At 36.1% G+C, this 72,089-nt stretch overlaps 2 long non-coding RNA genes across 2 annotated transcripts; both read left to right on the top strand.

Moving 5' to 3' along the window:
• The first annotated feature begins 29,358 nt into the window (after positions 1 to 29,358).
• On the top strand, positions 29,359 to 30,389 carry LOC113274001. The gene is made up of 2 exons (XR_003322703.1): positions 29,359 to 29,526; positions 29,634 to 30,389. It is a non-coding gene; the product is annotated as an uncharacterized LOC113274001 (long non-coding RNA).
• A 2,249-nt stretch (positions 30,390 to 32,638) lies between these two features.
• On the top strand, positions 32,639 to 34,194 carry LOC113274003. The gene is made up of 3 exons (XR_003322704.1): positions 32,639 to 32,763; positions 33,158 to 33,379; positions 33,687 to 34,194. It is a non-coding gene; the product is annotated as an uncharacterized LOC113274003 (long non-coding RNA).
• Positions 34,195 to 72,089: the final 37,895 nt, after the last annotated feature.

Consider the following 72,089-nt stretch of genomic DNA (forward strand, 5'->3'; position numbering starts at 1 on the left):
AGTATCCACAACTAAAAAGATACTTTTTAAATATCCACTTTGGGTATTATGCCCAAAATTTTATGTACTAGTGAAATTAGAATAGACCAACATGCCCTCGTCTTCTTTGATTATAGTTTTATTAAAATCCGAAAGATATAGAGACCTTTGGATTATAGTTTACCTCAAGGTTATAGACTTGATCCGGGAACCAGAAGTTGTCAGTCTCAAACCGAGATAAAATAAATAAACAACAAAATAATATTTTTTTTGAACAAAATCCAATCCAACGCCACCATTGTCATCAACATATGAATTTCTTTTGATGGTTTAGCATCTAATTTTGTTATATGTAAGTTCTACTTTAAGCTGTCATTAGATAAACCGTGAGTTGTCATCAATTTTTGTGAAGTCGCATTATAACTTATGCACAATATATCCTTCTTGAGTATGCAATATACCTTGAGAACATTTAAAAATTTTTGTTATTAATTTAATACATCTTGTAATTAAGTTATCTCTCCAGATTTGAACATTATGTTGGTGTTGATGGGAAAAAATGATTTGCTGGTTTTTCAGGAAGTGGAGAGATGACTGTGCGGACGGAGACTCCTCAATCGAGCAAACTGCCTAACCTCAAACAGATGCACTGCACAAGAGTGTTTTGAGTTCGAGAGATCAATCTGTAGGACTCCGTCCTAAACCAAGAACTGGCCGTTCCAGAGTCAATTCGGCCACAAAGAGGAAAGAGGGTTGATTTGTAGGAGGGAAGCTGAGAAGTGTGTGAGATCAATGGTGATCAAGGATTGTGAATGTGTTGTAGGTTTCTGCAAAAGAACTAATAAGTTTGAATTCTGCTCAATCGAGAGATTGTTGCTCACACGATGATTCTTGGTTAGACGATAGATGTTGTCTGTCTTGTTTCAATCGTGGATTCAGAGACTTGTTTATATTGCAAGAATGTAGACACATTGATCCCCAGTAAGTGTGACGGTTGCTCGAGTGAAATAGTGGGAAAGTGGAAATTGTTGTTAAACTAGTTCCAGGTCGTGCGGAGACTTGGTTGATTGTCCACCCGCTACTTTGCTAACTCCCTAAACGGATTGCACGACTTAGTCACATTTCTAATCGTGGATGTACACACGTGCTGTAGGCCGCCAGACCAAAACCCTAATTAATATCCACATATGTAACATGATTTATATCTCATGATTTGTGGAGTCTGCAAGGCAGTCGTGTATTTAATTAGTCAATCGTTGACTTGATTAGACGATGAGTCTAAGTATTGTTCAATCGAGCATGGTTGTTGAATGATCTATGATTCATGGATTGAACATGTCTGCTGGGACTAAAGGTTCTCGAATAAATGTTGATAATTGGATCAACATGATGAATATTGATAGTGTGAACAAATATTACTCGTATGATGAATTGTTGAATATTGATAGTTGAATAAATATTAATACTCTGAGCAAATATTGCTCGTCTGAGTAAAATTACTGAATATTGATAGTTGAATCAATATTCCTCGTCTGAGCAAATATTGTTCACCTGATAAATTACTGAATATTGATAGTTGAATCAATATTCCTTGTCTGAGCAAATATTGCTCGTTTGATGAATTACTGAATATTGATAGTTGATTCAGTATTCCTCGTCTGAAAAAATATTGCTCGTCTAAGCAAATATTGCTCGTCTGAGAAAATATTGCTCATTTGATGAATTGCTGAATATTGATAGTTGAATCAATATTCCCCGCCTGAGCAAATATTGCTCGTTTGATGAATTATTGGTAGCATGCCAAGTAAAATATTAATTAAAATATTAGTATCTAGACCGAATATTATATAATTAATTAAGATGTTGATTACTGGATCAATCATAAAATTATTTGTGTTTAAACTTGCTCAGAATTAGGATTTGCAGAGCATTCAGTTCGAAACCCTAATTTTGATCGATTGCTGATCAATTGATGATTTACTGAAAATTAATCACTGAGTGAAAGAGGGAACGGCTACATGGGATGATGGCCGACCATGTAGCGTCCAGATGCTCGAGTGAGCATATACCAAATTCCTTTATTGACCAGTTGGTGAAAGGATGATTAAATGTTGGTTTAATCATTTATACTAAAATAATGCTCGTATGAGCATTAGGTAATAAAATTAATTATGGAGAGATGAGGAACCGTCCAAGGGGTGTGAAACCGGACCTTGGTGGTCGTGGGACCAGCTGGTGGTCGATTGAGCAAAATCCGAATTGGTTGGAAAGAGTTTGAACCCAATATGAACTGTTGAAAGCTAATTAGGTCAAAATTGTGAAAGAGTATGGGACCGAATCCTTGAAATCCTAAGGTCCGACCTTGGTCGTTCAAGGTGGCATGCCCATGTCACCATATTGTTCGTGTCTCAGTCCTGAGAATTTTGGTATTTTCTGGTGCCCGTTTGAGCAATATTATGAGCAAGTAGAACTTTGCTCGTGTGACCAATATTTTGAGAATATTAAAATAATAGTATTTTAATATTTATCGTGGTTAGCCTAGTTGGTCATGTGACCATTTGACTTTTTGGCCTTTCGATGGTTTGAGAAATATTTGAGAAAATATACAAAATTATAGTTTTTGCTCAAACGAAGGAGTTTCTTAAGATGAAGGAAATATACAAAACTAGAGTGTTTGATCAGGCTGTTGGGCATAGACAGTTTAGCTCGGTATTGCAGTATCGTCTAGGCATACCCCTTTTTGATGAAGGCAGCAAATGCTCTTGTTGTGGCAAGCCCATGGATATCTTCGGCGATCATGCCATCCACTGTGCTAGTGAAGTTGGGCTTAAATTCAGACATGATCTGGTGAAAGACATCTTGGATGATATGTGCTTTAGAGCTGGTGTGGTAGTCAGGAAGGAGGTTTCCGTGGGTGTCATCAATGACAAGGATCTTCGACCTGCAGATATTATGGCTTATAATTGGGAAGATGGTAGAGATGTGTGTCTTGATGTCACCGGTGTTTCCCCTTTCACTAGTGCTAGAACCCGCGGCTCTGCTCCGGGTCATGCCATTTCAGCGGCTGTCACTCGCAAGAATAATAAATATTTGGACGTCTGCTCTTCACTCGGGTATGGCTTTGGGGGTGCTGGCCTTTTCCACCTTTGGTGAGCTTGGTACGGATTTTGTTGTTTTTCTGAAGCTAATTAGGAATTGTATGGCACGACATGATGCCAATTTCAAAATGTGCAATTCTCTTTTTCATCGGTTAGGGATCGTTATTAAAAAAGGTGTTGGCGCCCAGCTTGTTGCTAGGTTGCCCACCATTCCTTGTAATGTTGATTTTGATATTGAATAATAATAATAATAATAATAATAATAAACGCAAGGTGTAATGAAGTATTTCCACCTAAAATTGGCAGGCCGACTGAAGGTGTTCTTCTGCTGGGAGGGCCTGTCAGTTTTAGTGATAGTTTTTGCAGTGCCACCATCCTTGCTAGAGTTGATAAGACAACTCGTCTTATGGACTGTATTAAGAAGCTTAAAGACCCCCAAAGCGAGTTATTACTCCTCCGCAACTGCGCTGGAGTCTCCAAGCTGTATTTTACGATGCGAACGACCAGATCTCAAGTTATGCATCCCGCACAGTCTCGCTTTGATCAACACCTCATACAGTTCCTGCGATATCTCATTACGGCTGATGGTCCGGGGTTTGGACAACTTCAGCAACGTATCACTACTCTACCAATCCAACACGGTGGTTTAGGGGTTTATACAATGGAGGACACCCTACAGTATTGCTACATTGCTTCATGCTATCAAACTAGGCACCTGCAACACAACATTCTACAGGACTCTGCCGATCTCGGACCTAACTTTCAGAATGCACTTCACTGTTACTTGAAATCATGTGGTTTATCTTCTCCTTGTTTCAGCACCAATGACATCGCCCCCCAGCCCATGCAATACTTGGCGAACCGTTATTTTGATGCTGTAACAAAGAAGATCCCAACCACCTTTGCCATGACAGACCGCGACTCCATTCTATGGCAGTGTAACAAGAAAGCTCATGCACAAGATTACCTTAAAGTTGTTCCAATCCAGGGGTTGAACCAAGTAGTCGGACCACGTCAATTCAGGTCAGTACTCCAGTACCGCCTTGGCATACCTTTATTTGACGAAGATAGTCTCTTTTCATGTTGCAAAAGAGTTATGGATAAGTTTGGAGATCATGCCATCCATTGTGCCAGCGAAGTTGGTTTGAAGTATCGACACGATATGGTCAGAGATCTTTTCTTTGAGTTATGTTATAAAGCCGGTGTGGCAGCAAAGAAAGAGGCTTCGTTTGGTCTCACATCCGACAGTCGTACGCCTCTCAAGCTGTCCGACATCATAGTTTACAACTGGGATAACGGACGAGATATTTTCTTTGACGTGACTGGTGCCTCCCCATTTTCTAGAGGCGGAAACCGCAGTTTCACACCGGGACATGCCATTTCAGCTGCCATTACTCGTAAGCGTAACAAATATGCTGAGATATGTTCGGCTCATGGATATATCCTAGGTGTTTTGGCATTTTCAACTTTGGGAGAATTATGGGATGATGTTATAGAATCTTGAAGAGGTTGAAGAACTGCATGGCGAATCACGATGTTAACAACGAACTAGGCAGTTCTCTCTTCCATCGACTAGGTATTAGTATTCAAAAAGGCATAGGTGCGCAACTTGTTACGCGACTCCCAGCCAAGTCTTTGTAAATATAACTCTTGGTTTTATTAGTAAATGCCTCAATGGCTCCTTTTCAACGGAGTTTAATTCCAGGCGTTTTCCCTGCCAACATTGGTCGACCCTCAACTGGTGTCAAACTCCTAGGTGGTCCTGTCAGTCTAGATTTGTAATTCTGCAAGGAAATGGTGATGCAGAGAGTGACTAAAACCATCAACCTCATGTCAGTCGTCAAGAAGCTCAAGGATCCATAGAGTGAACTATTATTATTGCGCAATTGTACTGGGGTCTCCAGATTATACTTCACTATGCGCACAACAAACCCCTTAGCATTGCAGCAAGCTATGACTCACTATGACGATCACCTCTTTCATTATTTGAAAAAACTTATTACTGCAGATGGGGCAGGATTTGGTCCATTGCAATACCGCATCGCTACCCTACCAATCAAAGACGGAGGTCTCGGCGTATATACGATGCATGACACCAGCAAGTACTACTACTTGGCTTCACAGCTTCAAACTCGGGCTATACAGGATGTCATATTGAAGGACATCCCTCATACCAGTTCAAGCTCAACATATCAGCAAGCTTTAGCAGCCTACATCTAGGTCTGTGGTCTTACCAGACAATCATTCAAACAATTTAAAACTCTGCAAAAGCAGCGATTAGGTGAATTATATAATTAAATGAAATAGTTGCCCATTTATGTTGCGTGAATAGATTCCTCCATTGCCTTGGTTACGAGGGAATTAGCTCATCATAGTATAAATGCTCTCAAAATAATTTATTATGGATCAAAAATGGTTTACAAATGATGAGAAGAAGAGAAAATGGTATAAACAGCTAATGTGCGACCCACAGGAAGCGTCACACAAGAACGATACATATGAAATGTTGTAGTCTTTGGAAACTACGACCCACACTCCAATGTCGCTGTCACTGTTGAAGAACGACATTCTCTTACAGTCTATTGTTCTTCGTGTTCATCTTCATGCAGCAGCAGAAACAGAGTTTTGTTAAACTCTGATTTCGTCTTCTCTAGCTCTCCCTAGATCCCAAAACTCTCGACACCCCTTCCTTGTACCTGTAGAAACTTATTTATACTCAACAGGGACCTCGAATCTCTCCATAACTTCAAAATATTTCCCATGACTCGGAAGTAAAGAGAAAATATTCTCGGATTGTTTTCTTTCCTTTCTTGCCTACTCACGCTGTCAACCAGTGTTTACACGCTCCAAACATGCTCCCAGATCAACAAGGAATGTGTCAAGACGTTGCAAACACATGCCATCTTCCATACAACATCGACACAATCCCGAGTATCTTTTCTCAACCACGTATTCCCTGATTTCTTTAAACCGAGAATCAAGCCCAACTGGATCGATTCCAACAACCAAAATAGCTTCCCATATCCATATCACGTCTACCCAACCAGAATCAGAGGTTTAGTCTACCTCTAACCCCTCCAAATATCCGATTGAAATCTGCCAGGGAAGAAAAAAAATTCCCGCCAAAACTGAAATTTGAATTTGAGAAGAAGGACACCCCTTATCCAGTGGTCGCCCCTTATCCGCTGCTGGAGTCCGAATAACACATGTCCCTTGGGGTGTCTTTAGTAATTTTTCTGGGGTGTTTCCAACATTTTTTCTGGGTTCCTCCGGTGCATTTCTGGGGTGCTTAAAAATAAAAATCGTGAGCCCCACCTAATCACTTAGAGAAACATAGTTTAAAAATAATAAAAATAGAAACAGAAATGAAAAGGACTCAACGAGATATGGCGAAACTATCATGTTATTTCTAACACCTAAGCTCTGTGCTTTTATGAATAGACTCTTTAGATGTTTCCATCTAGTTAGATTGGTCCCTCAACTCCTAAAACCAAAATGCTTCCATCCACTTAGATTTGTTAGTGCCATCCTAAATAAGCATAAATTTCTAGGCTCTGGAGTTTATTTATTATGCAACTAAAAGGTTTCTCCCATACCCCCAAACTTAAACCTAACATTGTCCTCAATGTTCTAAAGATAAAATTAAAAACATGAACAAGGAGAAACTGTTACCAATGAAGCAAAAGAGATAAGGAAAGATATTACCGTGTCGCATGAATATTGAGTTACCTCCCAAGAAGTGCTAAGTTTAAAGTCTTCAGCCATACTAAGCAAGGATTAGTCACCACGTAGAATCATATAGTAGTAGCCGGAATAACTGTGGGTCATCTGGATCAAAAAGTGTTGCCCACAATAAGAGGAAACTGCAACATACCAAGAAGATACTGAACATACCCTTTCTTAAGACAACTACATCTAGTTGTGGTTCAGGTTCAGGCTCTATAAAAGGGTCTAAATAAAAGGTTTTCATCGGTTGGATTTCCTCAAAGCTAAGATCCGGTTCATATATTAGAGTCTGGAAAAACTCAACTAAGAACTTAGAAGCACATAACAACAACCTGAATAATTGGGGATCCTCTAAGTCAATTAGATTTGACTCACACAGCTGTCCACAATGAAAGAGGTGTTCTTCCTTAAGAAAATGTGTCGACCCTAATATCCTAAAGTGATTAGGTTTAGTCTCAAAACTTAATAACCGACACATCTTAAAATCAAAAGTTCCCACAATTGGAAGAGAAGTTTTTTGTGGGAAAACAAAGTCAATCTTGGTATCATAGCCTGGGTTAACCACATCAACCAGAGGATGGGTTTCTAACAACTGAGCTTCTTTCTGGACATCATTAGGTTCGGGAAAACGTGTATGAAGATACTCTTGTAAGATGGTTGAGGCACAAATGTCAAGTCCTACAGGAGGGTACTTTCTAAGAGTTAAAGCACACGTAGAATGATAATCACCCCCAAACTTAGAGTTTTCTGTGTCTCTAGAAAGACTAGTCACAACTTCCCTAATTTCTAGGTCATCAGATTCCTGGAAATGGTCAATAGATTCTTCTAAGTTGGGTTCATCCTCACTCATTTCTACGAGTTTATCATCTTCTAAGACTAGTGTTTCTAAATCGCTAGATTTTAAAACAGTATTCTCAGGGTAAACTCTTTCCTCTAAACCATCATCACAATCATATAAAGGATTATCAGAGAAATTTTCATATAAAGGCTCATCAACTAAGGTTTTAATCATAGTTACCTCCTCCGATTCACTGATAGGCACATCAAATAATGGATTATCCAACATACTGCAGGCTAAAGGATCATGAACTACATCGTCTAAAACGGTGGTATCCCTAATCAAATCCGCGTCCTTTTGAATAGGTGAATAATCATAAAAATTATTTGGATTTGAACTAGAAATAATATAATCATTATAAAGATCAATTGGATTAATAGATTCCTGATCACTGTGCCTACATATTTCAGATTCTTCATTACTACTATCCTCATCATCATAATAGTACAAAGATGATTGAACCTTATCTAAATAAGTAGTGTCTTTTATTCTAGCCTCGTCCTCTAAATTAGGAAAATATTCACTATTGATATCAAGGGTAGAATTAGAAACCCTATTTTGGAAATTTAGATTATTTCGAGCAGCATTAGCCAACTGTTCATTTTCTGCCTCTAGACGTGCCTGAATTTCACTGAGCATAACACTTATACGTTCACCACTCTCGTTTATCATCTCAGAATATCGTGTACACTCTTCTTTTGAACTATTCATTGCAACTATACGTTTATACGTCTTTTCAATCCGTTGTTGGGTCTCTTCTAGAGATGGAACAAGTTCAGAAATATCATAATCAGGACTAGTTTCCAAAAACGAGTAACCAGTACTACAGTGTTCCTGATTTTCTTGCTCGTAAGACCAATTCGCGTGTGGATAGTAATTGGTCTCACCATGGTATGAACCATAACCTTGAAAAGGTTGGCATTCCCAACTAATATTCCCACCATGGTCATAAAAATGATATGTCCATATTCAAATTCAGTTCGATACTCATTGTATTGGATTCTATCATACCAGTTCGACATTCTTAATTGCAAGGGAATTCTACACAACCACAAACAAGGCCGACTCGACTCCACCAAAACAAACCTAAAGATTTCTAGCAAACAAAAAGCATGATGGCTTCACTTAGATTGTTTCTAGACTTGCTTCTATCTCTCGAAGGGGAATTCGTTACAATTTAAGCAAACCCCTCTAGAATCAATCTGATTCAAAGTAAGTTGAATTGAGGCGAGGGAAGCTCAGTGGAGCTTTGATACCCAAGGCCTCACCGCTATCACAAGGCGGCGCAGTCACGCATTCAACTCACAGAAACCATCATGAACTTCGAGGTGTGCTTAAGAAAGTAACCAATATCCTTCGAAATTTTTTCCTTATAAGCGCGATACCCTATCGGTCTCGTTCTAGTCAAGTTTTAAGCTTGGGTTCGCGTTAGATTTCGTTTTCCTAAGGCGGGAAAGAAGGGAGCGGTGATGAAATCCGAACCATTATCTTGTATTGGCCAGGCCTTTCCCTTTACTAGGAATTTAAAAACAGTCCAAATTCGTCCTCAATCAACGAATCACCTTAAGGAATACAGTAAACCCGCTGACAGGAGATTCGCGGGTGTTTCGATGGTCTTACCTCCCGTACCAGACGGGGGATGAACCGTTGAAGTCGACTCGGGCCACGACTCCTATGTCATGTACGAACCCGAGGGGCCGAGACGATATAGTAATCGTCGTCCTTCCCTGCACACAGTTTATATAATTTTTTTTTAATAATAATACCCTTCCGTAGGGTTAAAAAAAGAATAAAGTCCAATTGTCCAGAATAAAGTCCAAATAAAAAGTCCAAAAATTACAAAAATTATGAAAAATACAGCCTATTTACAAATTCTAAAATAAATAAATAAAAGTTATATACAAAAAAATAATAATAATAATAAAAAAAATTAAATCCTAAAAAAAAAATTATGTCTTTTTTTTCTTCTCTTTTAGCTTTTAGCTTTAAGCTTTTTGTTCCCAAGTCCTTAGTATTCCACTTCGAACCTGTAAATCAAAGAAACAAAAAGAAACGTAAAAAGGAACAAATAATAGTAAAAAAAATAAATAAACCTAAAAACAAATCTATAAACAAGTCCGCGTCGGCGGCGCCATTTTGATTAATGATTTTTTTTTGGGTTGTAGTAGTGAGATTCAAACTCTCGGACTTGTGAAGATTAAATTTAAAGATTTAATAAAATTATATACAAAATTATTAACAATGGGTGCGAGAGGTAACCAAGACACTAGATTCCACTATTATGCAAAATTGAATGATAAATATTTCAAAACTCTATTCAATTCTTAAGTCCTCTTTTATCTTTAATTCACTATCAATCATACAAATTCTCAAACATTATTTGTAAACCTTAAGCATAGATTATCAAGAGATTAAACCAAGCATAACCTATCAAACTGAATAAAAAATAATTAAGACAATCATTCAAACAATTTAAAACTCTGCAAAAGCAGCGATTAGGTGAATTATATAATTAAATGAAATAGTTACCCATTTATGTTGCGTGAATAGCTTCCTCCATTGCCTTGGTTACGAGGGAATTAGCTCATCATAGTATAAATGCTCTCAAAATAATTTATTATGGCTCAAAAATGGTTTACAAATGATGAGAAGAAGAGAAAATGGTGTAAACAGCTAATGTGCGACCCACAGGAAGCGTCACACAAGAACGATACATATGAAATGCTGTAGTCTTGGGAAACTACGACCCACACTCCACTGTCGCTGTCACTGTTGAAGAACGACAGTCTCTTACAGTCTATTGTTCTTCGTGTTCATCTTCATACAGCAGCAGAAACAGAGGTTTGTTAAACTCTGATTTCGTCTTCTATAGCTCTCCCTAGCTCCCAAAACTCTCGACACCCTTTTATGAGACCCTAGGATGCTATTTATACATAACAGGAGCAACGAATCACTCACAATAACTCCACATAATTCTCATTTACTCGGAAAATATTTTTTTATTTTCTTCACTGTCAGCCGAGATACGATCTTCTCCACCTCTTCTGCCTGCGCAAATGAGCTGTAATACTTCCATAAGTCACATACAAACTTTATAAGAGAAGATATCTTCCCCTGTTTGTCCACAAACTTTCCAAAATCGGCTCACAGTGCACCCGTAATATCTTCCCCTGTTTAACTTTGATTTCCTCCCACGGATTATCTGGCCCATTTTGATCGATCAAATTGCTTACAATAGCCCTGTTTAGCTCTATCAAGTTAAGCCCAACTGATTCTTGATATTGAATCTCTTTAGAAATCTTCCAAAATCAAATCGAAAATTTAACAGCGTCTGCATGCATGTTTCCCGCCATTTTGAATTTTCAAATCGTGAAGAAGGGTGTCCCCCTAACCACTGTTGGGTGTCCCCTTAGCAACTGGGGTGCAAACATCCTTTTTGGGGTGTAAATATCCATGGGGTGCCCTTATCCAACCAAGGGGATGCCTTCAGCAATTCTTCTGGGATATTTTCCGCACTTTTTCGGGGTTCCTCCGGGACATTTCCGGGGTACTTCCGGCACACTTCTGGGGCGCTTCCGGTATACCGTCAACGGAGCTCCAAACGCCGCATTTTTAACCAATTTCGCCGCAAAACCTTATTTTTCCAAAAACACCTATAAATAAATAAAACACCATAATAAGTACAAAAACGGGCACTAACAGTATATACAAATGAGATATATTAGACACATAAATGCGTCTATCAGTAACATCTCACATGGTTTGTGTGATACGATCATTTGGTGTAAGACTTGGAATGTTTCGATAATAATTTTTTCAATAACTTGAAAATTGCTTTGATGCTAATACTGTGTAAAAACGGTTATTGTCATTATAGAAGAATGTTTTAATGAGTGAAATAAAGAGTTTAGAATCGTGTAACCATCTTTGGATATAAGCATATTGTGTTCGCACTTTAGTGTATAAGTCCAAAACCGGGAGCCTAAAGTATGCATACTTGTGTGTATACAAAAAGGTTGTAGGAGACTGGGTAAGTATGCGTACCCGTACGCATACTGGCGGAAGTTCACGTCCGTGAATTTTTGTTGATTTTGAAAACCAAAACCAAACTCATCTGGTCACCTAAAGTACGCGTACCCGTATGCATACTGGTGGAAAGTTCACGTCCGCGAATTTCTGCTGAGTTTGAAAACTAAAAAACTCAAATCCGGTTACTTACATACGCATACTCGTACGCATACTTAAGTGGTTACTTTCTAAAATCGGTTGTACATGAACCTAAACATTTATCAATAAGGAATGCAATCTTTGCAAATCGTGGCTATAATGTTCATGTATTGGTTCAAGTGAATCAAACCGATTTTTCTTCAATTGTGTTCTTGTATAAATCCATGAGAATATAACAATTTAAAAACTCTTTAACTAGTTTCATTTGAGTCATTTGAACTAGTTATGGTTAAGGTGAATAAGGTTGATATGAGAGTAATCATATGGCTAACCTCGATTAACTATTTGTGAACCACATAGTGTACACGTTTAGGTACGGTTACACAAACCTAAATGAGGGTACATTTCATTTGTGTGTAACAAGCTAAGTTCGATCTAACGGTTGAAAGATATTAGATTGGTTGAATCAGGTTTTTCAACTAACGATGATTATTGAATTCTTTATTACCTAGGTAACTTGGATTGTAAACCCTGATTTGAAAACTATATAAAGGAGAACTCTAGCAACTGGGAAACCTAATCCCCACACCTATTGTGTGTTACTAGTTGCATAATGATGTGATTTCAAAGTTGTAGTAGTAATAAGATTCGTTCAAGACTTGTGAAAGCAGATTTTAGACTTAATTTTAAATAAAATATATAGGAAACTTAAATAAAACTGATATGAAAAATATGGAGAAGACTGGGGCTATGGATTCCACTAATTACCAATATCAAAGTGATTTATATTCTATAATTATAATTATGCAAATCCTTCATTCAAATTGATTCTAAATATTGCAAAAGTTGATTTTTTTAGAAATAACAATTGTAAATCGAAATTATGGGACATCAAAACCCTAGGCTAGCATGCTACATCAATTGAAATAACAATTGTTTAAAAAAAACCATTTTTTCTATTTATTTATCAAGGAAAATAATCATATAATAATTGCATAAATGAAATAAAATAGAGATTACCACATTTTATTGGCGAAATAGCTTCCTCCGTCGCCCCAGAGGATGGGTTTAGATCATCATTGCATAAACTTGCTCAAAATATTGATTCATGCTCAAAATTTGTTTACAAAGATGAAATGGAGAGAAAATAATGAAAATCGGGTGTTTACAACGTTTATAATTGTTGCAAAACACTGTTACAAAGAACGATGAAAAAGAACTGCTGTTGTTGTATCTCTGCGACCCTCGTGTGGCTGTCGTTGTCACTGTTGATAAACGACTGCCTCTGGTGGTCTTTTGTTCTTTGTGTTCTTGGTGCAGCAGCAGAAACAGAGTTCTGAAAACTCTTGATTCACGCCTCCTGAGCTCTCCTCTCGACCCAAAACTCTCTGTCCCCCTTTTATGTGATACCAGAAGCCTATATATTCCCACAGAGGCCTTCGAACATCACCCCATTACTCCAAATAATCCTCATAACTCCGGCAGCAAAGAAAATATTTTCTTCCCTTTTTCTTCTCCTGCACGCGTATGGATACGCATTTCTTTCCTTCCATACCTTCTTCACGCTCCAGAATATCGATTAACTCTTCCAAGCACGTGCAGTACACGTTTAAATTCCTCATAACTCGTGCAAGCTCATGTTTTTCCTCCAACTCCCTGTTTGGATTAAACCAAGTTATCCAGCCAAATTTGATCGAAACAAACACCCATACCAGCTCTGTTAGGACATATCACAACTACCCATGAAGTTTCAGCGATTGAATCACACAAAAACTCCTCCAAAATCCGATCGAAAAATCTGCATGTGAATGTAAATGTTTTCCCGCCATTTTTATTTTTGAAATGTTGAAGATGAAGTGCCCCTGTCCTTTTCTGGGGTGCGAATAGCAGATGGGTGCTGAGGAAAAATTTGGGTGATGAGGATGAATTTGGGTTACGCATAACCTTGGGTGTCCCTTAGCCAAATCTGGGGTCCGTATAACAAATGTCCTCCAGGGGTCCAAATAGCACTTTTTGAGCAACTTTTTCCACACAAGTGTATTTCTCCAAAAACACCTACACAAACATAAAAACACCATAATAAGTACAAAATCAAGCACTAGCAATAGAGACACTGAGGACAATTCAGACACAAAAATGTGTCTATCAAATACCCCCAAACTTATTATTTGCTAGTCCTCGAGCAAATCTAATATAAAATGAAAATGACTACACTTAGCACGTGCAACAAGCCGTTAAACCGCTAGGTGGCCTTAACGGCGGAGTGTTGTCTCCGGAGGGTTTACCATAGGTGTACCCACAAAACCATTACTCCAGACCCTAGCTATCTAAGCAGAACCTTGGAAGGCACTAAAGAATCTCCTTGGTTGGCATATAAACATTGACTATAGGAGGAAGTACCCTGATGCGAATTTCCAATTGTTGTACACGAGCTTGTACACAGCATACTATAATTCATATATAAGTGACAGAGCTCTACTCATATAGTTTCTAGACATCATAACCGGAGTCAACCAATCACATGGAAAGATTAAGAAGATGGATAAAGAGATGGTTAAAGGTGAACGGTGTTTCCCATATCTGTCTGAAGGCCTCTTCCAAGGTGAACCTATCCTAATGGACTGAGATACCGGTCTGACTAATATCAACACAACTGGCATATACAAGGGGACCAGTGGTCGATAAACCTAACTCAAGGTCAACACAACTGGCATATACAAGGGCACCAGTGGTAGACTTTATTGAATTTATTCCGGTTGGTCTAATGGTCTGGTCTCATTTTTTTTTTGTCTCAATCACTCTATTCCACTCTAGCAAAGGTAACAACTTGAATCGTGTGCCCCACCAAATCACTTAAAAAATAAAAACAGAAGGATTAGGATTCAACGAGATATGGCGAAACTACCATGTTTGTTTTTTAATTCTAACACATGAGCTCTGTACTTTTATGAATAGACTCTTTAGATGTTTCCATCTAATCAGATTGGTTCCTCAGCTCCTATAACTAAGATGTTCCCATCCACTTAGATTGGTTAGTGCCAACCTTAATAAGCATAAATTTCTAGGCTCTGGAGTTTATTTGTTGCAGCTAAGAGCTAACAAAAAGTTTCTTCCCCACCCCCAAACTTAAATCTAACATTGTCCTCAATGTTCTAAAGATGAAATTAAAAGCATGAACAATAAGAAACTGTTACCACTTGATGGATGGAAAAAGAAATAAGGAATGATATTACCGTAAGCATGAGTACCTCCCAGGAAATGCTAAATTTAAAGTCTTTAGATAGAAATCAAATACCTCAAAAAGGATTGTCACCTTCCAAAGTCATATATCAACAGTCGAAACAATTGTGGGTCCATAAGACCAAATAGAGCTGACACCAGTATGAGACAACTGCACTGATTCAGAAAAATGAAAATAAGGAGCACGTCCTCATCTAAGGTTTCTGTCAAGACAACTGGGTTTATCTGCGACGCGTAATTAAACTTCATATGTGTGTCTCGATAAATAGATTCATCCGAAAAACGGGTCTCTAATACCTGGGTTACCTCCTGGACAATATCAGGAGAATCGGGTTGCGGAGTCTGAAAAGACTCAACTAATATCTCAGATGTACAAGGCTCGAGTCCCAAGTTAGGGACTCTAATTAGGGATACGATACAATCACAAGAACCATCACTACCCCCAAACTTAAGGTTCACAGACAAACCTCTAACTATTTCTTGAATTTTCGGATCTTCAGAGTCCTTAAAATACTCAAGAGATTCTTCTAGTTCTCTACCCCCAAACTTAGGATCATCATAATTCTCAGAAAAACCTAAAACTATTGCCTGAATTTCTGGGTCCATATAATCTTTAAAATACTCAAGAGCTTCTTCCAAAGATTGATCACATATCTGATCTAAGAGAATGGTTTCCTCAAAATCATCTAAAGAATCTACCAGTAAAGTGTCAATCCAATTATCCTGAACCAAATCCTGAACTAAAGTGCTAATCATATTCACTTCTTCTAAATCATCGTTCTCAGAAGGTTGTCTAGTAATATTAAATACATTTAGTTCAGTAGTCATATTACCAAAGGATATGTTCATAAGCCCAGTCCTACAGTTGATGACAGCGTTAGCTGTGGCTAAAAATGGGATTTGACGACTTGGGTCCTGAACAGGCTGGGTGTCTAGAACAACGAAATCCACAGGATAAATAAACTTATCAACCTCAATCAGAACATCATCTATGACACCACGAGGAACTTTGACAGACCTATCAGCTAATTGTAATGTCATTTTAGTCGGTTTCAACTTACCAAGACCTAGCTGGGTGTATACATGATGCGGGAGTAAGTTAACACTAGATCCTAAGTCAAGTAAAGCTTTATCGACCATGTGATTACCAATCGCACAAGATATGGTGGGGCATCCAGGATCCTTATACTTAGGGGGTGTTTGGTTCAGAAGAATGGAACTTACCTGACCAGCTAAAAAAGCTTTCTTATGGACATTAAGCTTACGCTTTCGTGTACAAAGATCTTTAAGGAACTTGGCATAAGCAGGCATCTACCTAATTGCTTCTAATAGTGGAATGTTGATGTTCACCTGCTTAAATGTTTCCATTATCTCGTTGAAAGTCGACTCCTTCTTTGTTGGGGCTAACAAATGTGGATATGGGGCTCTAGGCACAAAGGTAGACCTATCAGGAATTTCTTGGGAATCCTTAGAGACTGTTTCAGTTTCCTCTTCTACGGGCTCCTCTTGGGAAGTAGAAGGTGGAACTACAGTATGTCCACTAGGCATGGATACCTTATTGTCCACCGTTTTACCACTCCTAAGGGTTGTTATCGAGTTCACACGGTTTGATGATTTCTCACCAGCTAAAGATATTTGATGGACTCCCATAGGGTTGGGTTGTGGTTGACTAGGAAACTTTCCTTTTTCTCTCAATGTCTCATTTATCTGACTAACCTGGGTTTTCAACTCGGAAATAGCCTGAGAGTTAGCTTGTACCATCTTTTTATTTTCATCTAATCCTTGTGCAACCGATTGCTGAAATTCTAAAGTGTTCCGAGTTAACAAGGCAAGAGACTCTTCTAAACTCATGATTTTCTTATCTGAAGGGATCTGAAACTGTGCCGGAGCTGAAGGATTCTTAGTACAGCAAAAACCTGGGGGAACCTGAGCATTACTAGACTGACCTTGATTCTGGCCCTTGGACCAAGAAAGGTTTGGATGGTTTCTCCAGCCAGGGTTATCGGTTTCTGAATATGGGTTAAACTTCTATCGGTTATCAAACCTAGTGTTGTTATAAAGAGTATTGGATTGATCTTCAACATCATGGCCTTCCCAAAAAGGCTCATTTCTTCCACTACTACCACTAGAATGACCTAATTCTAAGGCTTCTAACCTTTTGGCTATAGCTGCTATTTTGGCATCTGACTCATAAGATCCTTCTATCCTATTAACATTTCCTCTACTTAGAAGAATTGTTTTCTGGGGTTCCCTACTATTTTCCCATTGTTGGGTCTTATCAGCGATTTCATTCAAAAATGTCATCGCTTCATCAACAATTTTATTCTCAAACCCACCTGTGCATAAGGACTCAACCATGGTTGTTGTTGAATAATCTAAACTCTCGTAGAGGATCTGAACTAACCTAACCTTCTCCAAACCATGATGAGGACATTGAGATATCAAGTCATTGAACCTTTCTAAGTACCTATATAAAGATTCTCCCTCTTGTTGGGAAAAAGTACATATTTGTGTCCTAATAGACGATGTTTTATGCCTTGGGAAAAAATTATGTATAAAGGCAGAAGTAAGTTGGTCATAGGTTTCAATTGACTCAGAGTCCAAACTATACAGCCAAGATTTTGCTTTATCTTTTAAAGAAAAGGGGAATAACCTAAGTTTCAACGCATCATCACTTAGATTTTTAATTTTCAGTGTACTACAAACTTCCTCAAATTCCCTAACATGAAAATAGGGGTTCTCATTCTCCTTCCCTAAAAACATTGAGAGCATCTGTAAAGTCCCAGGTTTCAGTTCATAATTTGCCTCGGTTTTAGCTAACTTGATACAAAACGGACGAGAGGTCTTAGTTGGGTTTAGCAAAGCTTTCAAAGTTTCCATTTCTGGCACTACCAAAGGACCAGGAGTACTAGGGGTACTTTCCTCACGAAGAGACAGATTCTCAAAACTGAAGTTTCCAAAAACGGGGCTCTCAAAAGAAGAGTCTTCGAGCTCCCCTCCTTCACAAGAAGAACTACTAGGTTTTTCACTAATCAAACGACCTAGAGTGTTTCTTTTCCAAGACCGTTTAAAAACTTCGGGCATACACTAGAAAAACAAAATCAAAAAGAGAAGTCCTAAAAAGGAAGGGATGTTCTATGCAAACACAATCAAGGCTGACTCCACCACATCAAACCTACTGATTTCTAGCAAACAAAAAGCATGATGGCTCCACTTAGATTGTTTCTAGACCAGCTTCTAATTCTTCGAACGGGAATTCGTTACAGTTTAAGCAAACCCCTCTGGAATCAATCCGAGTTAAAGTAAGTTGAATAGAGGCGAGGGAAGCTCGGTGGAGCTTTGATACCCAAGGCCTCACCGGTATTACAAGGCGGCGCAGTCACGCATTCAACTTACAGAAACCGTCAAGAACTTCGAAGGCTTAAAAGAGTAACCAATATTTTTCGAATGACTTTCCTGTTAAGCTCGTTACCCTATCGGTCTCGTTCTAGTCAAAATTTTAGGCTTAGGTTCGCGTTTGGTGTCGTTTTCCTAAGGCGGGCAAGAAGAGAACGGTGATGAAATCCGAACCCTTATCTTGTATGGCCAGTCCTTGCCATTTACTAGGAAATTAAAGCAGCCGTTTTCAAGTCCTCAACATATATGCATACGAAGGAAGACAGTAACTCACTAACAGGGGATTCGCGAGTGTTTCGACAAACTTACCTCCCGTACCAGACGGGGGATGAACCTTTGTAGTCGACTCGGGCCACGACTCCTATGTCATGTACGAACCCGAGGGGCCGAGGTGATATCATAATCACCGTCCTTCTCTGCAAACAGTTTATATTTAAACTACCCTTCCGTAGGGTTTAAAAATAATGTCCCAAAATTTAAAGTCCAAAGTCCAAAAATATAAAGTGCAAAAGAAAAAGAAAGTCTAAAAAAAATAAAAATGTCTCTCTTTTTTTTTTTCTCTTTTTTTTTTTTATAAAATAAAAAAAATCTTCTTCTTTCGCTCCTTTCGCTTTGCCTTTCACTCGAAGTCTTTAAGTATTCCCCAAAAGTTTTGGCAAAATTTTCTTTCGCTCCAAATTCCGAATTCTGTAAGAAAAAGACAAAAACCCAAAAACGTAAAGAAGAACAAATAAAATAAAAACCTAAAAAAATATCTAAAAACTCTAGCCTAAAGAGAAGTCCGCGTCGGCGGCGCCAAAAATTGAGGTATTTTCAAAGTTGTTGTAGTATTAAGATTCGTTCAAGACTTGTGAAAGAAGATTTTAAACTTAATTTTAAATAAAAATGTAGGAAACTTAAATAAAAGTGATATGAAAAATATGGAGAAGACTGGGGCTATGGATTCCACTAATTACCAATATCAAAGTGATTTATATTCTCTAATTATAATTATGCAAATCCTTCATTCAAATTGATTCTAAATATTGCAAAAGTTGATTTTTTTAGAAATAACAATTGTAAATCGAAAGTATGGGACATCAAAACCCTAACATGCTCCATCAATTGAAATAACAATTGTTTAACAAAAACTATTTTTTCTATTTATTTATCAAGGAAAATAATCATATAATAATTGCATAAATTAAATAAAATAGAGATTACCACATTTTATTGGGGAAATAGCTTCCTCCGTCGCCCCAGAGGATGGTTTAGCTCATCATTGTATAAACTTGCTCAAAATATTGGTTAATGTTCAAAATTTGTTTACAAAGATGAAATGGAGAAAAAATAATGAAAATAAGGTGTTTACAACGTTTATAATTGTTGCAAAACACTGTTACAAAGAACGATAAAAAAGAACTGATGTTGTTGTATCTCTGCGACCCTCGTGTGGCTGTCGTTGTCACTATTGATAAACAACTGCCTCTGGTGGTTTTTTGTTCTTCGTTTTCTTGGTGCAGCAGCAGAAACAGAGTTCTGAAAACTCTTGATTCACGCCTCCTGAGCTCTCCTCTCGACCCTAAACTCTCCGTCCCCCTTCTATGTGATACCAGAAGCCTATATATTCCCACAGAGGCCTTCGAATATCACCCCATTACTCCAAATAATCCTCATAACTCCGGCAGTAAAGAAAATATTCTCGGGAATATTTTCTTCCCTTTTTCTTCTCCTGTACGCGTCTGGATATGTATTTCTTTCCTTCTATACCTTCTTCACGCTCCAGAATATCGATCAACTCTTCCAAGCACGTGCAGTACACGTTTAAATTCCTCACAACTCGTGCAAGCTCATGTTTTTCCTCCAACTCCCTGTTTGGATTAAACCAAGTTATCCAGCCAAATTTGATCGAAACAAATACCCATACCAGCTCTGTTAGGACATATCACAACTACCCATGAAGTTTCAGCGATTGAATCACACAAAAACTCCTCCAAAATCCGATCGAAAAATTTGCCTGTGAATGGAAATGTTTTCCCGCCATTTTTATTTTTGAAATGTTGAAGATGAAGTGCCCCTATCCTTTTTTGGGGTGCGAATAGCAGATGGGTGCTGAGGACAAATTTGGGTTCTGAGGATGAATTTGGGCTGCGCATAACCTTGGGTGTCCCTTAGCCAAATCTGGGGTCCGTATAGCAAATGTCCTCCAGGGGTCCAAATAGCACTTTTTGAGCAACTTTTTCCACACAAGTGTGTTTCTCCAAAAACACCTACACAAACATAAAAACACCATAATAAGTACAAAATCAAGCACTAGCAATAGAGACACTGAGGACAATTCAGACACAAAAATGTGACTATCACATAACTAGAGTCGATGCTCCTTTAACCTTAGGTTTCTTCTCGACACGTTGTAGGTTAATGACTTGAAGACTTCATTTGGATTGTGAAGCCAGACCCAACTATTCTCTTTGTAGTTGCGTGATCTGATCTTGCTGTTTCCATCGTGATTGAGTGCAATTGTAAAATTGTCTTGAGATTTATATCTCCGATAGGAAAGATAAAAAAGTAATCACAAACACCTTCGTCTCATCGTTTGTGATTCCACAATAACTTGTTTCGCTAGTCGATTAAGTTTATTATGAGGTGATTGATAATACTAGGTTGTTCTTCGGGAATATAAGTCTGATTTATCAATTGGTTCCTGTTCACCTTGATTTATCAAAAGACGGAACAAAAAATATTGGGTATTTATGTGGGAGACATATTTATTCAATCCTTTAGACTTTTCTGTGCGAGCCAGATTTGTTTATCAAGTATTCGACTTTGGGCCGTAGCAACTCTTAGTTGTGGGTGATATCAGCTAAGGAATCAAGTGCATAGTATCCTGCTGGGATCAGAGACGTAAGGAGCGCAACTGTATCTTGAATCAATGTGAGATTGATTAGGGTTCAACTACAGTGCAGTCCGAAGTTAATTGGTAATAGGCTAGTGTATGTAGCGGCTTACAGGGGTGTATTGGATTAGGATTTAGATAGATATCTAACAATTCTAAAAACTCTTAGGTATTCAACTAGGATATGTCAGGATTCATTAAATATACGAGGTATTCAATTAGGATATGTTAGGAATCTTTAAATATCCGAGGTATTCAATTTAATTAAGATTTCTTAGGATAGGTGAAGAGAAGGATATATCAGGATTGTTATGGATATTTGTAGGCAAATTATGCATATTATTATCTCATTATAATCTTAACCCAAACCAAAAGAGTTAAACGGATTGTAGTGGACAATTTTTTTTTCTTTTTTTTATCATATCATACTACGTCTTTTCCCCCACCACTACCACACACCACCAACCAATACTAGCACCACCATCGCCACCAACCACCACCAACCACTCACCACCACCACCATCGCCACCACACACCACCAACACTAGCGCCACCACCACCAACCACCACCATTGTCGACCATCGTCACCGATCACCACCAACAACCACCACCGTCGCCACCACAAATACCACATACCACCAGCCCCACACACCACCACCATCACCTCAATTTTATTGATGGGTTTTTTTTTTTTTGAAAGGGAAAAATGATTTTCACTTCTTATAAATCTAAATTAATCTTAACTCAGTCCAATATAATCCAAAATTATATATCTATAAGAATCTATATTGGGGTTTAGTCCATACAAATTGTCGAACTAATTATTGGGTATGGGCGTTGTACCCCCGTTTTTTCAATTGGTATCAGAGCTGGCAAACACGATAAAACCTGATAAGTTTGTGTTTGTTTGATCCTAAAAGTTGTCATAATGGGAAATCACTTTGGGAAACTTGTTCTGTGCATCTGTGACGCACACCAGAAATCCTTAAAGGTTGTTAAAAGCTTATTTTCTACAAGACCTCTGGTCTCTCAAGATAATCTTGAATCAACTAAGACAAAAATGTTAGCTGATGGAAAACAATCTAAATGAAAAGGAAAAGGCTCCTCTAAGAAAAGTCGTTGCAGGAAATGTGTGAACAAAAGCTCAAGGATATGGAACCTCACTAGATTGTTACTCATTCTATTCGAGGAATACTATCATGATGGATCTATCGACAAAGATTTATTTATAGATTTTGAAGATACTTTTAAATTGTTCGAGCGACTTTATTCGTTCAAGGAAAAAGGTTTTCCTGGAGCTAGTTCCGATGCTGTCAAGTCAGGTACTCATGATATGAAATCTAATCATGTCAACAACTCATGTAAAATCCATAAAAATATCTCTGCTGAATTTGTTGCAAGTTCCAGATATCGAAAAGTTCCACCCCTTAATCATAAGAAAGAGGAGTAAAAAAGATCAACTAACCATGGGTATCATCATTACTATGATTATACAACTGGTACATATCACAAATATCAACCTGAGATGGTTCGTGAGCAGTCTCCTGCCCATCTAGCCTTTTGGTAACAAGATTTGGATCCACCCAATCTGTATATAACTTGAGATGGGGCAAGTAACAGTTTGATTAGCTTTGTGATTTTGTATTTCTTTTGGGTTAGTTCTTTTTAAAAGGAGTAAACTATTTTTAGTTTATAAAAGCTTCTTGGCAGAAAGCTTCTGACATTTGAATGTATTCAATATGTTGAGGAAACTCCAATTGTTTCAAACCTTCTATGACAGAATATTTCTGCCCACCTGAGGATAAATAATGTTATGTAGTCTCCTACTATCTTATTTACCACACTGTGACGTGATGAAAATATCAATTATTCTTGTGCTCTGAATGCTTTTGAAATGTTCATTGAGCTAAGAATAAAAGTGATATTCCTGTCACTCAGATATAAAAATCTACTCAGTGTGCGAACCTCATGGTTCAGGATTTGATCTTGGTTGTCTAATCCATCTAGGAATCCTGCCTCCCTTTTATGGGCCTCGGTACCTGCACGGTTCCAAGCCCTTTAAAGGGGATATCAAGGTTACGGTACGCGTACCCTTCTTCTTCCTCACTTCGTCCGCGTATGTGAACAAAGGTTATTCTAGAGTACGCGTACCAACTCCATTAAAGCCTAATTGGAGGTCAAATAAAAGGGGGTGAAGGAAGAAATATCCACAAGGAAGCTCATCAAGTAAGTCTTTTATCTTATTTTTCCCTCAATTTTCTTTTGTTGCTATAATGGGAAGGTCTAATGATGATAATAAGAAATCAAGGAAAATTTCTAAATGTCTTGTTACATCCTCTCTCTCAAGTAATATTGTTCCAATTGATCAAGACTCTATTATAATTGTATTTGTCAAAAATTCTTGTGGTATGACCTTGGATAAAATTTCTTCTAGGAACTTCATCCTAGAGAAGAAATTGGTAAAGGAAAGTGGTCATAAAGAAGATTTAGTTTGTTTTGAAAAATACAATCTTGGGAACATCTTGAATGGTATTGGTGAAGGTTTTGACACTCTTACAAGGATCTTAAGCTAACATCCATGATATTATTATTGATAAATTTACCTTCAAGACTATGTTTAATAGGGAAAAGATTCAAATTGATAGAGAGTTGATTTGAAAAATTACCAAAATTCCCATGGGTAATTTTCGTGTTCCTAGACCAAAGGAAGAAAATCCATCTTGTGAAACTCATTTCTTATGGTCTTTGTCACAAGAATGTTGATTGGATAGAAGGGAAGTTTCCTACCAACGATATTAGCATATCTCTACCGGTTTTCGGGAAACTTAGCATTTCTACTCTTTGTCCCCCCACAATCAATCGAGAACTCTCGGTGGAGTCGTGAATTTGCGGAGTTGGTCTATTTCCTTGAAATGGGTGCTCAAGGTCTTGATATTTGTGGACTTATTATTCTTCAAATGGTCTCGTTGACGTCACTGAACAAGAAATTAGGCTTTCCATGCTTAATTGGGCAAATATGTCGTGAATACTCCATAACTACCATTGGAAATTCTATTGGAACTCCCAATCCGGTTCGTCCAAGTATTATCAAACGTATGAAGATGAATCACTAAAAGAGACAAAGATATGATACCCTTGACGGTTCTTGTGATCATACCGCCTTGAGTCTTCTTCAACAAATTCACAAGGGTGTGTGTAAGGTCAATTCCAAGGTAAAATGCGTGCAAAAACAATTATGTGTGATTGCTACAAAATTTACCGAAATCAAGGAAGAAATGGATAAAGTTCAAGCTTCTTGGATGGATTCCGATGAAAATGAAGATGATACTTAGTTCCTTATTTCATATCATCTTAAATAATGTCTAGGAAACTTCTTTTAAGACTTTATTATTATATTTAAGAAGGATAACTAGGGTTTGGAATAGCAATTATTGTGATGACAACGATTTTCATCTTGCAATGTTTTTATATTCATTTATTTAAATTCTAAAGTTATTTGTAAGATGATTTTTGCAGTATTTAATCTTTTTAGTTTCATATATTGCAATTGCTTATGAGATATATATGCGTTTACGTTCGTGAAAATCTCATAATTGCTCAAAAGTTAAGTCTATTATGTCTTTATGCAGATATTGATAAAAGATAAAATGAATTTTTGAAAAATTCCACAGTATTGATCTTTCCATGATCCACTTTTATGTGAAAGTACTGTACGACTCCGTAAGTTTTCTTATGTTTAGTTGTTTCTGGTTAAATTAATCATAAAGATTTTCTTGTGATTAGTTTAATGTTATGAGGAAACTAAAATAAGTTATGCTAAAGCTAGAGTCTTTACATAGTCTTTCTGCTATCCTTACTCAATGTTTATCAGTTCAATAGGTTTATCTGGAGGTATTATTCTCTTATGCAAACAAGGATTTCCTTGTGATGTTGTCTGCAGTAAGGACAATATGATACATTTATTAACCACATCCAACCCATCTAAGCAAGAGTGGTTTCTCTCTTGTATGTACGGTTCTACTTATAATGATTTGAGACTCAATAGAACTTTATTAGACAACTTATTAAAAATGTTTTCCAACCTTGGATTATAATAGGATATTTGAATGTCCACCCTCATAATAGAAGTCAGTCATCTTCTAATACTTCCATTAATCAGTGGGTTTGTAGTACAATTGATGTTGTAAGGATCATGCATATGGGTTTTGTGGGTAAAAATTACACCTGGACTAATAGAGCTAATGGAAAGGGCTATAAAAGAGATAGGATAGATATGGCCCTGCATAATTCTCAGTGGAAAATAAATAATCCTGACTCTAAAGTCTATCATCTTCCTTTATTGAGTTCGGATCATTACCCAATTCTCTTAGTCACTGAAGCTGACTGTACTAGAGCTAGAAATGCTTGGAAATTTTACAAATGTTGGTTAAAATATCCAACATATGCTCAACTGATCACCACAACTTGGTCTAATCCAGTTCTCAGTAAGGCTCCTCAATATATAGGAAAAAAAGTTAGCTACGACTATAAAGAGTCTTGCCTAATAGAGCAGAGATCATTTTGGACAATAGACCAACATATATCTCAACTCAGGGGTCAACTAGAAAACCTTCAAGCTCAACCTTTCAGTGACCAAAATAGCAACCAGATACAACCAGCTATAGATCAAATACAATAATGGGAAAAATTGAACAGATTATTGGCAACAAAAATATGGTGATCGCTGGATTATGGAAGAAAATAATAACACTTCTTGTTTCCATGTCTTATCAAATAGAAGAAGATCAAGAAACAATATTACAGACCTTACAGACTCGAATGGTAAATGGTATCAAACCGGAGAAGAATCCTCTGATTTACTCACAAAACACTTCTCTAACATTGCCTCCACAACTGATCCAATTATTCAGAATTCTTCTTTTAGTCATATCCATGAAATCATATCTCCTTTAGATGATGAAGATCTCATGAGAATGCCTACTAAAGAAGAAATTTATGAGGTGGTTAAAATCTTAAAGAGTTGGAACTCTCCAGGCACGGATGGTTTTCCAGCGAGTTTCTTTCAAACCCAATGGTTAAATGTGGGTAATGATATCACATCCTTGGTACAAAAATTCTTCTCAATAAATAAGATGACATCAAATCTGAATCAAACCTCCATCTATTTAATACCAAAAACAAAGCATCCTGCTAATCCCAATGATTACAGGCCAATTGGCATGTGTAACATTACATATAAAATTATTATCAAATTGTTAGTCAGTAGGATGAAACCTCTCATGCATAAGATCATCTCATTAACCCAAGCTGCTTATGTTCCTAAAAGATTTATAAATGACCCACTCAATAAAGAAATCTAAGAAGAGATCAGGTCAAATTGCCTTAAAACTGGACATGTCAAAAGCGTTTGATCGCTTGTAATTGAGCTTTATAGACAAAATGATCGAAAGTCTTGCTTTTTCTGAGGATTGGAGAAAACTTATACAACAGTGTATAACAACAACTTCAGTCTCTATCAGCGTAAATGGCAGTTTTTGCGATGAATATATTCCGGCAAGAGGTTTAAGATAGGGGGATCCTCTCTCCCCCTATATATTCATTATTGTTATGGAATTTATCACAAGAAGCCTCAACAAAGCAGAAGACAATCTTCTTATTCAAGACATTCGAGTAGTTAAAAATTCTCCCTCACTCAATCATTTTCTATTTATAGATGACCGCTTATTATTTTTTCAAGCAGATCAGAGGAGTATTAACCAAATTCTCCATATTCTTAAATAATTTGATGATCTATCTAAACAATCGATAAACTTTTCAAAGTCAGCAACTTTTATTACAGGTGATGTATCAGCTGAGGAAAAGTTGAACATTGTTCGAAAATTATGAGTGAAACAGCTATGCTCTTCAGATAAATACTTGGGTCTACAAATTTTACTTGGTAAAAATAAGACTAAATCCTTACAACCTATTAATAAATCTTTTGAGAGCAGACTTCAAGGTTGGAATTCTAAAATTCTAAACCAAGTAACCAGAATTACAATGGTAAAATCAGTCCCAAACTCTATTACATCCCACTACATGAGTAAATTCAAAATTCCAAAACACACAATCAGTCAGTTGAATACAGTTCAAAGAAGATTTTGGTGGGGTCACAAGGATAACATAAGATTAAACTTAACAGCTTGGAACTCTCTATCATACCCTAAAATTGACGGAGGACTTGGTTTTAGAAACTTAGAACAATATAATATGTCTTTCATTATTAAACTTGCTTGGAGACTTTGTACTGAGTCTGACCAACTTTGGGTTAAAATTATAAAACCCAAATTATACTGTGATTTTCTACATCTACAAAAGGAACATCAAAATTCATCTTGGATATGGAAAGGAATATAGGAAGTTCTTCAATATGTCAGGAAGTATCATAGGTGGATATTAAATGTGGACCAAAACTTTAGTTTGGTATGGAAAATGGGTCATAGGATTTGATGAAATCCTTGTTCCAAAAAATTAATTCACTGAACCAGTTAGAATTGAGTATGTTTGTGACCTAATGCTGCAAAACCCAAGAAGATGGAATGATCCTCTTATTCAGGCAGTTTTTCCTCCATACAGCTAGACTGATAACTAGTACGCATCTGGTATAGTATGGTCAAGATACTTTGGTCTGGGAACCACATAAAACATGCAAGTTTTCTGTTAAATCAGCTTACAAAGTTTTGACAACAAATTCTTATCAAGCTTATCAACAACGACAGGTAATCCAAAAAGAAACCTGGAAACAACTTTGGAAGATTAAATCTGCTTACAAAATAAATCTTTTCATCTGGAAATGTCTGAAAGACATAGTTCCAACAACAGTGAAACTCAGTAGATACAAAAATGATATTGATACACTTTATCCTCACTGTCACTCGGATAGGGAAACACTAGAACATATACTTATTAACTATGACTACTCAAGATCTGTTTGGATTTTAAAGAATGTTAATACTTACAACATTCATAGGAACCATACTTCAGTTGCTTCTTGGATAGCTAGTTGGTTTACTGAAACTTAAACTGGTGATGAAGAATCAATAAACAAAGGCATGATAAAAGCCTAGAAAATCTGGAAGAACAGATGTGATAGAGTATTTAGACACAAAAATGCTAATAACTTCATCATGATAAGAAATATCAATAGCCTGATTGAGCAGTGTTGTAAAGAAAAGATATGAAGGAGTCCAGCTTTACTGATGCAAGCCTAGAAAAATGGCTCCCACCTGCAGTTAGCTACATCAAAATCAATATAGATGCTTGTTATGATGATAATATTTTGGTATTGGTGTAATAGATCGTGATCACACAGGAAATTGACAGGGAATCAGAGAGAGATTCTGCAATGGAGGAGCATATGCTGAACAAGCAGAATGCTTGGCGTTCAAGGAAGCAGTGATATGGGCCAAGACTCTTAAAATTAACTATGTTACTTTCGAATCTGATTGTCTAAATGTTGTCAAGTCCATCAGAGATGTGACCCTTTATGTAAATTGGTGGAACCAGGGATGTAGTCGAGTCAGGTTAGTCATGTTAAGAGAACATGCAACACTGCAGCTCACAAACTAGATAACAAAGCTAGAACTGAAGGAGCTTCTTTTGATTTTTTGTAAAACCATCCTGTTTGACTTGGCTGATGTTGTAAGGAATGATAAAGTTAGTGTGGTGTTATGTAATATTACCTAAGTAATATATCGACTTTTCTGTTTTCAGAACAAAAAAACATCAATTACTTATGCTTTATTAGTTAGTTTTCTTGCAATTTTTATATAGGCTTTGTTTTCGCTTTGTAGGTATATTGGAGTCATGTGACCAAAAACAAGAAAACTATGAGCTTAAGAGGGATTACTGAAGCACCAAACTTACCTGTTGATCCTAGTGGATCTAATGATTCATAGGGCTGCCAATTACTGGGCGCCTTCATCCTCACCTTTACAGCAGAATAGAAACCTAGCCTAGCGGAGACTTGGGTATTTTAGTCACAATTTACAAGCTCAGGTCTTGACCAAGATGACTGCACCAAGAGTCTACGCCGGCGAGCTCAGAGTTGGAACTGGTAAACAGGAAAGAGAACAAGTTTCTGTCGTTGGTTTAACTGCAACAAGATACTAAAGGACATTGGGTTCGAATCATTTGAGGTTTTTGTGAAGATTTATCAAGAACATCAGTAAAGAACTTGAGCTGATGACATTGATTGAAGTGATGAACTATGAGATTAATGTGTGTTTTCGAGTTCTGAATGTACTGATTTTGATTCGAATTTGAGTTTTGCAGGTAGGAGAACTAATAAGGATGACGTTGAACTGAAAGAGTTTTATCAATCATCAGCCTGCAGGACGCTTACAAACTGCTCGAGGAAATGCCCAAGCTACTAGTTCTTCCTGAATTCACAGTCAGTTGCAACTAGTTGACTGAACCAGATTTGATCATCAGAAAATAGGATTTTGGAGCTTAATTGAGAAGAAATTGGAGTTGGATTCTGTTCAAGTTTGATTCTCAGCAAGAGAGAGCACCAAATAAGAGATGAACAGAATTGTTTCTTCTCGTATCTTCTCTGTCCGTACAGCCAAGAAGTGATGATGCTGCGGTTGATATGGATTGATGAATGAAGGAGATGATTAAATGGGCATTTTAGAGCTTACGAATGATGAGAAGTGGCTGGTGTTTGAGTAATGAATGGAAGAGAAACAAGGGTTTGCTGCTGCCTGTGGTTGCTGTTACAGGTCTTGGGAGGTTGTTTACAAAGGGTTAGATGATATTTCAGAAGTCAACAAGAAACTGAACTGGCTCGAGTTCGCTGGTGGTTCTCGACAGATTTGTACTGCGTGTAGGTGCTGAGATATGAAGAAGGATACAGGGCTCGAATTGGGTTAAAGTTGACAAGGCTTTGATCGAGTTTTCGGCAGCAATATGTTACCAGTGCAATGTCTAGAGAATCTTAATATAAGTAGCGCAATGTGGATATTAACGACAGAATTTTGTTAAAGATTCATATGTATTGAATGACACTAATAAATGAGCCGAGCTTTTGTACTTGTCATTAACAATAACCTATATCAGGGAACTTAATGCATTTGATTGAATTGAATCTAAAGAGCGTACTTCTAGGTAGCTCGAATGAGTAGAATCGGGTAGTCAAAATTTTCCGTATCCGGTGAATTCATGAGATAACATACTAAATATTTCTAGAATTATTAGTAATGGATATATGACAAGAACATAACTATATTGATTAGATTTATGCTCCATGGACAAGAAAAAGTCCTTGATCATTCTTATTGTTTGCATTTTTCGTTTATTTAGCTTTGCATTAGTTTCATTGAGAAATCTGAATTAACAACTTTAGCTCAACTCTCCTTTAGGAATGAACCTGCTTGTCATTATACTACTAGTTAGTGTTAAGGCAAGTAAGGAATGTATCTTTTACGAGTTTGACACTCGCCGGAAAGGGTGTCAACCTCACAAAAGATAAATTCCTTACTTTTCTTGACACTAACTAGTCGTACAATGATAAGCAGGTTCGTTCTTAACGGAGGAGAGAGTCAAATTTTTTAATTTAAATTTCTAAGAAAACAAATAAATGCAAACAATGATAATGAAAATGATCATGGACTCTTTCTTGGCCACGAAACGTGTATCTAATCGACATGGCTATGTTTCTGTAAAGTACCCATAACTAATAACCCTAGAATATTTAGTATGTTAGAATATTCCGAAATCCTATAAATTCACCGACATGGAAATGCTCAACCGCCGGTTTCTACTTATTCAAGCTACCTAGAGTACGCTCTCTAGATATAACTCAATTAAATGCATTAAATTCCATGAAATAGGTTATTCCCAGTGACATATACAAAAGTTCGACTCATCTACTAGCGTTATGGGTGCTTAACAAAATACCATCGTCAATATCCACATATTACTATCTCCCACCTTTTAATGCCAACAAAGCTTCCTTTAAAAAAGAAAAAAACTAACCATTTTTTTTCCCGCACGTATTTTTCGTATGTCGCACGTATTATTCATCACATCCGTATTTTTATTAACAGCCGTTTAGATTGTGTCCATATCCAACTACAGCCATCTGATCCAACTAAACTGGAAGTACCCCCATCTACTTAAACACCAGGCAGGGGTGTAAATAATACCCGAAAATATTCGGCCTGCCTGTATCTGTCCGAGCCTGCCTGTACCCGAAGTAGTCCAAAGCTTGTTATGGCCCGTCATGGACCACCCGGCCTGATCGGGATTAATTTATTGGACGGTTTTGGACTTTGTAATTAGTTATGATGCACGGCCTGATATCTGGCCTGGTGTCCGGCCTGAAAGCCTTTTATGTGCTATTAATCATTTAATATCCTCTTAAAAAGACTTAATAGTTACCATTTTATAATTGTCAATTTTGTGTCAAGAAAAATAAAATACATAGTTGTTTTTACTTATAATTAACCTTTTCAAAACATTAATGGTAATATATATTCTTATTAGAAAATTTATTGTACTCTAATTAATTATTTACTCCCTCCGTCCCACTCCTAAGTGACCTATTTGAAATTTGCACAATTTTTAAGGCAAGCAAGGAAAATAGTATTTTTAATCATTTTTTACAATTATACCCTTATGAATAATAACTAGTGAAATTTAAAAATGGTTTATCTCTCAAAATACTCCACGGATGTTCGCAAATTTCATACAATTGAAAAGCATTTTAAAACACCTACGTAACGAATATAAACATGCCTATCAAATTATACATATTTCATATATTATTTATAAATAACTAAAAGAATAATTCCGGAATATCTCATTGTTTAGTGATATAGGTCACTTATCATTGGGACAAAATCTAAAATCAAATAGGTCACTTAGGAGTGGGACGGAGGGAGTATTATATGCTAAAATTAAAAGTTTGTCATTGTAATTTAAATATGAAATAATACTATTACTTACGGTATACAATATCAGAAAGGAAAGGATATTGTATTATAAATAAATTTAATACCATTTATTTGAAAATTTAAACTTAAAATAAAAAAGAAATTTTTTTCAAAATAATGGTCTGTCCGACCCGATCTGACATGTCCGTATAAAAAGCGGGCTTTGGACGGTCTTTGGATAGCAAATTATCCACTTTTATCCGGTCTATCCGGCCTGAATTTGTTTACGGGCTCATAAATATTAAGCCGGGCCTGCCCGGCCTTCTTAAATTTTGGGCCGGGCAGCCTGGCCTGCTCGAATTTACACCCCTGACACCAGGTATCATGTGCTTCCTCTTCGATGATTTTTTCCTCCCTCAACTGTCAATCTTTCCGTCTCCCTTCTCAACAAATGAATGTCCAGTTGCTTTTCGAACAATTAATGGTAGATCGACAATCGAATGGACTGGATTCTCTTCTTTGATTTGGTATGTACATTTCCACGAATTAAAATCGTTTCCTACTATAATCTGTAATTCTAGGGTTATGTCGATTTTCGGGGTTTTATTTGGTTTTTGGGGAGATACGTAGTTCTATGGCTCCGTATATTTTAGGGTTTTATTGGATTTATTGATGCAATGGTTTGAAAGATTTGTTCAATGATGACGCCAATTTCAAAATTTAGTGTAGTGTTTTCATCGTGTTTGTTCCAGAAATTAGCTGAACATGGATTGTTAAGCTACGCCAAATTTTCCAATTCATTTAGCGCAACAATACATTTTGCTAATTATATGTACATGTTACCAAATTATTCACTACTATTATGGTGATATTTGTATTTGGATTCATTGAGTCTGTTGTTGTTGAATACGGTGAATCCAGGACACCAAATTATGGATAATCTCATAGTTTGGCCACCGGAAGAAATAGGATAGCCGAAGAGCAACATGTTACTGAAACAGAGAGGATTAGTGACAGGCAACATCAAGAAAACTTGACAGCTAAGAAGACATTGCTGCAAAATGAGGGTATGCGAAATAAATACTATGGACTTCAGTTCTGCTCAACCGCTTTGTCAATGTATTTCTCGACTTGGATCTAGCAGTAAGCATTTCCTTCTACAATTACTAATTTTTACTGATGGACTTATACATATCTATAAAAAGATGTAACAGTATAGCAACATCTGATAGGAAGACCATCTCAATAAAAAAAAACCATCAGTTGTGATAGTGTACATCTTTGGATGACAATTTCTTGAACTAAGAGAAATGTATAAGAGCCCATGTAGGTTAGTGAACTAAAACTAAATAAATTGCGAGAATATGTTTCTAGAATAATTGAGACAACTATGTATGTGGTAGTGCTCTTCAACAACTGAGATCTGATTGCAACCTTTTCTTTTCTTCAGCCAGTTATAATGGGAGATGATTTTGGTGACCACTACTGCTCTGAGTTGTGATGCCAAAAGCAATTTTCAGGCTGTTATCGAGTCGTGTTTGATTCTCTAAGTCCAATCAAGCACTTTGCTTCCTTGCTGGTGCTTATTCAGTCTTCACCAGCGATTTTTTTTTGGCAGCTTTCAGCAATGATTTTGATGCAGAGCAAATGATTTTTAAGGTTCTATGATTGACACAATTTCAAGAATCAGCTGCCTCATAATCATAGTTCGTGTGATAAATTAATATTATTTATAAATGCAAGTCATATTGCAAAATCTCAGTTTCTGTAGGAATTGGGAAACCTCTAGCTTTTATTACCTTTTTTCTCACAACACCTGGACATTTCCCTGCATGTAATATTGTGAAACTCTGATATCATTCGGGCAAGTAAAATAATGGAATTTTCTGTATACTTTTAATTGATAGATTCTAAGTAGCTGAAGCAGGGGAAAGTACTTCTGCGAAAATGTAGATAAGCCTCAAAAAAAAAAAATTATGGCTTGCCGACGCGCAGTGCTGTGCACTCCACTTGTTTGTATTAAGAGGCTCTAGACAATTACTATTGTATTAAACGTCAATCTCTACATATGGGTACTTAACAAAATACCATCGTCAATATCCACATATTACTATTTGTATCAAGAGTCTCTAGACAATTGCGGGTTGAAGAGTTCTTAATTAGCATTAGAATTATGAATGGGTCGAAGAGTTCTTAATTAGCATTAGAATTATGAATAAACCAATTTAAGTGCAACTTAAACGATTCATAAATAACTCATAAACACTTTTAGCACGGTAGAGATTAAGCCAAGATAAATTGCGGGAAAACAAGCTTTTAAATATCAACACGAATTCATGTCTGGACGTCGAAATCGTCCCTAATCAAGATGCAACTAGCTACAGGAGTTCATAATGAAACAAAAGAAAATATATGAAACCAACTAACCAAACCAAACAGCTGCAGGTAGAGGCGTGTATGGCTGATGGTGTTGGTCTTGCGACTGGCACTGTGAAGATAGACGGACTGGTAGCCTGGTGATAGTGGAATGGTGGTCCGACTGCTTGCTGCTGTAGTCTGCGAACTGGTGGAGATGCAGATGATATGCAGGTGCGAAGATGGTTTGGAGAGTGCTGGTGATATGTGGATGGCATGCAGGTGAGACGGTTATGCAGGTGGTGCAAAAGATGATGCTGTAGTGGTGTGGTATCCAGGTGGTGATGGCTGAATGCCGTGGAGATGAGAACTGGTGGATGGAAGGGTGTTGGTGTTGAAACAGTCGCAAGGGGGGTATGAGATGTTCCCCATAACCTTAGGTTTAACCCTATTTATAGGGTATTTCTTGACTGCAATTTCGAATCCGATGACAACCCTTTCCTTGCCCTGTATTCTTGGCTTGAAACTCTTTCCAAAATCGATACAAATTTGTACTGAAATCCCCTTATCCTGTTGTGTCGAGAACATCTCCTAGCCGCTTTCTCTTATCAACTGAACCTAACCTAGTCTTTGGCAAAAAAGCCAGCAAACCCAAGGCCAATACTGCACATAACTAGAGCAGAACTGGTGATCTCCTCCCTACTATCGCTGCCAGAACTGCAACTAATGGAAGCAGCAACAACAACAACACATGGCACCCACTTTTCCTTTGTTTGTCTTCAGTTTCTAAATCAAGTTCTAGATGCTAACATAGCTCATAGGCAGAGCCATTTCTCAATCTCCTTGTGATATCTCCTTCCCTGACTCTTTGTACAAGCTCACCAGCATCCATAATTACCCGGTGGCAGGGACTTGGACCACTTGGTTCAATCAACAATGGGAACTGCTGCAGAACTGGCCATTCAAGCATTTCAACGAACAGTGTATAGGCGTCTTGCAAGCTGATGCTGGTTTCATCTCTTTCCCTGCAAGACATGAATTTGTGACAAACCCATCCAATACAATCTCAACACTCGCAGTCATACAATAAATTCTTCTTCCTTGTTTAACTTCTCATTGCTTTTACAATTCTCACGCAGACCACTCACAGATTCTAACCCATTTCCATTTCCATCTCCATCAAAACAGCACCTATCCCCCTTTCCTCTCTTCTTATAAATATCAACTTCGACACAAACCCCATCGAACCATCCAATCAATCACGGCAACACAAGTTATCGTATCCCCATTGGGCATTGGCTTAGTGCGGCGAGGGTCTTGTTGCAGCAGTCGGTCTTGTTCGTGAAAAAGAAAGTGAGAAGAACCTGAATTAGTCTCGCACCTGGATTTAGTTCTAGATAAAAGGAAAAAGATCTAGACACCCGAGCTTAAGATACGTGCTGCTAAAGTGGGGTGCCCACTCTTCTTTTGTGTAAACTGAAGTGGCAGCCCAGAGTAGAATTCTGCTTGTCTTTAACAACTCCAGTTGGACTTGAGATGGTTTCCCCTTGTCTTCGGATTAGCTCCCCAACATCACTCATCTGTGAATTGATAATTTTGCCCTTCTCGCTCAAAAAAGATGATTTCTTCATCTTTTGCTTTATATGACTCCAAAACACCTACTAGAAACAAGCATAATATACACTAATTTATTAGAGAAATAGCAAAGAAAGCATAAACAATTGATAGTAAATCAATGTGTTTAAGACACCCATCATCATGTTTTCTATATAAGAACAGGATGATGAATATACATTATCCAGGTTACACAATGTGGTGGGACCTGAAGGTTCTCCATTTGGAACTGGACCCAAATCCGATTTGTAGAAGAAACTTGCAACCGTAGCTTTGGAAATACTTTTTCTTTGTCGTGAGAACTAGAATCAATCAAGAGTTTATCTGAGAGGTACCCTATGCTTGATTTGGACTTGGAAGAGGTATTTGACCGAATACCAATAACTTGTTCCGAGAGAATATTCTTGAAACCTTGAGGTACGTTAATTGATCAATCTTTTTTAAGTCTTCTCTTACCTTTTTTCTGACTCATTGTCTTATAGGTTGGATCACACCAAACACAAATTTGTAGATCTTATCGTGTTTGCCTTTTCCGATACCAATTGAAATGACGAGGGTACCAAGTACACCACAAACTTCTCAATATCCACTTATTCAAGACATGCCTTGTCTGAATCGATGGCTCTTCTCCACTAACCATAAAGATATAGGTACTCTTTATTTCATCTTCGGCACCATTGCTGGAGTAATGGGTACATGCTTCTCAGTACTGATTCGTATGGAATTTGCACGACCCCGTGATCAAATTCTGGGTGTAATAGAATAGGACGACTTGTTCTGACCAAGACTCCACTTTTGGCTCCGTCGATGGAGCGTATGAATTTCCTGGAATGTAGATAGACCAAAAGAGGGAATACATAGATACAAATAGGAATTATAGTACCATTGAAAGAAGGGGCACCTGTGGAAACATCTAATATAGACACGAACTGTCAAGAAGATAAAAATCAAAAAATTTACACTTGGTATATTAGTCAAATCCAAGAACAGATTCCATGAAAGATCTGTTTTGCTCAAGTTCTAGTTGCTGAAATTGTTAGATCATAATGGCTGGTAAGAAAAATGCGATGGATACCTTAACTGATAGGGTAGAAAACTTGGAATATAGGATTCGCGATGAGGTACACCATCCTAACAACGCTAATTATGATGCTATAGTGCTGGCTCGCATTCAAGCATTGGACACTTATGCTGCTGATATGCGTGTTGCAAGCTAGGTTGCAACGAAGAAGCATGGTTCTTTGGAAGGACAAATCGCTGCTGTTAAGGCCATGTTCACAGACTTTATGAAAGAGCTAACTGACGAGTCAGGCGTCTTAAGGAGAATGATGGCTACGATAGGTGCGGATCATGCTACTATATGTGGCGGTAGTAATGGAGACTTTACAAAGATTAAAGTCCCTGAAGGCGTTTTATGGCGCAAGAGATGCGAAAGCATTGGATAATCTCATGTGATACATGGATCAATACTTCAAGGCCGTCAGAACCCCTGAAGAGAAAAAAGTCACTCTCGTTAGCATGTACCTGGAAGGTGATGCGAAGTTGCGGTGGATGACTAGAATTGATGACAACTTTACTGCTGGTCGTCCAGGAATCGTGACATGGGATGTCATGAAGGAAGAATTGAAAGGTCAATTCTTACCAAGCAATTCTGCTTGTCTAGCTATGAAGAACTTGTGTAAGCTGCGGCACACCGGTACATCACATGAATACGCTAAAGAGTTTTCGTCTTTGATACTAGATATTCGCAACATGTCTGAGGAAGATAGATGCTAGATATTCGCAACATGTCTGAGGAAGATAGGTTGTTTACTTTTAAATTTTTTTTGCATGCATAGGTTCAAGACGAAGTGAGAAGGCAGGGTATCAAAGACCTACCTCCGGCCATTGCAATTTTGTACAACGTTGTTAATTTTAGGTCAATTAGTACCTCAACTGATGCTAATTATAAGGGAAAGGATAAAAAATGCCAGAAGTATAAGGACAATGGGAGTAGGAAAAGTTCTGAGGATAAGGAAAAGAACTATCAAAGGAATGATAATTAGACCGCGGAGAACAATGCCGGTGGGTGTTTCCTATGCAAGGGTCCTCACCTTGCACGTGATTGTCCTAAGAGAGAAAAACTGTCCGCAATAGTCACTAGAGGTAGTGGTGATAAAGATGAGAATGATGAGGTAGAGCATGTTAATCCTATTCAACTATGCAACATAGTAACACAAAAGGCTGCAACACAGCAAGGGTTGAATGGCGCTGGCCTAGTTTATGTGAAAGTTGGCATTCACAACCATAGACTCTGGGGTATGGCCGAGTACGGGTGTTTCACACTATGTTATGATCTTGTCTATGACAGAGTACTTGGGTTTGGAAGTATATCAGGCTGGTCACTGTATGAAGACTGTGAATTATATAGCTAAACCAATCAATAGGATCGGGCAAATGTTGAAGTGGGATAATGGCATGACCGGATTAGTATTATGGTGATGCATCTCAATGATTTCGAGATGATCCTTGGTAACAACTTTTACTAGATTACAGAGGAAACAGTGATGCCTTACCTTGGCCAGATTTTCATACAAAGTCCAACTGCACCTTGTTTCGTGAAAGGTGTAAGGAACGTCAGTCTGTACGACATGAGGCGCGACAAAGGAAAGGAAAGGAAATTGAGTTTTCTCCTGTCCACTTGTTCGAAGAAAGCTTAGATGAGATTCATGAGGATTCTTATGGATCTTAATATACCTTATTCATCGTGACTGACCTATGTATGAAGCATGGGCATCACAGTGTTGTTTGCAAGTGCTTCGACCTGAAAAGTTTGATCAAATATATATGGAGGCTTTAGCATGTTCTATTTGTCATATCTGTTTGAAGTTTAAGTTGGGTGATGCTAGTTTTATGGTCTTAAGAGATGGCACACTGTTTGGCGTATTTGCTTTGGTTGTTTGTTGCTTTCAGTAAGGCCATTTGTTGACCAATGGTGTAAATGGGAAGTAGTCCCTAAGTCTCTTATATAAGGTTAGTGTAATGAATGAAGGTGGTGTTTAAGCAAAAATATTGTCTCTTTTTTCTTAATATAAAGCTAGTTTATTGAGTAAGCACTACAAGTGAAAAAGCGGGGGTATAACAACCATACCCAATAATTCGTTTGGCAATTCGTATGGACTAAACTCCAATATAATTCTGAGAGCACCAACTTAAAAGTGAGATTCAATCAAGAAATATATAAAACAGTTTTATCTCTTTCTCAATGCAATCAGCAAATCGAACAGATAAAAATCTGTGATCCTGATTGATTTGAGAATAACTTGGGCGGTACCAAAGACCAACGCCCATGTGTCAATCAAGTTATATCCAACAAACAATGTTGGATTTATCAACTATGGTTGAACTACGCACAACCTATGATATTTCAATTATATAAACAAATATAATGCGAAAAAAATAACACAGACACCTGAAATTTTGTTAACAAGGAAACCGCAAATGCAGAAAACCCCGGGACCTAGTCCAGATTTGAACACCACACTGTATTAAGCCACTACAGACTCTAGCCTACTACAAGTTAACTTCGGACTGGAATGTAGTTGAGCCTAACCAAGTCTCACACTGATTAAGGTACAGTCGCGTTCCTTATGCCTCTATAACCACGCCGGATTCTTCGCACTTGATTCCCTTAGCTGATCTCACCCACAACTAAGAGTTTCTACAACGCAAAGTCGGAGACTTATAAACAAATCTGTCTCCCACAGATATGTCCATCCTTTATTCTGTTTATTCCGTCTTTTGATACAAAGATCGATGTGAACAGGAATCAACTAATAATCCAGTCTTATACTCCCAAGAGCATCCTAGAAATATTAGTCACCTCATAATAAACTAAATGATTAACAAAAGAAGTTATTACGGAATCACAAGAGTCTGAGACGAAGAACTGTTATGATTACTTTTTATGTCTTCCCTATCAGAGATAAATCTCGAGTAAATCTTAGAGAAGATAAAACTCAATGCGATAGAACAAGTAAGATCAGAATACACAACTACAGAGAAAATAGTTGGATGTGGCTTCACGAATCCCAAATGAAGTCTTCAAGTCGTTACCTAATAATGGTTTTGCAAAACCTAGGTTAAAGGAGAATCAACTCTAGTTTTCAACTAGGACACACGGAAGTGTCAGGATTAGGTTTCCCATATGCTAGAGTTCTCCCTTATATAGACTTCCAAATCAGGGTTACTTACAATCAAATATAAGATAGCTTAGTAACAATGCATTCAAAATTCATCGTTAGATGAACTCCTGATTTAAGATTCAAGCTAAGTCTGCTTAGAAATTAAGAAATCAACCTCCAGCGTCAGATGGTATTAGCTTGACACACAAAAATGAAATATACCTATATTTGATATGGATAAACCGTACCCAAACTTGTATATTTGGTTGGCTCAATAATAGTTAACCGAAGTTAGCCATATTAACACTTATAGCTTAGCCATATTCATCTAACACTTCTAGATCAAATATTATGATCAATCAATAATGATAGATAATTAAATGAATCTAAATGTGTTTCAAGAGAGTCGTTCAAATGTTCATCATCTTATAGGAATATGTATATGAACCATTTGATGCAAAATCGGTTTGGTTCATAATTGTACAAAGTACTTATACAAGAACCAATTCATGAACATAATGCCACGGTTTGTAAAACTAGTCCACATAGCTTAATACATTAAAGTTCCATGGACTTTAGTTCGCAAACGAGTTCGTAAACGAACCTGATTTCATGAGTATGAAAATCACACTTTACCGATTTTAGAACTTAATCGCTCTGTTCGCAAACTGAGTACGAGAGTTCCGGACTTTGGCTTTGTCCATCCGTTCGCAAACGGCGTACGCAAACAAGATTTCTGGATTTGGCCTTGTCTAGTCCGTTCACAAACAAGGTACGCGAACAAAAGCTCTGGACCTTTTCACAGGTAAACCGGTTCGCAAACAGAGTTCGCGAACAATAGTTCCGGGACCTGAACAAGACTTGCACAATTAGTTTACAAAGTATACAACTTGTATTATATCCATACATGGTAGTTCTAAAACTCTCATTTAATCATTGAAACATCCTTGGAAGACAAAAATGGTAATCTCACACATACCACTAGCTTCAAGTAATTTTCAAGTGATTAATCGATCAATATGAAACTTCCCAAGTCAACATCAAATGATTGTCTCATACAAATCATATAAGATGTTTCGAGTTAATTTTCACATGATCATCTTTTGACTTAATCTTTAGTTTCCAACAAATAAGTTGTCTCCAACTAAACTCGTCAAGAATACGATGAACTTAGCTAAATCTAAAAGCTTCCAACACATATTTATAGAAATAGATAAGCGAGATAAACTCGGCTCGAAATATCAAATGTGTTTAATATAAAAGTCTATATAGCTATACGACTTAGTCTCATTAGAAGATAAAATATAATAGACTTCTGAGTGATAGATAAGTTTTAGTCTCCGTATACCTTTTGTTGATGACATTCCTCCAAGCTCTTCCGTAGATCTTCTTCTTCAATTGGTGAACGCCGTGAAGTCTAAAGCTCAACTACACACTTCTATCCTAATCCGAGACATAGCTATAAGTAGACTAGAAATCAAGTATATAGTTTTGATCAACTAAACTTGACAAACAAGCTTGAGATAGAAATGCTTGCGAGTTCGACCGAGAAGTGCTCTAAAAATCTCCCCCTTTGTCAATTTTAGTGACAAAACTATCAATACGTATGTATTACAAAATAAATAAACTTAGTGCTCTAAAAATCTCCCCCTTTGTCAATTTTGGAACATAAGGTTCATGAAGAAAGGAGTCAATCCCAACAAACCTTCTTAACTGTTACCGAATCAGGGCCTTCTGAATTTCAAGCGATCTTAGAACAATAGCTTTTATTTTCCGAATCTCCATCCTTGTTTCTTTTAACTCTTCAAGTACAACAAAAAACTAAAGATTTGAGGTGGTAGCCCTTGGTTTCTTCATAATCTTCCTTTTTTCTCTTCAAAGTTCTAGAGGAATGGGATTTGTTTTTTCCTTCTTGACTGATGGCTAAAAAATCATATATATTAACATCTTTTCCATAAGAAGAGATGGTGCTTGGAGTCTCCATAAAATTAGAAAATATGGGATTGTAAAAGGAACACAAAACAACAGCTCCACATGCAACCTTTTGATGAAAAGAGTTTCAGGGAAGGAAAAAGAATGTAATGTTACAAAACCTATATACAAAGTAAGTAGAGTTCACGTACGATCAACACAAACATCCATATGAAGGGTATAAATGTTGATTTTAACCCCCTTTTTATTAATCAAATAGGGTGAAATCTTTCCAATACCGTTACTTGTGGATATGAAAAGAACAAACAAAAATTCAGTAATTGGAAATTCAAAAAAACAAACTAGAATAGTTTCTGACCCTTGAACCCGACTGTGCACAACTCTTGTCTCTTTTCGAAATTCGGGCACATGAGACAAGATGCACCTTCAACACCATTAGATTGTGTCTGGGTGAACAATAATCTGTTCACCACAAGGTTCTTGCACGGAATTTTCAACACCCCTTTTTATAGGTCGTTCAGACCTAGTTATTTTCTGTAGACATCTAACTTTTTCCTTAGAAATCAACTTCTTAGGAGAAGAGTTAAATTTACATACCTCGGATGGATTCGACTTTAGAACAAGTTTGAGCTTGTTTGCTAATCGATTGGCTCTTCATTGCAGTTTGTTGACATATCTTACTTTATGTTTGTACTTGAAACAATTAGAGAGATCATGACCCTTAATAGTATAATAAGAACATGTCAATGTGGAGGATGGTTCAGGCACCATAGTCGAACATGCTTCTAAACAAAGTGAAGTACCTGAAACATGTGAGATGGAGTTTTCATTAGACAAAGTAAAATCCATTTCATCCTCCAATATGGTCGATGAAGTTTCTTCAGGAAAAATATCAAGGTTGATGTGAGTATTGCTATAATTATCAAAATTAATATTTTCGCCAAGAAGTGCTGCACTCGATTTTTTATCTTCAGTCGAATCATAGTGATCATACGTTTCCTCAAGAGTTGCAGCAAGACCTTTTTTCCCAGTGTACTTTCTACGATTTGGACACTCATTAGCAAAATGACCAAAACCTTTACACTTAAAGCACTATGGCATGTACTTATCATCAGTGTCGACACTCAACAATATCCCTGTTTTTAGGAGGAACACGATCATGAGGCTTAACTGATGATCTAGGTTTACCTCTGGTAAATCGTTTACTTCTCTTCAAAAGAATATCTCTAAACTCTCTTGTGATCAGAGAAACTAAATTGTCAAGATCTTCATCTGATGACTCAGTGTCAATAGAATCATCCACATAGCCGCCAACACTTTTCCTTTTAGTGTTCTTTTGTGCTTTGAACGCAATATCCTTTCCGGTTTTGGATATATGCTCATGATCAAATATTTTTTACTTTCCAACAAGAGTATTTGTGGAAAGTGTTTCAAGGTTATTTCCCTCAACGATGGGATGTTTCTTAGAATCGTATTTAGCTGGTAGAGATCTGAGAATTTTCATCACAATGTCCATTTCAGGAATAGTCTTACCCAACACAAAAGATGCATTAACAATTTCAGACACTTTGTGATTAAACTCATCAAATGAATCTTCATCATCCATACGAAGGTTTTCCCAATCAGAATTTAGGTTTTGAAGCCTAGCTTCTTTCTCAGAGGTATTCCCTTCAAATACGGTTGCTAAGATATCCCAAACATCTTTAGACCGAGTGCACGTAGTCCCGTGGTGCTGAAGTTTGGGGTAATGGCATGGATGATAGCATTTAATCCGTCAGAATTTTTCTTTTCAGCAAGAATCTCAACATCATCATAATCACCAATATCCTTTGCAACAGTTACACCGTCGACTGTAACTAATGGAGGATTATAGCTATTAACAATACGAACCCATGATTGAAAATATCGCGCTTGTAAAAAGGCATGCATAACAATTTTGCACCATAAGCAATTCGAGCCATCGAAGACTGGAAGTACGTTTATAGAGATAGCACTTCTGTCCATAGAGTAGGATTGCTACAAACACAGACTTATGAGGTCTTAGCATGTTTGCCTGCACTGGTACCAATTGAAAAAGTGGGGGCATAACAACCACACCCAATAATTGGTTCAGCAATCTGTATGGACTAAACTCCAATATAATTTCCCGAGCACCAACTTAAAAGTGAGACTCAATCAAGAAATATACCAAAGAGCTTTATTTCTTTCTCAATACAATCAGCAAATCGAACAGATAGAAATCTGTGAGCCTGATTGATGTAAGAATAACTTGGACGCTACCAAAGACCAATACCCAAGTGTCAATAAAGTTATATCCAACAAACAAGGTCGGATTTATCAACTGTGACTGAACAACGCACAACCTGTGATATTTCAATTATATAAACAAACATAATGCGGAAAAGAAATAACACAGACACCGGAAATTTTGTTAACGAGGAACCGCAAATGCAAAAAAAACCCGGTACCTAGTCCATATTTGAACACCACACTGTATTAAACCTCTACAGACTCTAGCCCACTACAAGTTAACTTCGGACTAGAATGTAGTTGAGCCCTAACCAAGTCTCACACCGATTAAGGTACAGTCGTGTTCCTTACGCCTCTAGAACCACACCGGATTCTGCACACTTGATTCCCTTAGATGATCTCACCCAAAACTAAGAGTTGCTACGACCCAATGTCAAAGACTTTAAAAAAAATATGTCTCCCACAGATATGTCTATCCTTTATTCTGTTTATTCCGTATTTTGATATAAAGATCAAGGTGAACAGGAATCAACTAATAATCCGGTCTTATACTCCCGAAGAGTAGCCTAGAAATATTAGTCACCTCACAATAACCTAACTGATTAACAGAAGAAGTTATTGCGAAATCACAAGAGTCTGAGACGAAGAACTGTTGTGGTTACTTTTTATATCTTACCTATCGGAGATATATCTCGAGTAAATCTTAGATAAGATAAAACTCAATACGATAGAACAAGTAATATATGAATACGCAACTACAAAGAAAATAGTTGGATCTGGATTCACGAATCCCAAATGGATTCTTCAATTTGTTAACCTAATAATGGTTTTGGAAAACCTAGGTTAAAGGAGAATCGACTCTATTTTGCAACTAGGACACACAGAAATTTCTAGATTAGGTTTCCATATGCTAGAGTTCTCCCTTATATAGCCTCTCAAATCAGGATTGCTTACAATCAAAGTTAAGATGACTTAGTAACAAAGCATTCAATATTCACCGTTAGATGAACTCCTGATTTAAGATTCAAGCTAAATCTGCTTAGAAATTAAGCAATCAACCTCCACCGTTAGATGGTACTAACTTCATACACACAAACCTGATTTAAGAATCAAGTTAAGTATGCATAGAAATTAAGCAATCAACCTCCACCGTTATATGGTATTAACTTGATACACATAAATGAAATATACCTATATTTAGATATGGATGAACCGTACCCAAACATGTATACTTGGTTGGCTCAGTAGTAGTTAACCGAAGTTAGCCACATTAATACTTATAACTTAGCCATATTCATCTAACACCTCTTGATCAGATATGATGATCGATAAATTATGATAGATAGTCAAATGAATCCAAATGTGTTTCAAGAGAGTTGTTCAAATGTTCATCATCTTAAAATAATATGTGTATGAACCATTTGAAGCATAATCGGTTTGTTTCGTAATTGTACAGAGTACTTATACAAGAACCAATTCATGAACATAATGCCATGGTTTGTAAAACTAGTTCACATAACTTAATACATTAAAGTTCCAGGGACTTTAGTTCGCAAACGAACCTGAGTTCATGAGCATGAAAATCACACTTTACCGATTTTAGGACTTAACCGCTGTGTTCGCAAACTGAGTACGCGAACAAGAGTTCCGGACTATGGCTTTGTCCAGTCGTTCGCAAATAGCATACACAAACAGGAGTTCTGGACTTGGCCTTGTCTAGTCCATTCATAAAAAGGTACACGAACACAAGCTCCAGAACTTTTCACAGGTAAACCAGTTCGTAAACAGAGTTCCGAACAATAGTTCCGGGACCTGAACTAGACTTGCACAGTTAGTATGCAAAGTATACAACATGTATTATATCCATATATGGTAGTTCTAATACTCTCATTTAACCATTGAAACATCCTTGGAAGACAACAATGGTAATCTCACACATACCACTCAAGTGATTAATCGATCAATATGAAACTTCCCAAGTCGACATCAAATGATTGTCTCACACAAATCATATAAGATGTTTCAAGGTAATTTTCACATTATCATCTTTTGACTTCATTTTTAGTTTCCAATAAATGAATTTTCTCCAACTAAACTCGTCAAGAATACGATGAACTTAGCTAAAGCTAAAAGCTTCCAACACATATTTCGATAAATAGATAGGCGAGATAAACTCGACTCGAGATATAAAATGTGTGTAATGTAAAAGTCTATATAGCTATACGACTTAATCTCATTAGAAAATAGAATAGAATAGACTTCTGAGTGATAAATAAGTTTTAGCCTCCACATACCTTTTGTTGATGAAGTTTGTTGGAGCATTTCTCGGTTGAACCCACCAAGCGTTGGTATGTCAAGTTTGGTTGTCATATTTTAGTGAATCAAAACTCATGTTAAGAGTCGCTTGATTATGTACTAGAGTCAACTTCGTATATGTTAGCTTGAAATTATTAGAATATGAGACATTACAAGTATTGAGAAGTCTTGAAGATGTGAAGAAGCAAGGAGCTACAACGACAACAATCATCCTTCCACTTGAGGTTAGTGATATTTGACTTGAACTGTTTCATTCCTTAACGTATCTTTCAAGTCATGCATATTGAAAACATAACTGTGAAGCATATTTGAACTCTAGATAGACATAGTATTAAGGAATACAATACGAGGTTTATTGCTTAACCATTAAACTTCATAGATAAGACATCGCCATAATGCTATTGTGATTATGTATGGGTATGAGGTGAGGATTTCATCCTAGGAAACAATATTTACATGTGTTCTAAGGAACTAAGTTTATAAACTTGTTTGTGGACCGAAAAGGAAATTTCCAGGTGTTACTGGTTTTGTTATTCATTGCATATCTTATGAACAACCAATATGTCTGATAGAGTATAACCGCTCACAACTTGTTGTGTTCTTGGTAGAACTATTCACAAAGGCCTGACTTATGTATTGGTATAACTTTTATTAGTAAAACCGATCTTAAGTAATCACCTGTGGTATGATCAGATTTTGTATGTCTGACCAATTAAAAGGAAAGGGGAACCGATCCTTGTAAAGGGTGCAGTACATCAAAGGGAACCGATCCTTGTATGGGGTGCAACAAGGTTTATAGAAGAAAGGGGAACCGATCCTATGGACATGTGCAACACATATAAGTTAAATACCATATATATGTGGGGAACCGATCCTAGTACCTATTCAAACAAATTTTTGGAAAGCTAGTGTGACTATGCACAATACTCACATAGAGGTAGAACCGAAAATTGTTTTGGTAGAACCGTTAAACCCATGATTGTGATTGAATGTTGGTTTGATCAATCACATAGTTCTTGAAAGTCAGATGAACCAATTCTAAACTTTTTTGGAAGTGTGGCAAATCGGTGTCAAGGTTGTACGTGTGAAAGAGAACTTACAAAGTTAAGATGTCGACAAACTTTGAACACGTGCTGTGAATGTTTATTTCTTTAATTATTTAAAGATATTCCTTAATGGCTAAGGGAAGAGAATCCCAGGATCGAAACATAAGTAAGTTGCAAATATCTTAATTAAGGTTATTAATTTCATTTTGTAGGGAAATTACAGAATTGGTAATGTGCATTTACTAATTAGATTTTTCAAGAGATTTCGATCGTTATTTTTGGATAGAGCATTTACAGGAATTATGAAAACCGAATATGTGCTTTAATGAATATCTTGAGAATATTTTCGGTTTTGGAAATTCCTTGGTGTCCAAACTTCCTTGTCTATAAATACTCGAAGTTTGCCTTTCTAAACTAATCCTTCGTAACGACATATTTACTCTTTTGTTGTTGTTACTGGTGTGTAGCCGCCTATTCGGAGAGGAGAGTAATCTTATTAGGAGAAATCTCTTACGACCGCTCAGTTTAAAGTCTTCTTTGGTATTGAGAAGCTCTAGCGTGTACCGTTGGTGGGAAACTAGATAATTGCGGTTTATCTTTTGTTTTCGATTGATTTGATTGACTAACGGTGGTTGAAATCTGATTGCACCTAGTTTGTTTATTCTTGAGAATCTTCTCTTCTGATATAAGATTCACTCAAAATAGTTTAGAGTTTCGACATGGATCTTTATACTGTTGTTAGTTCTAAAGACGATCTTGTGATAATCCATTGTTAACAGACTCTGTTCTGTGCGTGATTGATCACAAGAGATTCAAGTGATTGTGTGCAGGTTTTTATTGAAGATTTAAGAAGATTTGAAGAAAAAGAAGATATTGAAGATCCGACTTGGGTTTTATAATCTTTGGTGTGCACAATGCTTGTTTCGGTAAAAGAGGATCCAATTAATAATCAGTTTATCCTTATGGTAGAATGTATTGATTAATTGAGTAGATCGGGATCAACACGATTCTTCGGATTAAAGGTGTTGTTGGAATAATCTTAAACGATTACCTTTGGGTGGTTGAATATAAGATAGATCTAAGGACCTGACGAAGGAGTTTATGTTGAGATAAACGGAAGAGCCTTTGTCCGACTCATATCACTTGGTTGAATAGAGTTGATACCAAACAAATTTGTTGTTCCTTTACTGTTTGGAATACGAACCAAAGAAATTGTTCCAAGTACGTGACTTATTTATAAGTTGGAGGCGTGGGAATACAGAAGGCACTAGGTGAACTATTGGGTTAGTTACTTGGTATTAACTATACGAAGTTGGTGTACTTTTGTGTAGCGGCTTAATCCTGAGAGTATTCAATTCTATACTAGGTCCTGGGGTTTTTCTGCATTTGCGGTTTCCTCGTTAACAAAATCTTGTTGTGTCATTTACTTTTATATTCCGCATTATAATTATTTTATTATAATTAAAGTAAATTACACAAACGTTAATTCCTATTTACTTGATAAGCAATCCTATTGTGTTTCGTTAAGTCCGAACCTTTGTATCAAGTAAACATACTTCGTTGTTGTATTGTCTCGATCTCGTATCCATAGACGATCACACGAAGTATGAACCGATTAGTTGTATTGTCTCGACTCAGTTCATAGACAATCATTTTCGGAGAAAGAACTTATAGGTAGTTAAAGTTTTAGCTTGAGGTATATTTGGGTACCCTCGCCCTTTCAATTGGTATCAGAGCATGCAAACACGAAAAGATCTAACAATCTGTGTTTGGTGCGATCCAACCTATAAGAAATGGGCCAAGGAAAAGTAAGCGAGAATGAAAATTAAGGAAAGGCTCAATTAACGTATCACAAGATATGTGCTCCAAAGGAGAGTGTCCGTCTATCTCGAATTATTCAAATGATGAGTCCTCTGGCGAGGCATTTCTGAGTTCTATCATTGATATCTCTGATGAAAGATCAAGTGTGAAAACTTCTGAACTAAAAGAATTGAGTAATCAGTTTCTCTTCTGCTCAAATGAACTTCTCTTGACTCTTGAAAGAGAACAATATCTAACATTGAAGCTTGAAAAAATTTATAAAGAGCATGAATTGCTAAAAGAAGAATTCGCACAACAAGCCTGTAACTACGAAAAAATGGATGATTGCTGAACGCCATCATGTAGAGATTTTTGAAAAAGATCTGGAAAGATCTCAAGAAAACATCTATCTTTTGGAAAAAGATCTTGATGACTCTAAATTAAAGTTGAACTCTCAACGAGAGTGCTTCAAGGAAAAGGAAGAAAATCTTCTTCTTAACATAAGTTGTTTAGACGAATCTCTCAACACTACTCCCAATAAAAACAGTTCATTAAAAGAAGAAATCTCTATGTTGAGAAAAATGAATACAAGTTCAAACAACTTATCTTCTTTATTGGAGTCAGGAAGAAACCATGGAGACACACGTGGTTTAGGATTTGAAGAGAATAATACTTTAGTTTCTAATAAGGAAACCAAGTTTGTCAAATCCGCGTGCACTCAAATTGAGGAGTCTCCAAAAGAAAATACTCAATCCATCTGTTCAGAAATTTGTAGGGAAAAACAACCAGTTATTGATCAGTCACTCAAGAAGAAGGAGAGTGATAAAGAAGAAAAGAAACCAAAGCTAAGGAAAGTAAAGAGAGTTAAAGGAACTTTCAACAATCCTGCACAAACAGGTAACTAAAAACAGTACAACTTCCGTAATATGAGATGTTGTTATTCGTGTGGTAGTAAAAAACATTTTCAGAAATCGTGTAAGATTCGTAAGATGCAAAATGCTCTTCGGTTTGTCTCAAAAGAATTGGTAAAAATAAACCTTTTTCCTCATCTCTTATCAAACATAGTAAAGGACTATTATACTGATTTTTGGTCTACCCAGCATATACCAAAATCATTTAAAAAGGGGCATAAGAAAAATGAGTTTAAACAGGCAAGTTTTGTCTCTCATTCTTTAAAAGAATCAGTCTCTGAACCCTTTCTAGATTATGACGATATATCATATCTTAAGAAATAGAAGAGAAAGAACTGTCAAAAATAATGCACTGTTGCATAAGAACAAATTTCTCTATATCCGGAATTTGTTTATAAATGGGTATCTTTGATTATTTTCTTTTGAGAAAAATTACCGAAAAATCTTTGTATATATAAAGGTTTCCTTTTTAATAAAGGATAAGAGCTTATAAAGACAATATTCTCTTTCTAAATCTTCATGGTTCTTAAACAATGAATATTTTAAAGTATTATATATCTGATTTGGTATATTCCTGTAGATTTCATGATCTACTAACTAGAAAAATTCATATAATTCTCTTCACTGGGAATAAAAGGTCTTACAGCGAATTTGTGGGGGAATACTGTATCTAGGAAGTGGAAAGTGTTTTGGACTCCTCTAACAAAGGAAGATTCAAAATATGCTCTGATTTGTGCTCATATCAAATCATGCCCTCTCTTACTGAAGTAAGGGCCACTAGTTTATGTGAAGGAGTTCTCGAACTGATTGGACGAAAAGAACTTTTGAAGGAATTATCCTCTATCGCTCAAAAGGAAATCACTTTCCACGCTGTTTGATGGGCGTCTTACAGAGACTTTCGTGATCTTCAAATGATTAGTTCTCACTCCAACAATCTTGAAATGTTTGAAGAAAACCTTGATGAAATCATGGAAATAAAAGATAACAAGGATGAATGAGTTCAATCACTTAATCTAGTATAATAGACATCAATTTTTTATTCTTTCATTGATTGTATTGGTCTATTATGAATAAAACTATTATGAATAAAATTATTTGATTAGTAATTTTTCTTGTGATAGTTTCCGGTTTACATAGCCTGTACTTAATTGCTTTTATCTTATTTCTATGTATGTTTATGGGATGTTTGATTTGGGTTTTACTACCTTAATATTCGATCTCATATATTGTGAACCCTTATGGTTTGGGTGATTTTTTGATTTAGCGGGATTAAGTCTAACCCTAGTAGGTAGGCTTTATCAAAGGATCATGAGGGGTTCTGATAGAAACAATATGTGAAAAAGTCACAATATGTTGAATCGGTTTTGGTTTAGCATAAAAGCATATGTGTTTCGACGGTTTTCAACTTTTGCTTGCAATTGTTAAAACCGGTTTTCAACCTTTCTCTGATAAAGGTTGAGGTCTGTTGTTATTCTTTTGTTTATGCATAAGGATGACAACGTGGTGATATTTCGATATCAATTCTCCCTGGACGAAAATGCTATCATATTGGAGAAGTGGATGCGAAATTTGAGGTAACAATCTTGTTAGTTAATTGTTTTCCAGTTTGAGAAAATCCTGAGTTTATATTATATATATTTGTTGCTTTTGCTTAACAAAATTTTGGTTCAATTGATATTTATTCCATGATGTGTGTGTGGATGTGTCATTCAATTGGTTCCAGTTAAGAAAAACTATTGTTATCTTGCTTTATTGTGTGATATCAATTGTTTAGGCTTACAAAATTTCGGTACAATTTATGTGTGTGTGATTCAATTGGTTCCGGTTAAGAAAAACTATTATTATCTTGCTTTTTTATGGTATCAATTGTTTAGGCTTACAAAATTACGGTGCAATTGCGGTGCTTTTAATGTCTATGTTGTTTCAATTGCTTCCGGTTGAGGTGAATAATTATGCAAGTTGATTTATTTTGGTTTGTATGAATTATTTATGGCTTAACGAAATAATTTGTGTACGGGATGAGTTGTTTAGTCCAATTCGATTCCGGATAAGAAACTAAGTTAATTCTAATCTTAGTTCGTATTATCAAAGTGAGGTTTCGGTTATTCAAGTCTAATTGAATGCCTAAACAAGGATTGCTAGTTAACTAACCTAGTGCTTGTCTTGCTTAAAATTGAAAGGTCTAAGTTTATGGATAATTAGAACCTGATGAGAAAAATGAAGTTTATCTTTATTTTGGTCTTATCGAATTAAGCTTTTGTTTTTGAACAATCGGTTTAGCAAAGAGACTAATGTGCTTAGTTGATTTTGGTTTGCTAAACTAAATTGGAAAAAAAATTCCGGACCATTGTTTCCTTGGTAACATATCAAAATAAGACTACTTGTAGTTTCAATTTTGATATTGGTTATCAGAACGTGATGTGTGGAACCCTCATGCCTAACTCTACAGGTTTGCAAGTCTATTATGAGATTTGTAAGATTATTTTCGTGTTTTCCTTTATTTTTTCGTTTCTTTGTCATTTTTGTGAAAAAAAAAGGGGGAGAAATATATGAGTAAACAGGTGATGCTGGCATTGATTTTATATTGATTGGCATTGCTAGGGAAAAGAACATTGGTACTTGAATGTTTTATCTAACGAAAGAGTGAAAGCACAGACTAAGGGGGAGTAACATGTCATATAAATTGGTATAACAAAGACGTGCGGATTGAATATCTACCTATCTTCCTTAGGGGGAGTATTATCTTTGTTATTATAATGTCAACAACGGCATTTTCAAGGATTGAATGTAAGCAGTTTTACTGTGCTGTTGAATCGGGAATCAAGCGGATTGTAATGAATTCTTGTAATTTGTTTATCCATATGATGTAAGAGTTTTGTCACTAAAATTGACAAAGGGGGAGATTGTTTTATCATTGCTCGGTTGAACCCACCAATTGTTGGTATGTCAAGTTTGGTTGTCATATTTTAGTGAATCAAAACTCATGTTAAGAGTCGCTTGATTATGTACTAGAGTCAACTTCATATAGGTTAGCTTGAAAGTATTAGAATATGAGACATTAAAATTACTGCGAAGTCTTGAAGATGTGAAGAAGCAAGGAGCTACAACGACAACAATCATCCTTCCACTTGAGGTTAATGATATTTGACTTGAACTGTTTCATTCCCTAACGTATCTTTCAAGTCGTGCATATTGAAAACATAACTGCGAAGCATATTTGAACTCCATATAGACATAGTATTAAGGAATAAATACGAGGTTTACTGCTTAACCATTACACTTTGTATATAAGACATCGCCATAATAATTTTAATGTTATTCTGATTATGTATGGGTATGAGGTGAGGATTTCATCCTAGGGAACAATGTTTACATGTGTTCTAAGGAAGTAAGTTCATAAACTTGATTGTGGACCGAAAAGGAAATTTCCAGGTGTTATTGGTTTTGTTATTCATTTCATATATGAACAACCAATATGTGTGATAGAGTATAACCGCTCACAAAGTCCTGACTTATATATTGGTATAACTTTTATTAGTAAAACCGATCTTAAGTAATCACCTGTGGTATGATCGGATTTTGTATGTCTGACCAATTAAAAGGAAAGGGGAACCGATCCTTGTAAGGGGTACAATACATCAAAGGGAACCAATCCGTGTATGGGGTGCAATAAGGTTTATAGCAGAAAGGGGAACTGATCCTATGGACATGTGCAACACATATAAGTTAGATACCATATATATATGGGGAACCGATCCTAGTACCTAGTCTACCGAATTTTTGGAAAGCTAGTGTGACTATGCACAGTACTCACATGGAGGTAGAATCGAAACTTGTTTTGGTAGAACCGTTAAACCCATGATTGTGATTGAATGTTGGTTTGATCAATCACATAGTTCTTGAAAGTCAGATGAACCAATTCTAAACTTTTTTGGAAGTGTGGCAAATCGGTTTCGAGGTTGTAAGTGTGAAAGAGAACTTACAAAGTTAAGATGTCGACAAACTTTGAACACGTGCTGTGAATGTCTATTTCTTTAATTATTTAAAGATATTCCTTAACGGTCAAGGGAAGAGAATCCCAGGATCGAAACATAAGTAAGTTACAAATATCTTAATTAAGGTTATTAATTTCATTTTGTAGGGAAATTACAGGAATTAGTAATGTGCATCTACTAATTAGATTTTCCGACAGATTTCGATCGTTATTTTTGGACAGAGCATTTCCAGGAATTATGAAAACCGAATATGTGCTTTAATGAATATCTTGAGAATATTTTCGGTTTTGGAAATTCCTTGGTGTCCAAGCTTCCTTGTCTATAAATACTCGAAGTTTTCCTTTCTAGCAAACTAATCCTTCGTAACAACAGATTTACTCTTTTGTTGTTGTTACTGGTGTAGCCGCCTATTCGGAGAGGAGAGTAACCTAATTAGGCGAAATCTCTTACGGCTGCTCAGTTTAAAGTCTTCTTAGGGATTGAGAAGCTCTAGCGTGTACCACTGGTGGGAAACTAGATAATTGCGGTTTACCTTTTGTTTTCGATTGACTAACGGTGGTTGAAATCTGATTGAAACTAGTTTGTTTATTCTTGAGAATCTTTTCTTCTGATATAAGATTCACTCAAACTAGTTTAGAGTTTCGACATGGATCTTTAGACTGTTATTAGTTTTAAAGATGATCTTGTGATAATCCATTGTTAACGGACTCCATTCTGTGTGTGATTGATCACAAGTGATTCAAGTGATTGTGTGCAGGTTTTTTTAGAACATTTAAGAAGATTTGAAGACAAAGAAGATATTGAAGATCTGACTTGGGTTTTATAATCTTTGGCGTGCACAATACTTGTTTCGGTAAAGGAGGATCCAATTAATAATCGGTTTATCCTTGTGGTAGATTATATTGATTAATTGAGTATATCGGCATCAACACGATTCTTAGGATTAAAGGTGTTGTTGCTTAATCCTAAACGATTACCTTTGGATGATTGAATATAAGATAGAACTAAGGACCTGACTAAGGAGTTTATGTTGAGATAAACGGAAGAGCCTTTGTCCGACTCATATCACTTGGTTGAATAGAGTTGATACCAAAAAAATTTGTTGTTCCTTTACTGTTTGGAATACGAACCAAAGAAATTGTTCAAAGTACGTGACTTATTTATAAGTTGGAGGCGTGGGAATACAGAAAGAACTAGGTGAACTATAGGGTTAGTTACTTGGTCTCAACTATACGAAGTTAGTGTAATTTTGTGTAGCGGGTTAATCCTGAGAGTATTCAATTCTGGACTAGGTCCCGGGGTTTTTCTGCATTTGCGGTTTCCTCGTTAACAAAATCTTGTTGTATCATTTACTTTTATATTCCGCATTATAATTGTTTTATTATAATTAAAGTAAATTACACAAACGTTAATTCCTATTTACTTGATAAGCAATCCTATTGTGTTTGGTTAAGTCTGAACCTTTGTATTAAGTAAACATACTTCGTTTTTGTATTGTCTCGATCTCGTATCCGTAGACGATCACACGAAGTGTGAACCGATTAGTTGTATTGTCTTGACTCAGTACATAGACAATCACTTTCGAAGAAAGGACTTATAGGTAGGGAAAGTTTTAGCTTGAGGTATATTTGGGTACCCTTGCCTTTTCAAAGTTCCTCCAAACTCTTTAGTAGATCTTCTTCTTCAATTGGTGAACCCCGTGAAGTATAAATCTCAACTACACACTTTTATTCTAATCCGAGACATAGCTATAAGTCGATTAGTAGATTAGAAATCAAGTATATAGTTTTGATCAACTAAACTTGAAAAGCACGCTTGAGATAGGAACGCTTGCGAGTTCGACCGAGCAGTGCTCTAACAACAAGGATACTAATCCAAAGTATACAATAAGAGACGTTGAAAGTAAAAACAAAGCAACACAAGTTGATAGCATAGGATCTGTTGGGAGAGTTAGTATAAGTGCGATAGTATTTGGCAGCGATAGCATGGAGTAACGCAGCAAGAATGACGATGTAAGTCTTAAAAACCGCAATAATAAATCTTCAGACAACATTAAAACTAATTTCTATGGGTGCATTTGTCCCTTTGCTTGGCTTACTATTTTATGCATCAAGAGGAGTGTGTGGCACGGATGTACTCGGCACCACCGTAGTTCTGTGAATCAAGCTTCACCCACGAATGTTTAATCCTTATAAGTTTGCACCAATGAAAATTGCAGTACTACACAGTCTGCAACGGAAGTCTTTAGCCTTCTTTCTCTTCTCTTTTCTTCTCAAATGCTTACCATAAAGCATTCAGACATTGCCATACATTCATTAACATAATCATCCAACCAAGAACACTTAGAACATGACACAACTAACTCATTTTATTTCATCAAAGGGAAGACCCACTTAGGGACTTACGCATACTTGTTCCTCTTGAACCAATCCTTTTCCTTACGAAAATTCTCTCAATTTGAGTCTCACAACCAACTATGTTATTTGAAACCGAACCAACTACGGGATCAAAACAAGTGTTTGCTTGTACTAGTGAGTTTACCTTAATATAACTAAAGTAATAATTACAATGTGGAAAATAAAATAAAAGCACACAACAAAATTTTGTTAACGAGGAAAACGCAAATGCATAAAAACCCCGAGACCTAGTCCCATTTTAGGTACTCTCGGAATTAATCCGCTACACAAATATTACAACCAATTTCGTATAGTTGAGACCAAGTAAACTAACTCCAAGTTACTCAGTTCCTTTAGTGTCCTTGCACCTACAACCAATCTGGACTGTATACGTGAATCTTAAGATAGAGTCAACTATCTTAAGTCGATTTACCTGCTATGAAGACTTCAAGCACTCAATACCTTTCGATCATATTCCAAAATAGTAAATGAATAATCCATTTTAGTAACCTCTCTATCAATCTCTTAGATCAACAAGTTAATCAAAGATAAATTGAGTTACAAAGGTTTTTCCGTTCAAATAATGTAAACTCATTTGTATCGGTTTAGATCAACCAAGATTAAGATTATTGAAATAGTTAAACCTTATTTCACAATCTATAAAGTTTGGATTTTGAAGAGAACCACCAAGTCATATTTTTGTACACATGCTATAATAATCTATGACAGATAAACAAGCTTGTCGGATCCAAGTCAATCAATTATGCTCGAAGTATAATCATAAAGATCAGAATACCAATAAGAACATCCTCTAGTCTTCAAAGTACCTGCACAAAAAAATTGATTACCTTATGAACGATCACGCACAAAACGAAGTCTGTAAACAATGGATGACCACAAGTCTTATCTTCGGATCTAAAAGGCATATTTTCGATCCTTGATCTAGATCTAGCGACCTTATATCAAAGGAAAGGATCACAGAATAAACAAACTGATAATACAAAGGTTCAACTATATCATAGTCAATCAAATACTAAAATTACAATACGATTTCATCTTTTCACTAAAGGTACTACTATACGCTTCTTGATCCCAAAGAAGTCTTTAAACAAGGTGGACAGAGAGTATTACGAGAGCACTACTAATCGAATTCCTCATAGAAACTAAAAAAATGAAGTACATTGTGTTATGGGACAAGTTTGCAAGAAACACAAACTTCACTAATTATAATGACCAAGTAGTTTCGATACCAAGAAATTTCCAAATCCGAAAATACTAAAAGATACCCAATAAACCAATTCCCGGTTTTGTATAATTCCAACTGTAATCCAACTAATACACCAAAATATGTCATGGATGACAACCAAATACTAGCTATCATACAAGTATAGTTTAATATAATATCCAGAGATATGCTTTAATTACTAAAGACATATAAATTCTGAACATCAAAATATATTTTGGAATATTTCGGTTCGGGGTCTTACCTTGAGTATCAAGGAAAATACTTAAAAATTAAGTAATAAGAATTTAGCACATGTTGAAAATATTATATCGGTGTTGTGAACTTTCCATATTAACCAAACTGTGTTTCTAATAACTATCAAAACCCTAAGATCATAGTCGTATCGGAAAAACGTATATTGTGTTAATACTAGGGATTTGTCCTGATATAGATCCCCAGGTAAGAGATCGGTCTTGTTATAGATTCTTGGGACCGGTCCTAGTATATATCCTTGTTTAAGGGATCGGTCATAAAATAGATCCTTCGATTTCTTCCAACTATGAAACAAGTTTCACAAGTATACTTCCTTAAACTCATGTAGTTAAACATAATTTTCTAGGCATGGAATCAACCAAATGTTCAACAAACTAATCTAGTAACAAGTTACAAAGATAGTGTTATGTCACATTTACGAAGTTCAAAAGATAAATGTTATACTTCGTAATCCAATATGTCAAAATTGTATAAAACTGAAAAGACGAGGGTACCCAAATATACCTCAATCTAAAACTTTTCCACCTATAAGTCCTTTTTCGAAAGTGATTGTCTATGGTCTAAGTCGAGACAGTACAACTAATCGGTTCCCACTTCGTGTGATCGTCTATGGATTCGAGATCGAGACAATACAACAATGAAGTATGTTTACTTGATAATAGGTTCGGACTTAACCAAACTCTAGGGATTGTCTATCAAGTAAAATAGGAATTAACGTTTGTGTAATTTACTTTAAATTATAATAAACACAATTATAATTGCGAAAAATAAAAGTAAATGACACAGCAAGATTTTATAAACCGCAAAAGCAGAAAAACCCCGGGACCTAGTCCAGAATTGAATACTCTCAGAATTCAGACGCTATACAAAATCAAACCAACTTCGTATAGTTGAGATCAAGCAACTAAACCTATATTTCACCTAGTTTCCTCAGTATCCCTGCGCCTCTAACTTGTTAATAAGTCACGCACTTGGAACAATTCCTTTAGTTCGTATTCCAAACAGTAAAGGAATAACAAATCTGTTCGGTAACAACTTTTTTCAAACAACGTGATATGAGTCTGACAAAGGCTCTTCCGTTTAACCAATAAACTCTTTTGTCGGGTCCTTAGATCAATCTCTCAACAATTACTGAAGTAATTGTTAGACTATGCAATCAATACTATTAATCACAAAGAAGTGTATTGATGTCGATCTACTCAACTAGTCAATCCAATCTATCACAAAGATAAACCAATTATAGTTGGATCCCTTTCTAGCCGAAACAAATATTGTGCACACCAAAGATTATGAACCCAAAAAAGTCTTCTTGTCTTCAAATCTTCTTTAATCTTCAATCAGCACCTGCACACAATCAAGTTGAATCTCGTGTGATGAATCACACACAGAATGGAGTCTGTTAATGTTGGATTATCACAAGATGTCTTTACAAGTACAAACAGTCTAAAAATCACCGCCGAAACTTCGATCTAGTTTGAGTGAATCTTTTATCAGAAGAGAAGATTCTCAAGCATAAACAAACTAGGTACAATCAAAGTTCAACAACCGTTAGTCAATCAAATTAATAATAAACTAAAATAAACTATAATTATCTAGTTTCCCACCAACGGTACTAATAGAGCTTCTCAATCCCAAAGAAGTCTTTAAACTGAGCGTCCGTAAGAGATTTCGCCCTAATAAGGTTACTTTCCTCTCCGAATAGGCGGCTCCACCAGTAACAACACAACTAGGTAGTTTTGCTGGATCTGAGGATTAGTTTGCTAGAAATGCAAACTTAAATATTTATAGACAAGGAAGTTTGGACACCAAGGAGTTTCCAAAACCGAATATTCTCAAAGATATGCAATAAACACAAAATCGGTTTTCATAATTTCTGGAAATGCACTGTCCAAATATTGACCGAAATCCCAATAGAAAAATCTATAATCAGTAAATGCACATTACTAATTATTATTTTCTAAAGATATGCATTTAATTGATGGAGATTAAATAGCATATAAAAACTAAGAAACCTTAATTAAAAGATTCTCAATTTATTTCGATCATGGGATTCTCCTTTAGCTATTAAGGAATATCTTTGAACAATTAATGATAAGAGTTACTGCACATGTTCAAAGTATGTAGACATATTTTACTTTGCAAGTCCTTTTTCATACTTACAATCTTGGAAACGATTTTCCACACTTCCAAACAAGTTTACAATTGGTTCGTCTGAATTCCAAGAACTATGTGATTGATTATCCTATCAAATCACCAATTATGGGTTTCACGGTTCTACCAAAACAAGTTCGGTTCTACCTCCATGTGAGTACTGTGCATAGTCACGCTAGTTACCAAAATTCGATTGACTAGATACTAGGATCAGTTCCCCACAACTTATGGTAACTACCTGTATTCGGTTGCACATGTCCCTATGATCGGTTCCCCCAAAACTACAAACTTGTTGCACATGTTCATAAGATCGGTTCCCCCATCTACTAAAAACGTGTTGCACCTCTTACAAGGATCGATTCCCTCTTGTAAACGTGTTGCACCTCTTACTAGGATCGGTTCCCCAATGACTAGATAAAAGTTGCTATTTACAAGGCATCGATTGTACCATCTTGATTGATTACTTAAGATCGGTTTCACTAATAAAAGTCATATCAATACATAAGTCAGACATTGTGAATAGTTTTACCAAGATACACAAACAAGTTTATGAGCGGTTATACTAAACACACATACTGGTAATTCAAAATAGATTTGCAATGAATAACAATACCAACAAGCCTAGTGATTTCCCTTTCGATTCACAAAACAAGTTTATGAACCTACTTCCTTTAAACGAATGTAAAACATTGTTTCCTAGGATGAAATATTCACTTATACCCATACATAATCACAATAGCATTCATATGATCATGTCGATGTCTTATATACAAAGTTTAATGGTTAAGCAATAAACCTCGTATTGTATTCCTTAATACTATGTCTAACTATAGTTTCATATAAAGCTTCGCAGTTATGTTTTAAACATGCACGACTTAAAAGATACATTAGGGAAAGATACAATTCAAGTAAACTAACCTCAAGAGGAAGGATGATGTTGTCGTTGTAGTTCCATACTTCTTCACATTCATGTAATACTTGTAAGTCTCATATCCTAACACTTTCAAGATAACCTATACAAAGTTGCCTCTAATATATAATCAAGCAACTCTTTAAATGAGTTTTGATTCACTAAAATATGACAACCAAACTTGACATACCAACGCTTGGTGGGTTCCACCGAGCTATGCTCTAACAATCTCCCATTTTGTCAATTTTAGTGACAAAACTCTTACATCATTTGGATAAACAAATTACAAAAATTCATTATACACATACGCTTGATTCCAAGTTCAACGGCACAACAATCCTTAATGCCGCTGCTGACATTATAATAACAAAGCTAATACTCCCCTAAAGGTAAGATAGGTAGATTTTTAATCCACGCGTCTTTGTTATTTCCATGTAGTTCCTCATAACTACATATCATATGGTACGTGACTCCCCCTTAGTCTATGCTTTCACTCTTTTCGTTAGAATAAACGTTTTAGCACAAATGTCCTTTCCCTTAGTGATACCAACTTACAACAAGTCAATATCACTTGTTTACTCCATATATTTCTCCCCCTTTTGTCATAAAATGACAAAGAAACGGAAAAATAAAGGACAAACCGAAAGGATCTTACAAATCTCACAAAGAGAATTTGCAAACCTATAAGAGTTGATCACGAGGGTTTTACACACCATTTTAGATAACCAATATCAAAACCGAAACTACAAGTAATTTGGTTTTAACATGTTATCTAGGAAACAATTTCCCGAAGCAATTTTCCCTAATAGTTTAGCACATCAAAAATCGAATAAGCACCGTAGTTCTTTTGCTAAACCGATTGTACAAATACAATCGCTTGTTCGATAAGACCAAAATGAAGATCAGAATTAACTTTTTTTTCTCATCAGGCTCTAATTATTCTCAAAAATAACTTAGACCTTTCACTTTTAAACAAGACAAATACTAGGTTAGTTAACTAGTAATTCTTGTTGAGGCATTCGGTTAGACTTGAATAACTTAAACCTTCACATTTGATAAGTCTAACTAAGATCCGAAAAACTTAGTTTCTCTTATCCGGAAATCACTTGGACTAAACAAATGATCCCGAAACACTTTTGTTAAGCCATAAACAATCCATACAAACCAAATAAATCAACTTGCATAATCATTTATCTTAACCGGAAGCAATTGAAACAAACATATACATTATAGCACCGAAATTTTGTAAGCCTAAACAATTGATACCAAACAATAAGAAAAGATAACAATAGTGTTTCTTAACAGGAAACAATTGAATCACAATCAAACATCCATACACAAATAATGGAATAAACATCAATTGTACCGAAATTTTGTCTAGCAAATGCAATAGGGATATGAAATAAAATCATGCTTTTCTTAAACAGGAAAACAATTAACTAACAAGATTGTTACCTCAAATTCCGCATCCTTTTCTCCAATAATGTTTGCATCTTCTTTCCTAGGAGAATTAATACCAAAATATCATTATGTTATCATCCTTATGCAAGAAAAAAGAATAACAACAACCAACCTTTACCAGAGAAAGGTTGAAAACCGGTTTTAACTATTGCAAGCAAAAGTTAAAACCTCGAAACACATATGCTTTTATGCTAAACCATAAGATTCAACATATTGTGATTTTTTCACATATTGTTTCAATCAGAACCCCTCATGATCCTTTGATAAAGCCTACCAACATGGGCTAGAACTTAATCCTGTTAAACCAAAAAGTCACCCAAACCATAAGGGTTCACACATTATGAGATCGAATATCAAGGTAATAAACCGAAATCAAACATCCCATAAACATATATAGCAATAAGATAAAGCATTCAAGCACAGGCTATGTAACCAAAAACTATCACAAGAAATATTATAAAATAATAATTTTATTCATAATAAGATAGTTTTATTCATAATAGACTTTACAATTATTGAAAGAAATCAAAAACTGAAGTCTATTTTTCTGGTTTTACTCCTTCATCTCAGCACCAGTGAAGGATAGGTTATTACTTTCGCACATGCACTTGTGAAATTCTTCCAGTAGAAAACCTTGTTGCTTGACCAGAATTTCTTGCAGTTGAGATATTTTTGAGAAGTATTTTGCAAGAAAATGTAATTCGGTCTTGGATTGAACACAGAAGTGTGTCAATGCTTCAATACACTGATCTTTATTTAGCATATTCTCTCTTTCTTTCTTGCTAATCCAATCTCTCTTTTTGATCTTACTCCTTGATTTCTCGTCCAGAGATGATGCAGATTTATTCTTCAAGAGATCTTTCTGATCTAGCATCTTATCAAGAGAAGACATTGGATCCAGACCCATAGTTCGGACAAGGAATGACCAAAGAATAGAAGGATCTTTTTATTTTATTTTTCGAAAATATAATATTCCCATAAATACGAATATCTTAAATATTTTCAATTACTAGATTTTATTTCCATAATCTACACAAAAGTGCCTTGAACTTTCTTCTTCCTTGCAAAAAAAATGGTACACAGTAAGGAAGATGTTCTAATACCATTTAAGTGGTATTAGTGTGAGATTTTCTCTCACTACGGAATATAGAACAACAAGAGTGTCCTTGATCTAGTATCATATGGAATAATATTTTTTTGTTACCACCGCTTATCGAAGCATCTTGAGATTGACTGAGATTGCATATGCAACTTTTAGCAATTCTATTCTTGAGATAGTTTTTGCATTTTGTCTTATTTTTCCATTTACCATTATGGTGGGTTTGTTTGCAGAATTCACCGTTTCCAGGAATTTATAATCCCATGGGATTACAAATTCTGGGATTCATGTAAATTGCTTGTGTGTTTGGTAACTCAATTAAAATTCATGGGATTTATAGAGTTTTTTTTTTTTTTTTTTGTATTAAAGTCTTTGTACCGTTTGGCATAACCCTCAAATCTTAAAATTGCATATATATATGGGATTTAAAGTTTAAAAAAAGTGGGTCCATAAATCCCTTGATATGTTTCCCAGCAAATCTTAGGGGGAGGGGTCGGAATCCATATGGAGGATTTGCTGGAAAACTGAATCCCCTAGGAAACATGATTCCATGGATTCAGGCAACCAAACATACAAAGGGAAACGTAATTTTACCAAATCCCCTGGACCTATAGATTCCATCTTTAAAATTCTACATCCAAACCCACCATTAGATGACTTACAAACATCGGGAGACATGTCCATTTTTAAAATGGGTAAATTACTAATGGAGGAGGAAGAAATAAGATTAACAACTAATGTAATATTAGATGTTTCCTCTTCTTCAGAATCATATGAATCAGAGGTCTCATCAAGAGTTACATCCAGTGCCTTGCCTCTATTGTATTTATTAAGATCGGGACAGTCTTTAGCAATATGACCAAACCCTTTACACTTGAAGAATTGTGGCTGATATTCATCGTCATCTTCCTGATCTTTCTTTACTGGAACACGATCATATGGATGAGACGATCGATGAGTATCTTTAATGAATCTCTTACTCCTTTTCTTTAAGAGATCTCTAAACTGTCTAGTGATCAGTGATAATGATTATTCAATTTCATCATCAGACAATTCTGCAATCTGTTCATTTGAATCATCTAAATGTCTATTTTTCTCCATTGAAGCTTTCGGAATCTTTGCAGCTTTAAAAGCAATTCCCTTAGTTTGAATAGACTGTGATTCATGATCAAAGATCTTTAACTTTCCAACGAGTGTGCTTCGTGAGAGTGTTGAAATATCATTTGCTTCTATAATTGCATGTTTCTTAGAATCGTATCTTGATGGTAACGATATGAGAATTTTGCATATTATGTCTTTTTCAGGGATAGTCTTCTCAAGAGAGAAAGAAGCATTAATTATCTCAGAGTGTTTTAGGTAAAACTCTTCAAAAGTGTCGTTGTCATCCATTCGAAGGTTTTCCCAGTCGGATAATAGAGTTTGAAGTCTAGCTTCTTTCTCTGAAGTGTTTCCATGTGAATACGATCTGAAGATTATCCCAAGATTCTTTTGAAGTTAGGCATGTTGATACATGATGTTGTAGATCACAACTTACAACATGTACAATAACATTCAAACCATCTGAATTCTGCTTAGCAAAAGCCTTTTCTTCAGTTGAGTAATCTACAAAGCATTTAAACTCAGTTTCCGAATTCGCTACTTTCGGGCGATCATAACCATCGACGACTAATATCCATTATTAACGTCTCGTGATTGAAGAAAAGATCTCATAGCAGATTTCCACCATAGATAGTTTGATCCGTCAAATCTTGACGGTACGTTAATCGAAGTCGATTCATGAGAACTCGAATTCATTTCTTATAGGATGGATCGCACCAAATACAGATTGTTAGATCTTTTCGTGTTTTCCTGCTCTGATACCAATGAAAAAGACGAAGGTACCAAATATACCTCAATCTAAAACTTTTCCACCTTTAAGTCCTTTTCCAAAAGTGATTGTCTATGGACTAAGTCGATACAATACAACTAATCGGTTCACACTTCGTGTGATCGTCTATGGATACGAGATCGAGACAATACAACAACGAAGTATGTTTACTTGATAATAGTTTCGGACTTAACCAAACTCTAGGGATTGTCTATCAATTAAAATAGGAATTAACGTTTGTGTAATTTACTTAAAATTATAATAAACACAATTATAATTGCGAAAAATAAAAGTAAATGACACAACAAGATTTTATTAACGAGGAAAACCGCAAAAGTAGAAAAACCTGGGGACCTAGTCCAGAATTGAATACTCTCAGAATTAAGCCGCTATACAAAATCAAACCAACTTCGTATAGTTGAGATCAAGCAACTAAACCTATAGTTCACCTAATTTCCTCAGTATCCCTGCGCCTCCAACTTGTTAATAAGTCACACACTTGGAACAATTCCGTTGGTTCGTTTTCCAAACAGTAAAGGAACAACAAATTTGTTTGGTAACAACTCTTTTCAAACAACGTGATATGAGTCTGACAAAGGCTCTTCCGTTTAACCAATAAACTCCTTTGTCGGGTCCTTAGATCAATCTCTCAACAACTACTGAAGTAATTGTTAGACTATGCAATCAATACTATTAATCACAAAGAAGTGTATTGATTTCGATCAACTCAACTAATCAATCCAATCTATCACAAAGATAAATCTATTATAGTTGGATCCCTTTCCAGACGAAACAAGTACTTTGTGCACACCAAATATTATGAACCCAAAAAAGTCTTCTTATCTTCAAATCTTCTTTAATCTTCAATCAACACCTGCACACAATCAACTTGAATCTCTTGTGATCAATCACACACAGAACGGAGTATGTTAACATTGGATTATCACAAGACATCTTTAGATCTACAAACAGTCTAAAGATCGCCGTCGAAACTTCTATCTAGTTTGAGTGAATCTTATATCAGAAGAGAAGATTCTCAAGCATAAACAAACTAGGTGCAACCAAAGTTCAACAACTGTTAGTCAATCAAATCAATCAAAAACTAAAATAAACTGCAATTATCTAGTTTCCCACGAACAATATTAATAGAGCTTCTCAATCCCAAAGAAGTCTTTAAACTGAGCGGTCGTAAGAGAATTCGCCTAATTAGGTTACTTTCCTCTCCGATTAGGCGGCTCCACCAGTAACAACACAACTAGGTAGTTTTCTGGCTCTGAGGATTAGTTTGCTAGAAATGCAAACTTCAATATTTATAGACAAGGAAGTTTGGCCACCAAGGAATTTCCAAAACCGAATATTCTCAAATATATGCAATAAATACAAAATCAGTTTTCATAATTCCTGGAAATGCACTGTCCATATATTGACCGAAATCCCAATAGAAAAATCTATAATCAGTAAATGCACATTACTAATTATTATTTTCTAAAGATATGTATTTAATTGCTGGAGATTAAATAGCATATAAAAACTAAGAAACCTTAATTAAAAGATTCTCAATTTATTTCGATCATGGGATTCTCATTTAGCTATTAAGGAATATTTTTGAACAATGAATGATAAGAGTTATTGCACATGTTCAAAGTAAGTCGACATCTTTTAATTTGCAAGTCCTTTTTCATACTTACAATCTTGGAAACGATTTGCCACACTTCCAAACAAGTTTACAATTGGTTCGTCTGAATTCCAAGAACTATGTGATTGATTATCCTATCAAATCACCAATTATGTGTTTCACGGTTCTACCAAAACAAGTTCGGTTCTACCTCCATGTGAGTACTATGCATAGTCACGATAGTTACCAAAATTCGGTTGACTAGGTACTAGGGTCGATTTCCCACAAATTATGGTAATTACCTATATTCGGTTGCACATGTCCATAGGATCGGTTTCCTCAAAACTACAAACTTCTTGCACATGTTCATAGGATCTGTTCCCCCATCTACTAAAAACGTGTTGCACCTCTTACAAGGATCGATTCCCTCTTGTAAACGTGTTTCACCTCTTACTAGGATCGGTTTCCCAATGACTAGATAAAAGTTGTTATTTACAAGGCATCGATCATACCATCTTGAGTGATTACTTAAGATCGATTTCACTAATAAAAGTCTTACCAATACATAAGTCAGGCCTTGTGAATAGTTTTACCAAGATACATAAACAAGTTTATGAGCATTTATAATAAACACACATATTGGTAAATCAAAATAGATTTGCAATGAATAACAATACCAATAAGCCTAGTGATTTCCCTTTCGATTCACAAAACAAGTTTATGAACGTACTTCCTTTAAACGAATGTAAAACATTGCTTCCTAGGATGAAATCTTCACTCATACTCATACATAATCACAATAGCGTTCATATGATCATGTCGATGTCTTATATACAAAGTTTAATGGTTAAGAAATTAACCACGTATTGTATTCATTAATACTATGTCTAACTAGAGTTTCGTACACAACTTCGTAGTTATGTTTTCAATATGCACGACTTGAAAGATACGTTAGGGAAAGAAACAGTTCAAGTCAAATATTACTAACCTCAAGAGGAAGGATGATGTTGTCGTTGTAGCTCCATACTTCTTCACATTCTTCAAGTCTTCATGTAATACTTGTAAGTCTCATATCCTAACACTTTCAAGCTAACCTATACGAAGTTGACTCTAGTATATAATCAAGCGATTCTTTAAATGAATTTTGATTCAATAAAATATGACAATTAAACTTGACATACCAACGCTTTATGAGTTCAACCGAGCTATGCTCTAACAAAAACAATTAATGTATACTTCCTTGACACTTTGATCATAATAGATTGATCAAGTCACAAATACTAGAGATATGTTTATGTAATTTATATGTTATATATTTAAACGTAAATTAATGAGTACACTTTGGTCGACCAATTTCAATCATTATAATTAAACATAGTATTCACATCTTAATATTCACATGTAAATTACTTATACGACATCAATCAAAAAGCCGAATCTTAAGATCAGACACCTGCAGCAGAAGTACCTCTTTTCTTTTCCATGTCTTTTTTTGTCTTTTCACTGGGGAAGTATCAATTATTTTTTTTCTTAGTAAAACATCATAGGCTTAAATACGCTTCCCAGTAGTATTTTAGTGGGCCTTTTGAAACGGGAGAAAAAAGCACTATTTTATTCATTAAATTCATTTCATCTACCCAATAAAACGTATGCAGTTATTTTCTTGGCAACACGCCCTAACAAAACAAGGAAAAAATGAAGCATAAGAGTAAAGAAGACAGTACTGGTACATCAAGGTTTGATCTTTAGCTTGGAGGCTAAGGTTCTTTTTAATAGGGGTCATGAAGACAACCCCTTTATAGCATACTTTTGGTTTCGAAATCTTTATGAATCGTATCTCGTAAGTTATCAGAATTTCATTCTGTATTGACCCTAGCTTATTTCCACGAATTTAAACCTTACACCATGTTTGTTTACTCCTGACTCATCTGAGTCGTCTGGATCTGAATCATCTGGATCTGAGTGAAATCACCTGACTCATCTGAATCTGAGTCGATATGTTTGTTTTGAGTCAGATCTGACTCATCTGACTCGGAAATAAGTGAGTCAGTGGTTTGGTTCCATGAGTCAGGGGTATTTTGTTACCTGACTCAAATGAGTCCGAGTCAGGGGTTATGTCTGAGTCAGAGGTCGAGTCAGATCTGACTCAAAATGGAAAACAAACGGTCTGACTGCTGACTCGGTCCGAGTCAGAGGTTGACTCAGATTCAGACGCCGAGCCAGCTGCAAACAAACAAGTTCTTAGTCTTCTTTTGTGTTGACTGATACAAATATGATAAAAGAATGTCCCAGTAAGAGTCTTGTGAGATCATCACTTATATTGTATTAGATGATCAAAATCTTGAATCACTTTTAAATTAGAACTTAGTCTTAGTTCATATAGTTTTCCATAAACTATTTTAAACCTTTATTTTTCCTCTTAAAAATGCTTTTCCAGTCCAAGCTAAGTTCTAAAAAGTCTAACAAGACTTTGGATCATGGGAATAGGTTGTGAAGGATAATTAGTCTTACATCAGTGATGTCCCCTTAATAAACACTAAATATAATAATATGGAAGAGACGCTTTATTTATTGCCAAGTGATTTTAAGTTGGATGTCCAAAAACTTTAATATGGTGTCAGATCTAGCATGTCATTGTAGTACATTGGAAAAATCATTGGGTGATATACCAGTGATCTGAGTTTGAAACTCGTCGGTATCGGGGTGAGGGGGATTTTTTTTTCTTTCCTAACTACCTGGGCTTGTAGGTACTAGACCTATTTGGGTTTTATATTTTGATATAACCTTTGGGCTTTAACCCCTTTTTTTCAAAATAAAAAAAAAGAAAAAAAAGAGATCTAGTCTCGTACAACGTGTGAAAGGCCAACAACTGCCCGTACGAAGGTCCACATGTTAGGTCCAGATTGTTTCATACACGTGAGGGGGCGTGTGAAGGATAAATAATCCTACATCGGTAATATCCCCGTAATAAACACTAAATATAATATGGAAGGGCCACGACACTCATTGTCAATTAATTTTGAGTTGGATACCCGCAGACTTTAACATAGGGTACTAAATGCATAGGCTACAGGTTGCCCCCAAATGAGGCTAACTCCTTCATTTTCAAGGTGCACTTGATAAATCGGAGGATTGATCCCACTATGGGGAAGGAAGGAAACAAAACTAGAGGGGAGACTATCCCCGTCTAAAAAGAAAACAGAACGCCTTGCACGGGGGATTCTCTCTCGTTCAATGCAACAAAAAAAATTGTTGCACGATTGACAGTCCCCCATATAGTGTCCTCCACCGACCACTCCTTATCCTGAAGGAGTGTATGAAAGAGCTGGGGGCGAAGGAGTGTTGAAAAAAAAACCCTTTGTAGGAGCAAATTAGATCTAATTAGTAGTCTCTCCTTTATTTGGAATGAATGACACTATCCATAGGATTTGCTCTAAGAAAAATTGAAAAATAGTGAAAATAATGTAGAGTATATTTCCTTTTGTTGTCTGGTGGATTGTTTGAGGGAGCGCAATAACAAACACAGATATCTGAACCAGTTGATCATTGGAGCTAAGTGTACTATTTACAATTGAGTTATTAACAATAATATTTTTTGAGAGTTCGTTTTTAGTTACTTTTATTTGTAATTATTATTTTTTTTGTAACAGTTGAAGTAACCACCGACTTTCCAATTTTTATTTATTTATTTTATTTATTTATTTATTTTGTTGTTGTTGTTTATCAAAAACTGAAGAAAAAATGTGTGAAGGCAAGTTTTAAATATGTTTAGAGAATTTTATATTTAAACATAAATATAAATGGGTATGAGATCTGGATGGCCCTCCAATCCCAAATGACAACTATCCAGAACCAGCTAGGATAGTACAAGTTTCAGACCTCATACTTCATGACGCCAGAAGATGGAATGAAACTTGTTAGAGCATTGCTCGGTCGAACTCGCATGCGTTGCTATCTCAAGCATGTTTGTCAATGTTAGTGATCGAAACTATAAGTCTTGATTTCTAGTCTACTATAGCTAAGGTCCCAGACTAGGATAGAAAGTGTAGTTGAGCTCAAGAACTCCATGGAAATCATCATACAAGACGAAGGACTACTCTAGGAACTGGTGGATCTTCATCGACTAAAAGGTATGTGGAGACTTGAACTTATCTATCACTCAAAAGTCTATTTATGTCCTATCTTGAGACAAAGTCGTTTTGCTATATAGACTTAGATTATACACATTTGCTATTTCGAGCCGAGTTTACCTCGCCTATCTATTTCTCGAAATATGTGTTAGTAAAGCTTTCTCTTTAGCCAAGTTCATCTTTACCTAGTGACGAAAGTCATGTTATGTTTCAATCACTTTGAAAATTGCTCTGACGAAAAATGGTTTGTGAATAACAACTATATAACGTCCTCTGAGAATGTTTCAATGATTGAAATGAGAGTTTAGACTATATAACCATTTGGAGGATATAAGCATTGTTGT

Source organism: Papaver somniferum, chromosome 4 (genome assembly GCF_003573695.1).
Source record: "Papaver somniferum cultivar HN1 chromosome 4, ASM357369v1, whole genome shotgun sequence".
Lineage (NCBI taxonomy): Eukaryota > Viridiplantae > Streptophyta > Magnoliopsida > Ranunculales > Papaveraceae > Papaver > Papaver somniferum.